Below are 72,089 nucleotides of genomic sequence, written 5' to 3' on the forward strand. Positions count from 1 at the left end.
ATCAGTGTAAACCGGCCAGTGTTGGATCAGTGCAAACCGGCCAGTGTTGGATCAGTGCAAACCGGCCAGTGTTGGATCAGTGCAAACCGGCCAGTGTTGGATCAGTATAAACCGGCCAGTGTTGGATCAGTGCAAACCGGCCAGTGTTGGATCAGTGTAAACCGCGGATCAGAGAGGCCACTTTTAATGCCAGCTGAGACATTATTATAACATTATTACGGGCCGTGGTTCACCGGTGTGTTTTTCCTCTGCTCTGTCAGGTGGTAACAAACAGACACGCCTCACCGTGAAGGTCTCCGGAAGTTATTTACTTAGCTAGCTCATTTAGCTCCTAAAACAAATAAATAAATACACTTATAGACATATTTATTGTCAACGATGGACAAACTTCGTAGTATGATAGGAGGACGAGAAGACAACGAGGAAGCAGGGCTCACGGCGCAGGTAAACACAGCGGGGTGTTGTATTTTATCTGGGCTTTGAGTTAGTTAGCCAGTTAGCTAGCAAGCTAACTAACTAACTGGCTAACTAACTAACTGGCTAGCTAACTGACTAGCTAACTAACTAGCTAACTGGCTAGCTAACTGGCTAGCTAACTGGCTAGCTAAAGGACTGACTAGCTAACTGGCTAGCTAACTAACTAGCTAACTAACTAACTGGCTAGCTAACTAACTAACTGGCTAGCTAACTAACTAACTGGCTAGATAACTAACTAACTGGCTAGCTAACTAACTAGCTAACTAACTAACTAGCTAACTAACTAACTAGCTAACTAACTAACTAGCTAACAACCTTGAGTCGAGTGGTACATTAATGTGGGACCACATCAAATGCATTATTTCCTTGTTCTTGGAGTCACGACTATTTTAATCTCTCCACTCTATATAGCTTGTGTTTATAACTAATACACATTGTGTTGTGTTGTATGTCGACTGTAGCTGAAATCTAGTTTGGTAAACTAGGTAGTAGGAGTAAAACTAGCGAGTTGTGACCATAGACATCCCTAATTGAATTGTATGGCTCTTTTGACAACTAATACTGTCTTCTTATCGTTTTAATCCTGTGTATTGTTATGCATCGCTGCTCTTTTTTACATGCTTTCATAAGGAGATGGATCAGATGAGGTAAGGTTTGTGTTGAACACTGGTTTTCATCCACATGAAGAAGACAGGCTGTGTCTAATTTATTCACTTAGTTTGAAGACATGTAGACGTTGTGTTTATTTCCCCTGCTAGTAATGGACACTTCAAAAACCGAACATTAGTTTAAAAAAACACAATGATGCTCAGCTAATTTACATTACATGGCTTTCCATTTCCTGTCTTGTGTTTATCAATGTCTTGAAACAAATATTGATTTGCGCTGGTGTCATAGAAGTTGACCTATGTTCCTTTGTTTGTGTGTAACTGTTTGTGTAATTGGATGTTTTTTTTGTGTGTGTACACAAACATTGACCTTACTTTAACTTACACTCTCTTCTTTGCCACTGGTCAGCTTGGTAGAACCATCCAGTAGGAAGAGAGACCTTGGGATCCTGGGTCTGTGCTTTGGGTTGTTGCCCGTCTGTCTTGTGACATCCTGCCATTGTTCTCTCTCTCTCTCTCTCCTCAGGTCCTGGATGCCTCGACGCTCAGCTACAGCACCCGGGTGAAGTGGTTCGTCATATGCTTCGCGTCAGGCATCCTGTGCTCCATACTGGTGAGATTTCACCCTATTTCAGTGGTATTCTGAGTCTGTAATCGTACCCTTTTCCCTAATATAGTGCACTATTGTTGACCCGGGCTGTACTCTATAGACCTATAGATGGGTTGGTTTTTTTAGCAACAAAACTGATGCATGTGCAACTATGGGACAAAACAGATGGGGTTTGGCTTAGATTATTGATGGTATGTTTTAATAAAACTTTTTTTTAACTAGGCAAGTCAGTTAAGAACAAGTTCTTATTTACAATGACAGACTAGGAACAGTGTGTTAACTGCCTTGTTCTGGGGGCAGAACGACAGATTTTTACCTTGTCAGCTCGGGGGATTCGATCTAGCAACCTTCCGGTTACTAGTCCAACGCTCTAACCACTAGGTTACCCGCCACCCCAATGTAAACTATATTTCATCTTTAATGTTTATTGAAAACATAAAGTTAGACAATGACCACTTGTCTTTTCAAATATATTGTTACAGTAGTTGACTAGCTAGCTAATTTTAACCATATTAGCATCATTCAAAACAAGACATGGTATCAATAACAAGATGAGACTAGCTGGAAGGAGTCACTGACCATTCCCATCATGACAGCTTCTTCGTCATTGTTGCTGGCTATCTGGCCATTCAGAACCATAGCAACACACGGCCTTCTGCCGCGTTGACGAGCACGCATGGTTTTGGTGACGACGTCAGCTAACCAGCCTATATGAGTTAGGCCCCCCCGTCCATATAATTGCGTAAACTGTAATCTAAAAGGCCAAACTGATCAGAGATCAATAGAGATCAATACTACTCTGAGGCAGTTTACAGGCTGTGGCCTGTCTGTCTGGACCACGCCGGTAGTTTCATCAGTTTGTGTGTTGTTGACGTTTTTAGTTGTAGAAAATACTTATTATTGTTTCACTATCTGTTGTAATGTTTGGTTGCACATTCCCCTCTTCCCTTCCAATACCCACGGCTGTTTCCATCCACAAAGCACTTTGTTTTCACATTCTCTTCCTTGTTTACACTGTACAGTATTCTCCTTCTGCCATCCACCTCCACAAACAAGTATCTGTCCACAGCATGATACCAGTGATGACTGTACTCTACAGTAAACCACATGATGCCAGTGATGACTGTACTCTACAGTAAACCACGGCATGATGCCAGTGATGACTGTACTCTACAGTAAACCACAGCAGCTCTATCAAGCCGTAAGGTTATTCAGCATTTCCTTGTCCAACTAAGTTTCCCCGGAGCTTGTTCTAGAGTCCGTTCCCACCGTTGTTTGGACAGCTGATTGACGTGTTTTGTTGACCTTTTCCTAATTCTGTTGGGGATCTCACCCTCAGGTGAGAAGGTACATGAGTTCAGTCTCTGTGTCAGAGAAAACAAAAGTAAAACCTTAGTCACAGTGGATAGTATCTGTACCTTTCCACTCTGTTAGTGTGGTCTGGTCTGTCTACAGATCAGTTATCTCCTCTGTTAGTGTGGTCTGGTCTGGTCTGTCTACAGATCAGTTATCTCCTCTGTTAGTGTGGTCTGGTCTGTCTACAGATCAGTTATCTCCTCTGTTAGTCTGGTCTGGTCTGTCTACAGATCAGTTATCCACTCTGTTAGTGTGGTTCTGGTCTGTCTACAGATCAGTTATCTCCTCTGTTAGTGTGGTCTGGTCTGTCTACAGATCAGTTATCTCCTCTGTTAGTGTGGTCTGGTCTGTCTACAGATCAGTTATCTCCTCTGTTAGTGTGGTTCTGGTCTGTCTACAGATCAGTTATCTCCTCTGTTAGTGTGGTCTGGTCTGTCTACAGATCAGTTATCTCCTCTGTTAGTGTGGTCTGGTCTGTCTACAGATCAGTTATCTCCTCTGTTAGTGTGGTCTGGTCTGTCTACAGATCAGTTATCCACTCTGTTAGTGTGGTTCTGGTCTGTCTACAGATCAGTTATCTCCTCTGTTAGTGTGGTCTGGTCTGTCTACAGATCAGTTATCCACTCTGTTAGTGTGGTCTGGTCTGTCTACAGATCAGTTATCTCCTCTGTTAGTCTGGTCTGGTCTGTCTACAGATCAGTTATCCACTCTGTTAGTGTGGTCTGGTCTGTCTACAGATCAGTTATCTCCTCTGTTAGTCTGGTCTGGTCTGTCTACAGATCAGTTATCTCCTCTGTTAGTCTGGTCTGGTCTGTCTACAGATCAGTTATCTCCTCTGTTAGTGTGGTCTGGTCTGTCTACAGATCAGTTATCTCCTCTGTTAGTCTGGTCTGGTCTGTCTACAGATCAGTTATCTCCTCTGTTAGTCTGGTCTGGTCTGTCTACAGATCAGTTATCCACTCTGTTAGTGTGGTCTGGTCTGTCTACAGATCAGTTATCTCCTCTGTTAGTCTGGTCTGGTCTGTCTACAGATCAGTTATCCACTCTGTTAGTGTGGTTATGGTCTGTCTACAGATCAGTTATCTCCTCTGTTAGTGTGGTCTGGTCTGTCTACAGATCAGTTGTCTCCTCTGTTAGTGTGGTCTGGTCTGTCTACAGATCAGTTATCTCCTCTGTTAGTGTGGTCTGGTCTGTCTACAGATCAGTTATCTCCTCTGTTAGTGTGGTCTGGTCTGTCTACAGATCAGTTATCTCCTCTGTTAGTGTGGTCTGGTCTGTCTACAGATCAGTTATCTCCTCTGTTAGTGTGGTCTGGTCTGTCTACAGATCAGTTATCTCCTCTGTTAGTGTGGTTATGGTCTGTCTACAGATCAGTTATCTCCTCTGTTAGTGTGGTTATGGTCTGTCTACAAAAGGGTTGTACTGATAACACCTCTGGAGACTGATTATTCACACTGCGTTAATAAAACTGTTGAGTGCCATTCATAACAGAGGCCCTCTATATTATCCCCTCATTCGTCATTGATTCTACTAGTTCAGGAATATGTCTAACATGAATCATGTATTTGTATGCACCATTTGGTCTTTCTTAAGGAGAGTGGTCAGGTTGGTGTTAAACACCATGGGTTTATTCCACAAGAACAGAGCCTTTATCTAATAACCTACAGCATTTCTCTCCAACCCTGTTCCTGGAGAGATACCGTCCTGTAGATTTTAACTCCAACCCTGTTCCTGGAGAGATACCTTCCTGTAGGTTTTAACTCCAACCCTGTTCCTGGAGAGATACCTTCCTGTAGGTTTTAACTCCAACCCTGTTCCTGGAGAGATACCATCCTGTAGGTTTTAACTCCAACCCTGTTCCTGGAGAGATACCCTCCTGTAGGTTTTAACTCCAACCCTGTTCCTGGAGAGATACCTTCCTGTAGGTTTTAACTCCAACCCTGTTCCTGGAGAGATACCGTCCTGTAGGTTTTAACTCCAACCCTGTTCCTGGAGAGATACCTTCCTGTAGATTTTAACTCCAACCCTGTTCCTGGAGAGTTACCCTCCTGTAGGTTTTAACTCCAACCCTGTTCCTGGAGAGATACCCTCCTGTAGGTTTACATCAGGGCTCTCCAACCCTGTTCCTGGAGAGATACCCTCCTGTAGGTTTTAACTCCAACCCTGTTCCTGGAGAGTTACCCTCCTGTAGGTTTTAACTCCAACCCTGTTCCTGGAGAGATACCATCCTGTAGGTTTTAACTCCAACCCTGTTCCTGGAGAGATACCGTCCTGTAGGTTTTAACTCCAACCCTGTTCCTGGAGAGATACCGTCCTGTAGGTTTTAACTCCAACCCTGTTCCTGGAGAGATACCCTCCTGTAGGTTTTAACTCCAACCCTGTTCCTGGAGAGATACCCTCCTGTAGGTTTACAGCAGGGCTCTCCAACCCTGGTCCTGGATAGAAACCCTCCTGTAGGTTTACACCGTAGGAGACACAGCCAGGAGAAGAACACTCCTGCAGGTTATCTGGCACACCTCATTTTAATATATAGCTGGTTGATGAGCTGAATCAGCCGAGCGAAAACCTACAGGACGGTAGCGCTCCTGGAACAGGGTTGTAGAGCCCTGGACTATATGATGAACTTTAAAAAGGAAAAGCTTAATGACTGAAGGATCCTGTGTTTGTGAACCAGCAGGTCCATCTGTAGAAGGTGATATGGTGTTTCACCACTAGGTGGCGATCACGTAACACTGTATTTGTAACATTTCAGGAAACCGTTTTCCTTAGGCCCACTAATCCTTCTTGTTCAAAATAAAATACAGAAACAATACAAATATTAGCATTTTTAAATAATTTGACTTCCCTGTTATTTACCAAATAGTCTAATTCCAGGTAACATTGATCTTGTCTTCCAGGAGTTTCTTTAGCCGATCAGACTGCTCAAACAAACTGAATGGTAGGATGATGCCTAGGTGGACATGGTAATGATTTCATGTTGTGTGTGTTTTAACCAGGGCACTGCACTGCTGTTCTTACCCAATGGCACCAAGCTGTTTGCTGTGTTCTACACACTAGGTAACCTTGCTGCACTCTCCAGGTGAGTCCATTCATTCGTTATGTTCATTTTTTTTAATTTTTTTAAGTCATTTTAGCAGACGCTCTTATCCAGAGCGACTTACAGTAGTGAATGCATACATTTCATACATTTTTTTTTTTTTGCTGGCCCCCCGTGGGAATCGAACCCACAACCCTGGCGTTGCAAACACCATGCTCTACCAACTGAGCTACAGGGAAGCTGTAGCCCAATGCTGTTGTTACTGCCAGAGCTAAAGACAAAGCTATTTCCACTACAAACAATTCAGGAATTAAGCTACACTAAATGCATACTTATTTGATATACTTTTTACATTTTTAAAATTGCATTACACTTCTATTGTAATTTTAATGTGAGGTAATTTCACTAAGTTCCCTCCTATCCATTTAACTTGACTTTGGATGGACTTGACCCAGACACATTGAGTTGTTGGTGTTTTCTAACATCTGTGCGTTGATTTGAATGTTTAGCAACGCTCCACTAACGTGATTGATGGGGTGCCGAACCTTTTTTTAAATGTTTTTTTATTTTTTTGGTCCACACTTTACAAATGACCTATCAATTATTGATCTGCTGTCCCGTCACTCAGCTTGGAGTGTACTCAGTAGCAGTCTGTAAAGTAGCTGCCAAAGTCTACTTTGAGTTCATTGTCCAGGGGTGTTCCAAGTCACGGAATGTAGAATTCAGTCCCCTGTTCTAGCGGTTCTATTTCTATGTTTCAGGTGTCAGTAAGACCATTCGGTTTGTCTGACATACTGTGTAGCATTTTTTTTTTTTTTTAAATGTTCAGACAGAACAGAAGCACATTGGACGGGTTCGCCATTGAGCTTGATGTGGTAGTCCTGTGTGGCTCAGTAGGTAAGAGCATGGCACTAACGAACACCAAGGTCGTAGGGTAATTTCCCGCAGGGACCACACACACACCATTTTTTGTTGTCCCCATGCACTCACTGTACTCTAAGTAAGTTGCTTTGGACACAATGCACAGCTGTCTAGGATTCATTGTGGTAAAGGGTTTCTATAGTTCATTACATTTTTGTACAGTTCAGTAATGTCTTTTGATTGAATTCCTGATGGTGGAACAGGTGTGTTGGGTTTAGAATCAAGAGAGGGTTGAGCTGTCAGATAAATGTATTACACGTGACTCTCTCCAACATACCAGTCATACCAATAGACTCTAAAAATGGGACCCAATGCCTTGCTTGGCACTCGGCATGAAGGAGATTGATTGGGGATAAGGCCCCACGACAGACTTGCGTTTTGTCCAGGGATTGTAATTCTAATTACATTTTTACATTTTAGTCATTTAGCAGACGCTCTTATCCAGAGCGACTTACAGTAGTGAATGCATACATTTCATTTCATAGATTATTTTATTTTTTTCTGTGCTGCTCTAATCAGGAGATGGGCTCCTGCCCCTATGGGCCGTTCCGGCTCGGACAAGGCTAACTTGTCAAATGCTTACTTACTATAACACTGAACCAAAATATATAAACTCAACATGCAACAATTTCAAAGATTTTACTGAGTTACAGTTCATATAAGGAAATCAGTCAATTTTCAATAAATTCATTAAATCAAATCCAATTTTTGTCACATGCACCAAATACAGCAGGTACACCTTAGAGTGAAATGCTTACTTTCAAGCTCTTAACCAACGATGCAGTTAAGAAAACATTTACTAAATAAATGAATAGTTATCCCCTCCCGAGTGGCGCTGTCGTCTAAGACACTGCATCTCAGTGCAAGAGGAGTCACTGCAGTCCCTGGTTTGAATCCAGGCTGCATCACATCCGACTGTGATTGGGAGTCCCATAGGGCGGCGCACAATTGGCCCAGCGTCTTCCGGGGTAAGCCGTCATTGTAAATAAGATTTTTTTTTCTTAACTTCATTAGGGTAGAGGCACTATTTTCACCTTCGGATGAAAAGCATGCCTAAAGTAAACTTCCTGCTACTCAGGCCCAGAAGCTAGGATATGCTTATAATTGGTAGATTTTGGATAGAAAACACTCTAAAGTTTCCAAAACTGTTAAAATAATGTCTTGTGAGTATAACAGAACCGATATGGCAGGTGAAAACCTGAGAAAAATCCATCAAGGAAGTGGGATTTTTTAAATGTTTGTAGTTTTCTATTGAATACCATTACAGTATCCATTGACTTAGGACTCAAATTGCACTTCCTATGGCTTCCACTAGATGTCAACAGTCTTTAGAAATTGTTTCAGGCTTGTATTCTGAAAAATGAGGGAGTGTAAGACCTTTTATATTGACGAAGCTTTTGTCCGGTTGAAATGTTATTGATTATTATGACTAAAAACAACCTGAGGATTGATTATAAACATCGTTTGGCATGTTTCTACGAACGTCACTGATACTTTTCGGATTTTTTGTCTGTCTGTTCTGACTGCCTTTGAGCCTGTGGATTACTGAACAAAACACGCAAAAAAACCTAAGGTTTTTGGATATAAAGAGGGACTTTATCGAACAAAACAAACATTTTATTGAGTAAATGGGAGTCTTGTGAGTTGCAACCATATGAAGATCATCAAAGGTAAGTGATTAATTCTATTGCTATCTCTGACTTGTGGAACTCCTCTACTTGGCTGGTAACTATTTGGAATGATTTGTCTGCTGGGCGCTGTTCTCAGATAATCGCATGGTATGCTTTCGCCGTAAAGCCTTCTTGAAATCTGGCACTGAAGTTCATCTTTAAACCCATGTATAACACTTGTATGTTTTCTGAATTTTTATAATGAGTATTTCTGTTTTTGAATTTGGCGCTCTGCAATTTCACTGGATGTTGGCCAGGTGGGACGGTAGCTGACTTGCCTAGTTGGTCCTAGACTTGGCGCTCCGGTACCACATGCCGTGTGGTAGCAGAGAAAACAGTCTATGACTTGGGTGACTGGAGTCTCTGACTATTTTTTGGGGGGCCTTCCTCTGACACCGCCTGGTCCTGGATGGCAGGAAGCTTTGTCCCAGTGATGAACTGGGCCGTGTACACTACACGCCTTACGGTTGGATGCCGAGTAGTTACCATACCAGGCGGTGACGCAACCGGTCAGGATGCTCTCGATGGTGCAGCTGTAGAACTTTTTGAGGATCTGTCAGTCTCCTGAGGGGGGAAAAGGTGTTGTCGTGCCCTCTTCATGACTGTCTTGGCGTGTTTGGACCATGATAGTTTGGTGATGTGGACGCCAAGGAACTTGAAGCTCTCATTCTGCTCCACTGCAGCCCCTTCGATGAGAATGGGGGCATACTCAGTCCTCCTTTTCCTGTAGTCTGCGATCAGATCCTTTGTCTTGCTCACGTTGAGGGGGAGGTTGTTGTCCTGGCACCACACTGCCAGGTCTCTGACCACCTCCTTATTGGTTGTCTCATCGTTGTCGGTGATCAGGCCTACCACTGTTGTGTCGTCAGCAAACTTAATGACGGTGTTGGGAGTCGTGTTTGGCCATGCAGTCATGAGTGAACAGGGAGTACAGGAGGGGACTAAGCATGCACCCCTGTGGTGCCCCCATGTTGAGGATTAGCGTGATAGACGTGTTGTTGCATACCTTAACACCTGGGGACGGCCCATCAGGAAGTCCAGGATCCAGTTGCAGGGGGAGGTGTTTAGTCCCAGGGTCCTTAGCTTAGTGGGCACTATGGTGTTGATCGCTGAGCTGTAGTCGATGAACAGCATTCTCACATAGGTGTTCCTTTTGTCCACGTGGGAAAGGGCAGTGTGTAGTGCGATTGAGATTGTGTCATCTGTGGATCCTTTGGGGTGATGTGTGAATTGGAGTGGGTCTAGGGTTTCCAGGATGATGGTGTTGATGTGAGCCATGACCAGCCTTTCAAAGCACTAAATGGCTACTGACGTGAGAGCTACAGGGCGGTAGTCATTTAGGCAGGTTACCTTTGCTTCCTTGGGCACAGGGACTATGGTGGTCTGCTTGAAACATGTAGGTATTACAGACTTGGTCAGGGAGAGGTTGAAAATGTCAGCTGTATGCTTCAGTGTTGCTTGCCTCGACGCAAGCATAAAAAGCGAGAATAAAAAGCATTCAGCCTATCTGGTAGGCTCGATTCACTGGGCAGCTCGCGGCTGGGTTTCCTTTTGTAGTCCGTAATAGTTTGCAAATCCTGCCACATTCGACGAGCGTCAGAGCCAGTGTAGTACGATTCCATCTTAGTCCTGTATTGATGCTTTTCTTGTTTGATAGGTGGTCTAGAGGTATTTTTTTTTCTTCTCTGGTTGCACATTTAACATGCTGGTAGAAATGAGGTAAAACGGATTTAAGTTTGCCTGCATTAAAGACCCCGGCCACTAGGAGCGCCTCTTCTTGATGAGCATTTTCTTGTTTTCTTATGGCCCTATTTCGCTCGTTCAGTGCGGTCTTAGTGCCAGCATTAGTTGATTTGTCCTGGTAAATAGACAGTCTTAGTGTGGTCTACATCTTATCATGAGGTACCCTCTCTCTCTTTAAGTTTTAGGCCCTAATCTATGGATTTTACATGACTGGCAGGGGTGCAGCCATGGGTGGGCCTTAGAGGGCATAGGCCCACCCACTTGGCAGCCATGCACACCCACTGGGGAGCCAGGTCCAGCCAATCAGAATGAGTTTTTCTTCACAAAAGGGCTTTATTACAGACAGAAATATTCCTCAGCACCCCTCCACCCCGCCTCAGATGATGCCGCAGGTGTAGAAGCCGGATGTGGGGGTCCTGGGCTGGCATGGTTACCTGTGGTCTGCGGTTGTGAGGCCTGGTGGACGTACTGCAGAATTTTTTTATAAAAAAAAAAATATATATCTTAAAATGTTGTTTTTGAAAACAAAAAACATTGGAGGCAGCTTGTTGTAGATAAATGAACATTAAATGATTTGGAAACAGCTCTGGGGGACATTCCTTCAGTCAGCATGCCAATTCTACGCTCCCTCAAAACATGACACATCTGTGGCATTGTGTTGCGTGACAAAACTGCACATTTTAGAGTGTCCTTTTTTGTTGTTGTCCCCAGCACAAGGTGCACCTGTATAATGATCATGCTGTTTAATCAGCTTCTTGATATGCCACAACTGTCAGGTGGATGGATTATCTTGGCAAAGGAGAAATGCTCACAAAACAGGGATGTAAACAAATTTGTGAATAAACGTTGAGAGAAATAGCTTTTTGTGATTCAACTCATGAAACATGGGACCAACACTTCTTTCGCGGTTCTTCTCCTCTGAGCCTGGTTCCTCCCCTCTAAGTTTTTTTTCTTCTTCTCCCTTATTTGGGAGTGTTTCCATGCCACTGTGCTTCTGCTTACTGAAATTCATTTGATTGGTTATCACAGACGGGCGTCGCGTCATCACAACCTCGTGTAGCTGTCTTTTTTGACACGGTATCATTTTCCTACCGGACGGTGAACTGTGACATCTCTTTGTTTCACGTGTCTTCTGTCATCCTATGTGTTTCCACAACGACAACACTGTGAAAAGAAACTGGTTCAGTGTGTCCTAACTTACTGTTCTGAACCACAAACAGTAGTGTCATGTTTACACTGGGCCTTTTTCACCAAATGGCACCCTATTCCCTATGTAGTGCACTACTTTTTTGACTAGGGCCTATTGTACACTATGTAAGGAATAGTGTGCCATTTGTAATGCAGACAAGGGCTTTTGTCCACACAGTAACTTGAAGTGCTCAGACCGTCATATTTGAATTGAAGGCGTATATTCAGGTAGGCAGGTGTATAAGTAACCATGCGTTTCATGTTGCATAATATATATACACCTAGGCCCACCAGCAGGTCCCTATAAAACCATTATACAAATACATACATGTCGTGTCTTTGGCATCATTAAACTGAAGACCTATTTTTATCAAATAAATTCTCTGTAATTATTATTATTATTATGACGTGATTAAACTAACTTAATCATGTAACTGTAATTAACTAGGAAGTCGGGGCACCAAGGAAAATATTCAGATTACAAAGTTATAATTTTCCTAATATAACTTTCAGATATTTTAATATCTGATCAATTAGTCTTCTAATTAATGAATTATTCTTTACCTCACGTCAGTCTCATTCCAAACGTCGTAAATTGTTGGTTATCTGCACGAACCCAGTCTTCACTATGAGTCATCCATACATCAATTGTCTTAGTAAATAAATTATTTAACTAAATAATCAATCACAGAAATGCACACAAACAAACAAACAAGTAGATATGGTTAGAGGGGAATGTGGGCTAAACCGGCTTGGTGGACAAAAGGGAAGTGGGGGTCAGCTGAGTTATAACAATTGAAATGCTAAGCCTTTGCACATGAACGCTCACTCATTCCGGAATAATTGCAATATATATACACTGCTCAAAAAAATAAAGGGAACACTTAAACAACACAATGTAACTCCAAGTCAATCACACTTCTGTGAAATCAAACTGTCCACTTAGGAAGCAACACTGACAATAAATTTCACATGCTGTTGTGCAAATGGAATAGACAACAGGTGGAAATTATAGGCAATTAGCAAGACACCCCCAATAAAGGAGTGGTTCTGCTGGTGGGGACCACAGACCACTTCTCAGTTCCTATGCTTCCTGGCTGATGTTTTGGTCACTTTTGAATGCTGGCGGTGCTTTCACTCTAGTGGTAGCATGAGACGGAGTCTACAACCCACACAAGTGGCTCAGGTAGTGCAGCTCATCCAGGATGGCACATCAATGCGAGCTGTGGCAAGAAGGTTTGCTGTGTCTGTCAGCGTAGTGTCCAGAGCATGGAGGCGCTACCAGGAGACAGGCCAGTACATCAGGAGACGTGGAGGAGGTCGTAGGAGGGCAACAACCCAGCAGCAGGACCGCTACCTCCGCCTTTGTGCAAGGAGGTGCAGGAGGAGCACTGCCAGAGCCCTGCAAAATGACCTCCAGCAGGCCACAAAGGTGCATGTGTCTGCTCAAGCGGTCAGAAACAGACTCCATGAGGGTGGTATGAGGGCCCGACGTCCACAGGTGGGGGTTGTGCTTACAGCCCAACACCGTGCAGGACGTTTGGCATTTGCCAGAGAACACCAAGATTGGCAAATTCGCCACTTGCACCCTGTGCTCTTCACAGATGAAAGCAGGTTCACACTGAGCACGTGACAGACGTGACAGAGTCTGGAGACGCCGTGGAGAACGTTCTGCTGCCTGCAACATCCTCCAGCATGACCGGTTTGGCGGTGGGTCAGTCATGGTGTGGGGTGGCATTTCTTTGCGGGGGCCGCACAGCCCTCCATGTGCTCGCCAGAGGTAGCCTGACTGCCATTAGGTACTGAGATGAGATCCTCAGACCCTTTGTGAGACCATATGCTGGTGCGGTTGTCCCTGGGTTCCTCCTAATGCAAGACAATGCTAGACCTCATGTGGCTGGGGTGTGTCAGCAGTTCCTGCATGAGGAAGGCATTGATGCTATGGACTGGCCCCCCCGTTCCCCAGACCTGAATCCAATTGAGCACATCTGGGACATCATGTCTTGCTCCATCCACCAACGTCACGTTGCACCACAGACTGTTCAGGAGTTGGCAGATGCTTTAGTCCAGGTCTGGGAGGAGATCCCTCAGGAGACCATCCGCCAACTCATCAGGAGCATGCCCAGGCGTTGTAGGGAGGTCATACAGGCACGTGGAGGCCACACACACTACTGAGCCTCATTTTGACTTGTTTTAAGGACATTACATCAAAGTTGGATCAGCCTGTAGTGTGGTTTTCCACTTTAATTTTGAGTGTGACTCCAAATCCAGACCTCCATGGGTTGATAAATTGGATTTCCATTGATTGTTTTTGTGTGATTTTGTTGTCAGCACATTCAACTATGTAAAGAAAAAAGTATTTAATAAGATTATTTCTTTCATTCAGATCTAGGATGTGTTGTTTAAGTGTTCCCTTTATTTTTTTGAGCAGCTTCTTCATCTGCGGCATCGTCTGCGACCAGCCACCCAGACAGCTGATGAAACGGAGGAGTATTTCTGTCTATAATAAAGCCTTTTTGTGGGAATAAACTCATTCTAATTGGCTGGGCCTGGCTCCCCAGTGGCTGGGCCTGGCTCCCCAGTGGCTGCGCCTGGCTCCCCAGTGGCTGGGCCTGGCTCCCCAGTGGCTGGGCCTGGCTCCCCAGTGGCTGGGCCTGGCTCCCCAGTGGCTGGGCCTGGCTCCCCAGTGGCTGGGCCTGGCTCCCCAGTGGCTGGGCCTGGCTCCCCAGTGGCTGGGCCTGGCTCCCCAGTGGATACCTATTCACATTTCAAATAAGAATGTATTATTTTTGCTTGTCTGTTTTTTTTTAGTGTTGTTGCATTCATGTCAAGGTCTCTCATCAATAATATCCGCAACAACAAAAAGTTTATTTTTCCTGGTCTCTTTTGATCAATCTGTAGTCTTTCCAACATATAAATAATAGAAATAGAATCCATGTGACATTTTTATTTATACGGTTTTAAACCTGTGTGTTTTCTCCTTGTGTCTGCAGCACCTGTTTCCTGATGGGACCTCTGAAGCAGCTGAAGAGAATGTTTGAACCCACCAGACTGATAGCCACCTGTGTTATGCTGGTAACTAGCTACTGTACTTCATGTATTGTGGGTGGCAGCGTAGCCTAGTGGTTAGAGCGTTGGACTAGTAACCGAAAGGTTGCAAGATCGAATCCCCGAGCTGACAAGGTACAAATCTGTCGTTTGGCTCCATGAACAAGGCAGTTAACCCACTGTTCCTAGGTAGGCTGTTGTAAATAAGAATTTGTTCTTAACTGACTTGCCAGTTAAATAAAGATAAAATTGTAAAGATTTGAGTTTATTTGACATTATAAAAATACATACACACGTGTAATGTTAAACAACCACATATATCACAATCATTGCAAGTAATCCCATAACTGAGGGATGTGGCTGGACAGATGTTGCACTAGGCATTTCTAAGTTAGTCTATATTTGTCAAAAATGAATTTATAAACATTATTTTAAATGACATGGCTGTAAATATTACATTTTTTTATTTTTTTATTTAAGAATCATTCTATTATGTAGGCCTTAAGGGATTCAGCCGTTCTCTCCTTTTTAAGACACTGGTTTATTCAGTGTTGCATGATACTTCTGCTCGTAAGCTGTCGGTGGGTTTAGGCCTAGCCTGTCGGTGGGTTTAGGCCTAGCCTGTCGGGGGTGGGTTTAGGTCTAGCCTGTCGGTGGGTGGGTTTAGGCCTAGCCTGTCGGTGGGTGGGTTTAGGCCTAGCCTGTCGGTGGGTGGGTTTAGGCCTAGCCTGTCGGTGGGTTTGGGTTTAGGCCTAGCCTGTCGGTGGGTTTGGGTTTAGGCCTAGCCTGTCGGTGGGTTTGGGTTTAGGCCTAGCCTGTCGGTGGGTTTGGGTTTAGGCCTGGCCTGTCGGTGGGTTTGGGTTTAGGCCTAGCCTGTCGGTGGGTTTGGGTTTAGGCCTAGCCTGTCGGTGGGTTTGGGTTTAGGCCTAGCCTGTCGGTGGGTTTGGGTTTAGGCCTAGCCTGTCGGTGGGTTTGGGTTTAGGCCTAGCCTGTCGGTGGGTGGGCAGCAGAATATATTTTGACCACGTTCCCAGATGCTCTTCTCCTCCGTCTTCATCAGCAAAACAATAACAAAGACGCTGGGGGGGGGGGGCGAACAGCGGCGTTGTTTTCACTAATGCGGATTACATCTTTTAAAGTTGATCTGCCTTTAGGGCACAAAGCTGAGTGGTAATCTGAAGTAAATCCCTCATAGAAGATTAATCAGATAATTCATTAATTTAATCAATATTTTAAAAGTTTTTTTTAAATCTAGTTTTTCTCTTTCTGCCTCCAGCTCTGTCTCATTTTGACGCTTTGTGCAGTTTTCTGGGTAAGTATCTGAAAGCCTCAAACAGTTCAGTAGCCTACATCGTGACCCTATGGCAGCGTTTCCCAGAACTCAGTTTTTGGGGTCCCCACTGGGGTTGCAGAATTTTAGTATTTTTTTGTTTGTTGCCGTAGCACTACACAGCTGATTTCAAATCCAATTGTATTTGTCACATACACATGGTTAGCAGATGTTTTAAACGCTGGCCTAATGCACTATAACACATATTTTTAACACCGTTGTCTGAGAATAGACGTTGTCTCTGTCTCTGTAGTGGGGAAAGAAGGGATTGGCCATCATCTTCTGCATTCTACAGTTCTTGGCTATGACGTGGTAAGTAACACTCCACTTACAGTGCGTTCAATTTAGGCCTAGATTCAATCCGTATATGTCGGCTCAATCGGACATTACGAATTGCAGATTTACATTTTTTTATTTTTTTTGCTGTTGCTCGTATTGCTATCCTTCTACCTTCCTAAAATACCTCATATTTTGTGACAACTGACGCGTCCTCTCCTTCAGTGTCAAACTAGGCTTGTAATAGTGTTGACAGTCATTGATCTTCAAGTCATTTTGCATGCCTCGCAGCCCCTCAGGGAACATCAGTCATTTTGCATGCCTCGCAGCCCCCCAGGGAACATCAGTCATTTTGCATGCCTCACAGCCCCCAGGGAACATCAGGCATGCCTCACAGCCCCCCAGGGAACATCAGTCATTTTGCATGCCTCACAGCCCCCCAGGGAACATCAGGCATGCCTCACAGCCCCCCAGGGAACATCAGGCATGCCTCACAGCCCCCCAGGGAACATCAGTCATTTTGCATGCCTCACAGCCCCCAGGGAACATCAGGCATGCCTCACAGCCCCCCAGGGAACATCAGGCATGCCTCACAGCCCCCCAGGGAACATCAGGCATGCCTCACAGCCCCCCAGGGAACATCAGGCATGCCTCACAGCCCCCCAGGGAACATCAGTCATTTTGCATGCCTCACAGCCCCCCCAGGGAACATCAGTCATTTTGCATGCCTCACAGCCCCCCAGGGAACATCAGTCATGCCTCACAGCCCCCAGGGAACATCAGTGATTTTGCATGCCTCACAGCCCCCAGGGAACATCAGTCATGCCTCACAGCCCCCCAGGGAACATCAGTCATGCCTCACAGCCCCCCAGGGAACATCAGTCATGCCTCACAGCCCCCCAGGGAACATCAGTCATGCCTCACAGCCCCCCAGGGAACATCAGTCATGCCTCACAGCCCCCCAGGGAACATCAGGCATGCCTCACAGCCCCCCAGGGAACATCAGGCATGCCTCACAGCCCCCCAGGGAACATCAGGCATGCCTCACAGCCCCCCAGGGAACATCAGGCATGCCTCACAGCCCCCCAGGGAACATCAGGCATGCCTCACAGCCCCCCAGGGAACATCAGGCATGCCTCACAGCCCCCCAGGGAACATCAGGCATGCCTCACAGCCCCCCAGGGAACATCAGTCATTTTGCATGCCTCACAGCCCCCCAGGGAACATCAGTCATTGCCTCACAGCCCCCCAGGGAACATCAGTCATGCCTCACAGCCCCCCAGGGAACATCAGTCATGCCTCACAGCCCCCCAGGGAACATCAGTCATGCCTCACAGCCCCCCAGGGAACATCAGTCATGCCTCACAGCCCCCCAGGGAACATCAGTCATGCCTCACAGCCCCCCAGGGAACATCAGTCATGCCTCACAGCCCCCAGGGAACATCAGTCATGCCTCACAGCCCCCCAGGGAACATCAGTCATTTTGCATGCCTTACAGCCCCCCAGGGAACATCAGTCATTTTGCATGCCTCATAGCCCCCCAGGGAACATCAGTCATTTTGCATGCCTCACAGCCCCCCAGGGAACATCAGTCATGCCTCACAGCCCCCCAGGGAACATCAGTCATGCCTCACAGCCCCCCCAGGGAACATCAGGCATGCCTCACAGCCCCCCAGGGAACATCAGTCATGCCTCACAGCCCCCCAGGGAACATCAGTCATGCCTCACAGCCCCCCAGGGAACATCAGTCATGCCTCACAGCCCCCAGGGAACATCAGTCATGCCTCACAGCCCCCCAGGGAACATCAGTCATGCCTCACAGCCCCCCAGGGAACATCAGTCATGCCTCACAGCCCCCCAGGGAACATCAGTCATGCCTCACAGCCCCCCAGGGAACATCAGTCATGCCTCACAGCCCCCCAGGGAACATCAGTCATGCCTCACAGCCCCCCAGGGAACATCAGGCATGCCTCACAGCCCCCCAGGGAACATCAGTCATGCCTCACAGCCCCCCAGGGAACATCAGTCATGCCTCACAGCCCCCCAGGGAACATCAGGCATGCCTAGTGACAGTCTGTGGATGTGCCCCGCTTTACGCGCTGACCAACACGAGGTCGGCACCCTGTTTCTGATCTTGCACATCTGCGTGGTACCTTCAACATTTTAATTCTACAATGGCTTATGCAATATTAGTCTTTATTAGTTGGGTGACTACCTAATGTAATTTGATATGTTTTAAAACATTATTATTTATTTTTTAATCTATGCGCTGTTGAAAATTGTGTTTTTAATGGATTTAAAGTTAGCAAACAGAGACTCTACTCTCACCTGGCTATAGCCTGCCTCCTGAAAGGGCTTACAATGTATTTTTTTTTGTTTGTTCAGGTTCACCACCATCAGCAATGGTTTTGGTAGTTTTGCTTTAAACAATCAGTGTACAGTATATGATCATTTTAAATAAGCAGGCTTTAACTTGATCCTTTCATAACGATGAACCACTTTTGCGAGACGCACTGCATGTCTAAAGTGGGAGGAAGAAAAAAGAAGCTCACTATAAAAAATAAAATAAAAAAACAGTTTTTATGGATGTACTGACAAGATGCTTGTCTCTTCGCCCTGACAACGGCAGTCGTTGTCCACAAAGCGGCTCTCAACTATTCTTCTCTTTAGGTTGGTGGATGCATCTAATTTATTAGAATTTTTTTTTTTTTTTTTTCTATATTCGATGAGGATTGTCGACATTAACCACCTGTATTCAATGGAGCGAGATGCTTTACCTCTACCCATGATTATCTATAGCCGTCTCGAGACAACTCGGGGAGACAACCCGGGGTGTCATGTGTCCAACTTATACGCGTAACAACCTAAGCATTAAGAAACTTAGATTTATAAACCTCACTTAGCAAATAAGCCACTCCATTTTTTTATTTATTTGTTGACCAGATTTGACACTCATTGACCTCCTATATAAAAACTCTTGGCTTGGTGAGCAAAATAAACAATCCCACCTGCTAGGGAAGACCTCGCTTCTCTTCCTCTCTGTTTTAACATTTTTTCAAAACCATTTAGATTGAGATGGGGATTAACGTGCTTAACTTCTTAGAATTATTTGGCCACTTTAGTTGTGATACAAACCTTATCAAAACATATAGGTATATGGACTAGGCTACATGAGGTGTGTGACTATAATTTGCCATACTGCACACAAGCTAGGCATCATTCACAGGTGATAATATATCAATCACAAATCACAGGCTAATATTGTCACCCATCAGACTATTCTTAATTGAATGTTGTCTTTACATTTACTAAATAATATGCGTGTGAAATTTAGTTTTGATTTAGAATGGACCGTTAACATGCATCGGTCTGGAAACAGTGGGGGTTAAATCCAACATTGTGCTATATAATTATTGACTATGTCATAGCTAATTTTATAAATGATAAATATTGGTACATTACTAGATCAAACACAAGTTAGTTAGTGGAATAATAATGATTTCAGAACCAAAGTGGGGCGGGGGACAGAAACACAGGTTACATTGACCCCCCCCCCCCCCAATCTGATATATCCCTAGTCTCCCTTATGGCTCAGATCATGTGCCTACACAGTATACCCATAGTCTCACATCCAGTGGCAGTCAGTGTTGTTTCAGATGAGGGAGGATGAGCATGGCCTTATTTCTATTACAGCATATTGGATGACTGTCATTCATATTCCATTCACCCAGCTCAATGTAACATTGATAGGTTTAGGTTACTATACGATACTCTAATCGTCCCTGTACCCATCATGAGGTTGCTACAACCTAGCCTATGAATGAAACATTACAACGTAGGTGCACACAGGTCAAGAGACAAGTTGGAGTAATCAAAGTGACAGACGGACACATTCAGTACCGCCTTGCACACTCTGGCCTAGGGCTGTTACGGTCACCGTGTTGCCCGCCACACCGGTGTTCACGAGTCATGATTATGTTTCTCCAAGCTCTGATGCTGCTGATGGTCATTAGTAGCCTACCAAACTTGTTAACTGTCTGGTACTCAGCACTCTATTGTCCCTGACATCAATGCAAATGTAATCAAAAATCTAATCAAACACTTCATGAAAGCCCGTGTTGCTATACATTTCTATAGGCTATGTAATAGCATGAGAAAACGGAATGATGGCCTCTACTAAAAAGAGGAGGATCCCATCAGCTTTCTATAGGCTAGACCTACTATATGTGTTTATCAACTTTCCTAATACTAAGCACATTGCTTCTCTTTACAACAGGAATATAGCCTACCTGGCTGGCATGAAAATGAACCACAGGAAAAGGGTCCTCATTGCTATTTAAGTGCATAGTTTTTTTCATGCCCCTGTTTCCAGACCGATGCATGTTAATGGTCCATTCTAAATCTAAACTAAATTCACACACATATTATTTAGTAAATGTAAAGACAACATTAAATTAAGAATAGTCTGATGGGTGACAATATTAGCCTGTGATTTGTGATTGATATATTATCACCTGTGAATGATGCCTAGCTTGTGTGCAGTATGGCAAATCATAGGCGCACACCTCATGTAGCCTAGTCCATATACCTATATGTTTTGATAAGGTTTGTATCACAACTAAAGTGGCCAAATAACTTGTTAAAATGAAGCACATTAATCCGCTTTACAACTGGTGTAGAGCCTAACTGGCATACATAGGTGAGTGAAGTTTAGGGAAGATCATTTTCACCATTTAAAAATTTACCAATTTTTTTTTTTTTTTTTTTTTTTTTTTTTTTATATAATGAAGCATTACATGTATAATCACATTTGCGGTCACTTTTGAGAATGCCGTTTTCCCGCTAAACATTTGTGCTTACTGCCTACTGCGCATTATAAGAGCAGCAATGTGAAGAAATTGCCTAATACTTTATCAACATTTAAAGCTAAACATTCTGATCTATTGCATCAGCCTCATTTTGCTTTTAAAAATGTCTAAAACATTTTTTTTGGGATCTGCAGTGGTTGTAATAATTTGGGCTCCATCGCATTCCACAACGGTCCCAGACTATGTTTGGAATATTTATTTATTGCGCAGAAGGACAAGTTGACCAATAGAAATAGGTAAACAGTTGTACTATGGGGGGGATAGTAGATTAACACAGGCTAGTGCTGTCTGTTACTTATCTTGTTGGCTGACGAAAAGTTAAATTGCGGACGTTTCGTCTAACGTCTTCAAAATGCGCCTCGGAATTCAATAAGAAGGAGGCGCGCAGTTGCGTCCGTCTTCACTTGTAGCCTATTTCTTAGCTGAGATGCTTGTGAGAAGTCACCTGATCACGTGACCGGCATTGGCTGGTAAGAATTAAGATATCTTGAGCGAACCATGTGAGTGAGAGGTGCTTCGGAGCACAGCGATCGGCAGCCAAGAGAAGGGAATTTTTTTAAATAATTATTATGTTCAGCCCAAGGGCACAACGGCCACTTTGGCCGCAAAAGGCATGGATCTTTTTTTGAGGGGGTTGGGGGGTATTTATGGCCACACAAAGGGGATACCGCCTTAGCACATTTGCATGATGTCATAACATAACCACATACCTACATTGGATTCTGTTAGTCACTTACCACCTGACTGCTATTCACTTGATTGGCCTTTGAGAGCAGAGGTGACTTGGCTCAAGCTGATTTGGGTCACTGGGCAAAAATCCAGTTAAAGTCCAGTGGCGAACGTCCTTAAGTGGTTAAATACTCAAGACGCAGCCACTCTGTTGTACCCGTGTGTCCTAGATACAACCTGACTGGTGGGATTGTTGACTGTTATCCTCTTGGAGTTGAGCTCAGCCACTACAAAGTAGAACACCAGCTGTTACGATCTTATTTCTCTAACTCAACCTGTTTTTCTACTGTTTCATCGACATTTTAAGTACGATTTTTGCCCAGCATAAGAATGTTTTTGTTGTTGTTTACAGACCAAATAGTTATTTTTATCGATGAAACAATGTTATTATAGAATATGCTGTGATATTATTATCAGGAGGAGATGGGGATAGGAAAGCGAGAGACGGAGATGGACGAGCGAGAGAGAGCGAGATGTAAACCGAGAGAGACAGACACTAAACCAGCCCAGCATATGTTGACATGAAGGATCAGATTAGAGTACACACACTGGAGTTGGCAGACCACATAGGGAAGGCCTGGTGTACATTATTCGTTGATAGTACTGACTGGGCAGTACTGACTGGGTATTCATCAAATGAGGTACTAATAATTCCACTGTGCCTCTGCATTGCTTGCTGTTTTGGGGTTTTAGACTGGGTATCTGTAAAGCACTTTGTGACAACTACTGATGACGTTCCCTCTTATGGGAGACCAAGAACAGCTCGCTGAAAGCTAGGCCTCGAATCGCCTGCAATCGTCTGATAGGCTGCCACTGTTACAGTATGCTGCCAATACTATACCTGTATATTATAATATAGGTTACCTGATACTGTACCTGTATAATATAGGTTACCTGATACTATACCTGTATATTATAATATAGGTTACCTGATACTGTACCTGTATAATATAGGTTACCTGATACTATACCTGTATATTATAATATAGGTTACCTGATACTATACCTGTATATTATAATATAGGTTACCTGATACTGTACCTGTATATTATAATATAGGTTACCTGATACTGTACCTGTATATTATAATATAGGTTACCTGATACTATACCTGTATATTATAATATAGGTTACCTGATACTGTACATTATAATATAGGTTACCTGATACTATACCTGTATATTATAATATAGGTTACCTGATACTGTACCTGTATATTATAATATAGGTTACCTGATACTATACCTGTATATTATAATATAGGTTATCTGATACTGTACCTGTATATTATAATATAGGTTACCTGATACTGTACCTGTATATTATAATATAGGTTACCTGATACTATACCTGTATATTATAATATAGGTTACCTGATACTGTACCTGTATATTATAATATAGGTTACCTGATACTATACCTGTATATTATAATATAGGTTACCTGATACTATACCTGTATATTATAATATAGGTTACCTGATACTGTACCTGTATAATATAGGTTACCTGATACTATACCTGTATATTATAATATAGGTTACCTGATACTGTACCTGTATATTATAATATAGGTTACCTGATACTATACCTGTATATTATAATATAGGTTACCTGATACTGTACCTGTATATTATAATATAGGTTACCTGATACTGTACCTGTATATTATAATATAGGTTACCTGATACTATACCTGTATATTATAATATAGGTTACCTGATACTGTACCTGTATATTATAATATAGGTTACCTGATACTATACCTGTATATTGTAATATAGGTTACCTGATACTGTACCTGTATATTATAATATAGGTTACCTGATACTATACCTGTATATTATAATATAGGTTACCTGATACTATACCTGTATATTATAATATAGGTTACCTGATACTGTACCTGTATAATATAGGTTACCTGATACTATACCTGTATATTATAATATAGGTTACCTGATACTGTACCTGTATATTATAATATAGGTTACCTGATACTATACCTGTATATTATAATATAGGTTACCTGATACTGTACCTGTATATTATAATATAGGTTACCTGATACTATACCTGTATATTATAATATAGGTTACCTGATACTATACCTGTATATTATAATATAGGTTACCTGATACTGTACCTGTATATTATAATATAGGTTACCTGATACTATACCTGTATATTATAATATAGGTTACCTGATACTGTACCTGTATATTATAATATAGGTTACCTGATACTATACCTGTATATTATAATATAGGTTACCTGATACTATACCTGTATATTATAATATAGGTTACCTGATACTGTACCTGTATAATATAGGTTACCTGATACTATACCTGTATATTATAATATAGGTTACCTGATACTGTACCTGATTGGTTCACCTGTATGGTGTTTATACTCACCGTTCCCCCCCTTGTTTTCTCTTTTAGGTACAGCATCTCTTATATTCCATTTGCCAGGTAAGAGGATTATGTTTCAAACTACAGTACATTAACCCTTTTGTGGATCCAGTTAGTCTAACTAACTTAACCTTATCTGGTGTGATTTGTGGAACCCAGTGCCTTGACTGCCACCACCACGCACCCTATGGGCTAGGCCACGCACCCTATATAGCCACGCCAGCCCCTATGGGCTAGGCCACGCACCCTATGGGCTAGGCCCACGCACCCTATGGGCTAGGCCACGCACCCTACTGGGCTAGGCCACGCCCCCTATGGGGCTAGGCCACGCCCCCCTATATAGCCACGCCCCCTATGGGCTAGGCCACGCACCCTATATAGCCACGCCCCCTATGGGCTAGGTTTGGATCATTGGGAAGCGGGGGGGAAAGTTGTTACTTATTTACTTTGTTATATACCAATGTTTTAACTGTAATAAATACATTTGTTTATTAGTGTCTTACTACACAGGTAGAAGAGCAACTTAACGTTCAGTGCTACCCTGTTTCTCTTTTACTTCTCAGTCTGACAATACTGTCTGTTGGTGTTATTTCAGTCAAAGCGCCGTACATAAGGTGCACCCAGGGCTGTAATTTAGAGCGAGTGGTGCTCCTAAGTTTAAAAGAAGAAGGGTTAGAAGCACCACATGAGAATAAGATTGTATAAATTGACTGATTTACAGCCTGTATTGGACCTGTATGAATTCTAGCTGCTTTTGAAGCACATGTTATGTCCAAGAAACTGATAAACTAAATGTCTTTTAGTGTTATTTATTATAAAAACCTTAAATGTTGATACAAATACCTGTCATTGAAATGAGGTTTCTACATTGTGTAAAAGCACTATTTTCCTATTGAGTTACATTGAAAATTGTACAATTTTTGTCCTTTCTCTGCCTCCAGATGTGTGAATATAGTGGTAAAGTTACCAGTTTGTTAACATCAAAATAACAAGCTGTTTTAGAACCCCCCCCCCACCACGGCATGGTTTATTAATGTACAATGCGGTCCTGGCCGATCCGCTGTTGGAAGATAAAAATGTACTATGGGTCAGATTTTTTGACCTGTTTGGGCTAGAAGGAAGCCGCTGTAGAAATGGTCCAATCGAATCTGCACTCACTTTTTTTCTCTAGGACACTGGGAAACAACGGTACAGCGAAGCTTTATCATTACTACAGCTATTATCTGGGAGAGGTTTGTGTTGTCGCACAGGGCTCCCAAAATAAAACTCATGGTCGCACAGCTAAATATTTCGATGCAACCACATTGGTCGCACTTTAGAACCCTGGGTTCTAATGGTGTGTGTGTGTGTGTGTGTGTGTGTGATTTCAGTGGTCCAGTTGGCACATTCTTTAGTTGACACAAACCTCATGGACAAGGTTAAAGGTCAACTGCCCCTTAGAACCAACTTCTCTGTTTTTAAACGTCCTGTGTGGCATCTATGAGTCAGAAACATTTATTCTAGTGTCAAAATTGACTACAAAGTGTTAGTCATGAAGTTTGATCGTGACGTACTGGGAGGGTTTGGATTACCATCGTGCCCACTAATACGAGAGAATCAGCTCTATCCAATCAGAGCAGTCCGAACCTCCAGACAGGCAGACAGACCTGCCCGTTTTACAGAGACGGACCTGCCCGTTTTACGGAGACGGACCTGCCCGTTTTTTACGCAGGCGGACCTGCCCGTTTTTTACGCAGGCGGACCTGCCCGTTTTTTACGCAGGCGGACCTGCCCGTTTTTTACGCAGGCGGACCTGCCCGTTTTTTACGCAGGCGGACCTGCCCGTTTTACTCAGCGCTTCAGACTTGTTTACATAAGACAACGCTCAGCCGATGTTACGTTGAAATAATGCTTGGCCCTAAGCCCTTAATGGAGTGGCCACTTGCTGATGTGTTTGATACTGTCATTCACTCTAGTCCGCCACTTTTTGGCGGGCAAAATTAGAGTTATGATGATCAGAGAGCACTTGTATCCCAACTGCAACTTGTCAATATTCCAAAATCCATTCACGAGCATCTTGTGTCCTCCCTGCGACCTGAGTAGTAACATAATCTCCGATGAGACACTGCCAGACAGGTAAGGTAATAGGCAGGTAATAGTTAGTTGTTTACAACTTTCTAAACGGCACTGAACCCTCCCTTAACCCGGACGACGCTGGACCAATTGTGCACCGCCCTATGGGACCTCCCGGTCACGTCTGGTTATGATACAGCCTGGGAACGAACCCTGGTCTGTAGTGACTCCTCAAGCATTGCGATGCAGTGCCACAGACCACTGCCGCCACTAGGGAGGCCTTGCTGCTAGCATTTCTTAATGTACAGTCAGTTTCTAAACCCAGAGCTGCAGTTTGGCGTCAGATAACCGTTAGACGCAACGACGTGTTTCTACTCTAGACCTTTAGCGAGCCGACGTCGCCATGGCATCGCCTACAAGTGTGATCGGGGATTTCTATTGGAGAAGCTATTTTTAGCCTATCTTCATAATGAGGCCGAAATAAGGAAGTGCAGTCGCCCTTTTATGGGAATAATGACAATCTCCCAGAGACTGATTTTTATCTTTGAGAGCAGCAGTCGTCCATCTACAAATGGCAAAGTGCCAACTGAACTAAGTACACACACACTGGTCACTGGTCCCTAAATGAAAACATGTTTTTATTCACTTCTAAACACCCCGCTGTTTGGTTCCACCATATGTTGATAATCCCCTCTAGGTTGCGTCCCAAATGGAAGTCTATTCTCTACATCTTGCACTACTTTAGACCAGAGCCCCATATGGGCCTCCCTTAAGGGCCCTGGTCAAAAGTAGTGCACTATATAGGGAATAGGGTGCCATTTCGGACACAGCCCTAAGCCCTAAGCCCACGGAGCTCATCAGACAGAGCCATGCAAATGGAAGCTCACCCACCCTGTCCTGTTTCAGCTGTTGGTTTAATGTTCTCACCCACCCTGTCCTGTTTCAGCTGTTGGTTTAATGTTCTCACCCACCCTGCCCTGTTTCAGCTGTTGATTTAATGTTCTCACCCACCCTGCCCTGTTTCAGCTGTTGGTTTAATGTTCTCACCCACCCTGCCCTGTTTCAGCTGTTGGTTTAATGTTCTCACCCACCCTGCCCTGTTTCAGCTGTTGGTTTAATGTTCTCACCCACCCTGTCCTGTTTCAGCTGTTGGTTTAATGTTCTCACCCACCCTGCCCTGTTTCAGCTGTTGATTTAATGTTCTCACCCACCCTGCCCTGTTTCAGCTGTTGGTTTAATGTTCTCACCCACCCTGCCCTGTTTCAGCTGTTGGTTTAATGTTCTCACCCACCCTGCCCTGTTTCAGCTGTTGGTTTAATGTTCTCACCCACCCTGCCCTGTTTCAGCTGTTGGTTTAATGTTCTCACCCACCCTGTCCTGTTTCAGCTGTTGGTTTAATGTTCTCACCCACCCTGCCCTGTTTCAGCTGTTGGTTTAATGTTCTCACCCACCCTGCCCTGTTTCAGCTGTTGGTTTAATGTTCTCACCCACCCTGCCCTGTTTCAGCTGTTGGTTTAATGTTCTCACCCACCCTGCCCTGTTTCAGCTGTTGGTTTAATGTTCTCACCCACCCTGTCCTGTTTCAGCTGTTGGTTTAATGTTCTCACCCACCCTGCCCTGTTTCAGCTGTTGGTTTAATGTTCTCACCCACCCTGTCCTGTTTCAGCTGTTGGTTTAATGTTCTCACCCACCCTGCCCTGTTTCAGCTGTTGGTTTAATGTTCTCACCCACCCTGCCCTGTTTCAGCTGTTGGTTTAATGTTCTCACCCACCCTGCCCTGTTTCAGCTGTTGGTTTAATGTTCTCACCCACCCTGCCCTGTTTCAGCTGTTGGTTTAATGTTCTCACCCACCCTGTCCTGTTTCAGCTGTTGGTTTAATGTTCTCACCCACCCTGCCCTGTTTCAGCTGTTGGTTTAATGTTCTCACCCACCCTGCCCTGTTTCAGCTGTTGGTTTAATGTTCTCACCCACCCTGCCCTGTTTCAGCTGTTGGTTTAATGTTCTCACCCACCCTGCCCTGTTTCAGCTGTTGGTTTAATGTTCTCACCCACCCTGCCCTGTTTCAGCTGTTGGTTTAATGTTCTCACCCACCCTGCCCTGTTTCAGCTGTTGGTTTAATGTTCTCACCCACCCTGCCCTGTTTCAGCTGTTGGTTTAATGTTCTCACCCACCCTGCCCTGTTTCAGCTGTTGGTTTAATGTTCTCACCCACCCTGCCCTGTTTCAGCTGTTGGTTTAATGTTCTCACCCACCCTGCCCTGTTTCAGCTGTTGGTTTAATGTTCTCACCCACCCTGCCCTGTTTCAGCTGTTGGTTTAATGTTCTCACCCACCCTGTCCTGTTTCAGCTGTTGGTTTAATGTTCTCACCCACCCTGTCCTGTTTCAGCTGTTGGTTTAATGTTCTCACCCACCCTGCCCTGTTTCAGCTGTTGGTTTAATGTTCTCACCCACCCTGCCCTGTTTCAGCTGTTGGTTTAATGTTCTCACCCACCCTGCCCTGTTTCAGCTGTTGGTTTAATGTTCTCACCCACCCTGCCCTGTTTCAGCTGTTGGTTTAATGTTCTCACCCACCCTGCCCTGTTTCAGCTGTTGGTTTAATGTTCTCACCCACCCTGCCCTGTTTCAGCTGTTGGTTTAATGTTCTCACCCACCCTGTCCTGTTTCAGCTGTTGGTTTAATGTTCTCACCCACCCTGTCCTGTTTCAGCTGTTGGTTTAATGTTCTCACCCACCCTGTCCTGTTTCAGCTGTTGGTTTAATGTTCTCACCCACCCTGCCCTGTTTCAGCTGTTGGTTTAATGTTCTCACCCACCCTGCCCTGTTTCAGCTGTTGGTTTAATGTTCTCACCCACCCTGTCCTGTTTCAGCTGTTGGTTTAATGTTCTCACCCACCCTGCCCTGTTTCAGCTGTTGGTTTAATGTTCTCACCCACCCTGTCCTGTTTCAGCTGTTGGTTTAATGTTCTCACCCACCCTGCCCTGTTTCAGCTGTTGGTTTAATGTTCTCACCCACCCTGCCCTGTTTCAGCTGTTGGTTTAATGTTCTCACCCACCCTGCCCTGTTTCAGCTGTTGGTTTAATGTTCTCACCCACCCTGCCCTGTTTCAGCTGTTGGTTTAATGTTCTCACCCACCCTGCCCTGTTTCAGCTGTTGGTTTAATGTTCTCACCCACCCTGCCCTGTTTCAGCTGTTGGTTTAATGTTCTCACCCACCCTGCCCTGTTTCAGCTGTTGGTTTAATGTTCTCACCCACCCTGCCCTGTTTCAGCTGTTGGTTTAATGTTCTCACCCACCCTGCCCTGTTTCAGCTGTTGGTTTAATGTTCTCACCCACCCTGCCCTGTTTCAGCTGTTGGTTTAATGTTCTCACCCACCCTGCCCTGTTTCAGCTGTTGGTTTAATGTTCTCACCCACCCTGCCCTGTTTCAGCTGTTGGTTTAATGTTCTCACCCACCCTGCCCTGTTTCAGCTGTTGGTTTAATGTTCTCACCCACCCTGCCCTGTTTCAGCTGTTGGTTTAATGTTCTCACCCACCCTGCCCTGTTTCAGCTGTTGGTTTAATGTTCTCACCCACCCTGTCCTGTTTCAGCTGTTGGTTTAATGTTCTCACCCACCCTGCCCTGTTTCAGCTGTTGGTTTAATGTTCTCACCCACCCTGCCCTGTTTCAGCTGTTGGTTTAATGTTCTCACCCACCCTGCCCTGTTTCAGCTGTTGGTTTAATGTTCTCACCCACCCTGTCCTGTTTCAGCTGTTGGTTTAATGTTCTCACCCACCCTGTCCTGCTCCAAATCAAATGTTATTGCTCACGTGCGCCGAATATAACAGGTGTAAACCTTACCGTGAAATGCTTACTTACAAGCCCTTAACCAACAATGCAGTTCAAGAAAGAGTTTGAGTCAATGTAATTTGAAAAGTGACTATGCATAAATAATAAACAGCGAGCAGTGTTAAAAACAAAATGGGGTCAATGTAAATAGTCAAGGTGGCCAGCTATTGGTTTGTTCTCACCCACCCTTCCCTGCTCCAGGCTTCCAGTTTTTGAAAACTTGCTAATATGTCGTTTTTTTTTTTTTTTTTTTTTTACGTTTACATTTTAGTCATTTAGCAGACGCTCTTATCCAGAGCGACTTACAGTAGTGAATTCATACATTTCATAGAATTATTTTCCTGTGCTGTTATTTTTGTTGTTGTGTAGTATTCATATTATTATCAGTGATAACCTCTGATTGACCCCTTGCAAGTTGGCTTTTGGGGGATTTTAGTGGTGATTTCTGTCTTGGAATCCCTCTCTCTGAAGATCATGGAGGATTAAACACATACAATCTGAGCCCCCCCCCCATCGTCAGCCCTTAAAGGCATGGCTTGTTCAGCCCAGCTGTGACTGAGTCAGAGATTTCTCTCCCTTTAGTGTGAGGTTTGGGTGAGGCTTCCACCCCCTCCTCTAAAATGGGTCTCCTCCTGCATTCATCTCTGTACCAACATAAAGGTGATGTGAAATATTCCCATATGGAAGAGTAACAGCGTCTACATCTGATCTGCCTGTAAAACGCTCCTCACGTCGGCGTCGTGGCTATAAAACGCTCCTCACGTCGGCGTCGTGGCTATAAAACGCTCCTCACGTCGTCGTCATTACAAGGAAAATAAAAGCTGATTTACCTAACTCAGTAGAGACCGGGTGTGGTAACTCCTATGTCTAAAGTTGAGTAACGATGTTAGGCACAGTGGCGCTATTTGTAAAAGGGCTTTATAAATGAAAGCATAGCAATGCATCAACCTATGTGACATCACAGAGGTGCCGACCGACTTTCTGGTAGAGAATGCGGTGATGACATCACAGAGGCGCCGACCGACTTTCTGGTAGAGAATGCGGTGATGACGTCACAGAGGCGCCGACCGACTTTCTGGTAGAGAATGCGGTGATGACGTCACAGAGGCGCCGACCGACTTTCTGGTAGAGAATGCGGTGATGACATCACAGAGGCGCCGACCGACTTTCTGGTAGAGAATGCGGTGATGACATCACAGAGGCGCCGACCGACTTTCTGGTAGAGAATGCGGTGATGACATCACAGAGGCGCCGACCGACTTTCTGGTAGAGAATGCGGTGATGACATCACAGAGGCGCCGACCGACTTCCTGGTAGAGAATGCCGTGATGACATCACAGAGGCGCCGACCGACTTTCTGGTAGAGAATGCGGTGATGAGTACTAAAAATGTCGCCCGTAATAAAGCGCAGTGCGCTAATGATCAACTGCATCTAACGGCTGTAATGAAGTGGCAGCTGCGTTCATATAGATGATGTGGCCATAGTCTAGAACCGATAGGAACGTTGACTGAAAGATCTGCTTTCTACTATTTTAGTGAGCCTTTAGTGACCTATTTCTATAGAAGAAGCCCTTTTTTAAAATATTTTATTCTCAACTTCTTAATTAACTCAACAGTGTGTTTTTTTTTAAAAGATGCCTTTTCATCTGTCCAGATGCCCAGATATTTGTAAGCAGGGACAAGCTCAATATGGACGCCATCCAAAGTACATATGAATGAATGTGAAGTCGAATGTAAATCCGTTTTCATTTCAGAAAGATTTTATTATTGATTTGACCCTCTATTGTTTTCCTTTTGTTATCACGCGGCCTGAGTAATATTTCAATGATGAAATGATTATAGTTTCCCTTGGAGCATAACGTTTAACCAGTTGAGTCCGTAAACAACATAGACAGCCAGGGTTAACCCACTTCCTCCCTATAGTATGGAGCCGTTTCCCTTTCAAAAACATAATACATGCATTATTTATGTTATTTAACCAAGAAAAATGGTTCTATGATAGAGTTCAATGTGTCAAATCGGATGGCCTGCTGTCCGGACCTCTAACAGTCTCTATGGGGGTGCCACAGGGTTCAATTCTTGGGCCGACTCTCTTCTCTGTATACATCAATGATGTCGCTCTTGCTGCTGGTGAATCTGATCCACCTCTACGCAGACGACACCATTCTGTATACTTCTGGCCCTTCTTTGGACACTGTGTTAACTAACCTCCAGACGAGCTATATATATATATATATATAGTGCACTACTTTTGACCAAGGCCCATAGGGTATCCCAAAAGGCTCTGGTCAAAGTTAGTGCGCTTTATAGGGAATAGGGTGCCCTTTTGAGACGCACCTAATCTGGGGTATCCTAGAATAGACTTGCACCGGAGTGTTATCCATTTCAGTCAATTATCGTTTATTTATGTGGTGTGTTTTAAGAAGCCGGTTGTTAAAATTGCAGTCTGTTGCCTCCAGTGTAGAGCCAATAAGGATAGAGGAAAGGTGTGTGTGTGAAGGAGGGGAGCTCACTGCAAGTCAGAGAAGCAGGAGAGTCACCTGTCTTTTCCACCAACCCACTCGTTCTCTCTCGTTCTCTCTCGCGCTCGCCCTCGCTCGCCCTCTTTTAAACCTTTACTGGTTCAGCTTCACAGCTCCTTCAGTAGGTGTTGAAGGTGGCAGGCAAGGAAAGTCTGCCTTGCAACACATGGATAGGGGTAGAGTGAGCGGTTGACAGTGAGAATGAGGGAGAGAGAATTGAGATGGGATGAGTGACCTTGTTTTGCTGTTGCTGTGGTGACGCATCATTCCAATATCTGGAAGGGGGAGGGGCATCACTAAGCATGTGCTGATTTCCCGCCAAAACGTAATTAAATATTCGTGAGCCACACCTATAACAATAAAAAAAAAATGCAATCACAATACTGTAAAGTACATTTATGGTGATATACTATAATTGTTATCAAGAAAGGGTCAAATGTCTGTGGTGGGTACCAATTTTTTTTTAAATTTAAAATACTAGATAGAACGAGAAAGAAATCAGTGTTATTCACAATTGCTTTCATCATTCTTGTTTTTTTTGTTCTTCTACTTTTCAGATAAATATAGCCTACTGGATTGTTCATGCAAACATCCTTCATGATGAAGTCTTTTGACGTTTATCACCGATTCTCCTAACACTTCTGTTTTTCCCTTCTTCTCCAGGGACGCCGTGATGAAGGTCTTCACCAGCTGTCTGAGTTAAGAGAACAGACGTGGGTTCAAACACTATTTGAAATCAGTTTAGCTGGGCTTGATTGAGCATGCCTGGCGTGATGGAACCAATAGAAAATTGCAAAACTGCAAACCTCACCCATCTTAACACTCCAGGAAAGCTAGAGCAATTTGTCTAGTTATTTGAAAGATTTTGAATTGTATTGAAACCCAGGTCTAATGTTTCCAGACTGTCCACTTTTTCATGTGAAGACTAGTATGCAGAGTGGATATATGTAAAATATTTTGTTTTTGGAATTGTGTTTTTCCTTCTTTATTTTCTAATATATATATATATATATATTTTCATTGCTGTTTCATACTATGAATCATTAATATTTCCAATAATTGTATAACAGTTATCTGAAACTAAAGTGTATTCATATTATGCTTACCAGGGTTGGGGTCAATTTATTTAATTCAGGAAGTTGACTGAAATTCGAAATTCTATTGTTCTCATTGAGAAGCATTGACGAGATATCAGTTTACTTCCTGAATTGACTTGAGTTGAAATGGAATTGACCCTGCTTGATGCTTGTCTGCAAAATCTCATATTTTTGTTTGTTACACTCAAATTCTGTCTGACGTTTTTAAATGCTTCCGGTGAAAGTGAGAGGTGAAATTGAAATATCCATGAAGAAAGGGTTGGTGTCAATTAGAATTGAAGGCAGTCCATTCCAGAAGTTTTTTTTTTTAACAACTCTCCTAATAAATATCTTTTACGTTTCAGTTAGTGGCAAAGTCATTCAAATAGATTACTTTTTTTTTTCAATTATTGAATTGGAATTTTTTGTTTTTCTGCTTTAAATTTGAATTGACACCAACCTTGCAAAAATATAAAATGTCCTATCTTGTTCTTTCAGAGCTGGTTAAAGCCTATAGACATTTACAATATGATGCCTTTAAATCTGAAAATTTCAACTCAATGCCTTAATTTTTTCCACTTTTGGATTTTGTCTAATGAAAATCAGACTTGCTGAGACTTTACAAGAATGGGAAGACTATTTTTGATGAATGACAACTGTTTTCATTTTAAAACTGCGCTCCTTTCAGTAAACTAATTTAGTTCACCCTCAAATGTTGGTGTGATGCTTAGCATTTTCTAGGAGCAGAGGCGCGTGTGTGTGTTTGTGTGTGTGTGTGTGTGATATAATTTCCTAAAATGCAGAAGCATACACATCTGTCTGTGCGTGTGCTCCTGCGAGCATGCTTATGTAAGGGATTCCTTAAAACATAATTGAATCTCCTTACTCCATGTGTCTAAGTGCAGTGTACGTACCCCATGTGTCTAAGTCAGTGATGTGTATGTCATGTGGCTGATAGTCACATTGAGTTATGTTACTAAATGCTTAATAAACTATAGTACCCCACTGAGCCCTGCCTGGGGAGACAGACAGACACCACATTAAACCCAGATCCCTGCTTGGGGAGACAGACAGACACCACATTAAATCCAGATCCCTGCTTGGGGAGACAGACAGACACCACATTAAACCCAGATCCCTGCTTGGGGAGACAGACAGACACCACATTAAACCCAAAGCCCTGCCTGGAGGGACAGACAGACAGACACCACATTAAACCCAGATCCTTGCTTGGGGAGACAGACAGACAGACATCACATTAAACCCAGATCCCTGCCTGGGGAGACAGACAGACAGACATCACATTAAACCCAGATCCCTGCTTGGGGAGACAGACAGACACCACATTAAACCCAGATCCCTGCTTGGGGAGACAGACAGACAGACAGACAGACACCACATTAAACCCAAAGCCCTGCCTGGAGGGACAGACAGACAGACACCACATTAAACCCAGATCCCTGCTTGGGGAGACAGACAGACAGACAGACAGACAGACAGACAGACAGACAGACAGACACCACATTAAACCCAAAGCCCTGCCTGGAGGGACAGACAGACAGACACCACATTAAACCCAGATCCCTGCTTGGGGAGACAGACAGACAGACATCACATTAAACCCAGATCCCTGCCTGGGGAGACAGACATCACATTAAACCCAGATCCCTGCTTGGGGAGACAGACAGACACCACATTAAACCCAGATCCCTGCCTGGGGGAGACAGACAGACACCACATTAAACCCAGATCCCTGCCTGGGGGAGACAGACAGACAGACACCACATTAAACCCAGATCCCTGCCTGGGGCGACAGACAGACAGACAGACACCACATTAAACCCAGATCCCTGCCTGGGGCGACAGACAGACAGACACCACATTAAACCCAGATCCCTGCCTGGGGCGACAGACAGACAGACAGACACCACATTAAACCCAGATCCCTGCCTGGGGCGACAGACAGACAGACAGACAGACACTCGGCTTTTCTCAGCCAAAGACAACAAAGGGAAAGGAGCTACTGTGCTTGTGTTCCTAGTTCCGACAGTGCAGTAATATCTAACAATACACATATCTAAAAAGTAAAATAGTGGAATAAAGAAATATAGAAATATTTGGATGAGCAATATCAGATGTGTGTGGGTTGGATGTATAGACTAAACTCAGGGGGAAAAAATAAACTTCCCTTTTTCAGGACCTTGTCTTTCAAAGATAATTCCTAAAAATCCAAATAACTTCACAGATCTTCATTGTAAAAGTGTTTAAACACTGTTTCCCATGCTTGTTCAATGAACCATAAACAATTAATGAACATGCACCTGTGGAACGGTCGTTAAGACACTAACAGCTTACAGACGGTAGGCAATTAAGGTCACAGTTATGAAAACTTAGGACACTAAAGAGGCCTTTCTACTGACTCTGAAAAAGACCAAAAGAAAGATGCCCAGGGTCCCTGCTCATCTGCGTGAACATGCCTTAGGCATGCTGCAAGGAGGCATGAGGACTGCAGATATGGCCAGGGCAATAAATTGCAATGTCCGTACTGTGAGACGCCTAAGACAGCGCTACAGGGAGACAGGACGGACAGCTGATCGTCCTCGCAGTGACAGACCACGTGTAACAACCCCTGCATAGGATCGGTACATCTGAACATCACACCTGCGGGACAGGTACAGGATGGCAACAACTGCCCGAGTTACACCAGGAACGCACAATCCCTCCATCAGTGCTCAGACTGTCCGCAATAGGCTGAGAGAGGCTGGACTGATGGCTTGTAGGCCTGTTGTAAGGCAGGTCCTCACCAGACATCACTGGAAACAACGTCGCCATGGTGGCATTGTCATGCTGAAGGATCATGTCAGGATGAGCCTGCAGGAAGGGTACCACATGAGGGAGGAGGATGTCTTCCCTGTAACGCACAGCGTTGAGATTGCCTGCAATGACAACAAACTCAGTCTGATGATGCTGTGACACACCGCCCCAGACCATGACGGACCTTCCACCTCCAAATCGATCCCGCTCCAGAGTACAGGGCTCGGTGTAACGCTCATTCCTTCGACGATAAACGCGAATCCGACCATCACCCCTGGTGAGACAAAACCGCGACTCGTCAGTGAAGAGCACCATCACCATGCATTTATATGGACTAATAGCAGGAAGGACAAAAATCTTTTTACATCCAATAATATATTTGTATATATTTTGTTGACTCTTCAAGGGGTCTTAAAATTCTAACTCAAATAGCTAAATGATCCATGGTATGACCATCTTAAAACAATTCCACATAGCTTAATAGACAGGACTTAAAACAATTCCACATAGCTTAATAGACAGGGCTTAGACTTTTATGGGTTATTAAATATAGGTAGATACAGTATATAGTCTAGATACATGTTGTGTCTAAGATGGTGCCGATAGACATGGCCACAATGTTTCAGGCTCCTAAGCGACTTTGCATAAGCATTTCGCTACGACCGCAATAACATCTGCTTAAACATGTGTATGCGACCAATACAATTTTATTGTACTTAAATAAAATGTTTATAGAGACGCCTGACATAAATATGTCTATTGAGCATTGATAAAAAACTATTTCATATGACCTCTAAATGTCTTTCATCTATTTTATTTTGTTTATGGACTGAATTTCCTGTTCAAGAATGACAGTACAAAAAAATACATGCATGAAATGAAATGTATGCGTTCACTACTGTAAGTCGCTCTGGATAAGAGCGTCTGCTAAATGACTAAAATGTAAATGTAAAATGAAAATAAAAAAAATGTGACCATTCTTCCACTGGAATTCCAATTAGGAGTAACCTCCCTATTTTAACAGTCCCCCATAACAAAACTACTATAACCCTATAATAAAGTCAACGTTTTAAGTGTAAGCCAAACATGGCATTGGTCCGTTTTTCCGTTATAAATTGAACAAGAATAGGCTACCGTTGACATACAGTCCTTCAGATGTTAACGGTAGCCGGTATCGATGACATCACTATCATAGATGCCTCCGCAGGAGCTGTTTTTTATTCGGTCTTTGTTTAGCCGCGTGCTGCCGTTCGCCACGCCTCCCACGGACGAGCCGTAGAAATTCCAGACAACCGGCAGCTTCGCCTTCACGCCAGTTGTATTACAAAACGGACTACAGCAAAGGTGCACCTAACGGTCTAGAGAGATATATTATTTTTTAGGGGGGATCGGATAATGCAATTGGAATACAATATATTTCTTCACAGTCGACGAGTTTATTCTTATTTAGTTTATTCTTAAAAGGCGACGTTGCTGTTTGTGTTCGGATCACATAAATCCCAATAATGCCTTTTCCACCGATAAATCTCCAACGAATCTCTTCTCCTGGCAGAGAGCTGCTCAAGAAAAAGAAACAGCTGGAGCAAAAAGACTCGGAGAAGGAAAAGATGTCGAAGTCTTGGACTACAGCCAATCTGAGGAATTTAGGGCGAAAACCTCAGCAACAGAAATCCAAACTCCCGATTCAGGAGACAGCCAGGAGTTCTTTAGACCTTCTAACTTTACCCAAACAATCTCAGGACTCGTGCAAGAGCGTTCCGCGTTCCAGTTCGGTGGAAGCCACCACGTACCCGGACAGGAGTAAGCAGTTCTCGCGGAGTTCCGTGGGAAAGGACGAGGCAGGAGAAGAAAGAGAGATTCAATTCTCTCTGAGCCTCACACCGGAGGCCATTCTCGTTATTCAAAAGCGCAGTTTAGAAAAACAGATATTAGCCAAACAACAGAAGTGTTGTGCGTCCGTAGACTTTCGGCACAGGCGAGTCTTTCCATCCAAACGGACTCAAGGTGGTTCCAAAAGCACTACCACTCCCGTCACCAATCTGAAACACGCTGAGGACATTACATCCATAGTTAAAATCTCTTTACTAAATGATCAATATAAATACGATGACGTGGAGTATGAAGAAGAAGATGGACATGTGGATGAGACGGTGGTGAGGAAATGCAAAGAATGGCTGAAAGGAGTTGAAAGCGCTTCTGCTTTTGTAAAAGGGGACAAACGATCTGCCCTTCCGCACCTAAAAAGCTGCTGACTACCGCTTGTGATATTATAGGACTTTAATAATATGATGTGGATATGGCAAGCTATGAACATTACACATTCTAGCCTACACAAAGGACGTGGATCATTTGTAGCCTGTTCACTGACACTGCTCACCATTACGCACGGCGAACACTTTCCACACCGATGGGAATGTTGTTTTTACTAGTCTATTTCTAATGTCAGAATTGAATACCCTGTTAATGTTGACACGGGCAGAATCCTGTGTTCTCTTCTTTTGCACGTGTTTTTTTTTTTTTTTTTTATTGAAGCTGTTTTATTCGTTGTTTGGCTGGTTATGGGATCTGACGGAATGGAATGATGTGCCTGTATGAGCAGCCTGCGATCCATGGACCCAGTTCCTTTGTGTCCAATAACAATAGCTGTCAACTGCGACGACAGGGTTAATTTGTGCATTTTCTTTTGGGGAATAAATGACCGTTTTTTTACCCTCTTAAATTTTTTTCTCTCGCATTGTCTGGAAAAGTAAAGTAAAACATGTTTTAAAGGTGGATCAGATTTGTACAGTATTTATTATGAGGGACAGGGCTTATGTTTGTATCAGCTCAAATGTTTCCTTCTACTTCGACATTTCTTATGAAATCTACATTCACTGAGAATAAACATTTGACTTAATTCATTAGTATAGAAATGACCTCTGACAGTTATGTGATTAAGAAACACAATACAAATCAAAATAAATCAAATTGTATTTTATTTGTCACATGCGCCGAATACAACAGGTGTAGTAGACCTTACAGTGAAAATGCTTACTTACAAGCCCTTAACCAACAATGCAGTTTTAAGAAAAATAAGTGTTAAAGTATTTACTAAAATAAACTGAAGTAAAAGAAAAAAAGAAAATAGAAAAATAAATAATTAAAGAGCAAGAATAAAATAACAATGTGGAGGCTATATACAGGGGGTACCTATATACAGGGTGTTACGGTACAGAGTCAATGTGGAGGCTATATACAGGGGGTACCGGTACAGAGTCAATGTGGAGGCTATATACAGGGTGTTACGGTACAGAGTCAATGTGGAGGCTATATACAGGGTGTTACGGTACAGAGTCAATGTGGAGGCAATATACAGGGTGTTACGGTACAGAGTCAATGTGGAGGCTATATACAGGGTGTTACGGTACAGAGTCAATGTGGAGGCTACATACAGGGGGTATCGATACATAGTCAATGTGGAGACTATATACAGGGGGTACCGGTACAGAGTCAATGTGGAGGCTATATACAGGGGGTACCGATACAGAGTCAATGTGGAGGCTATATACAGGGGGTACCGATACTGAGTCAATATGTAGGCTATATACAGGGGGTACCGATACAGAGTCAATGTGGAGGCTATATACAGGGGGTACCGGTACAGAGTCAATGTGGAGGCTACATACAGGGGGTACAGGTACAGAGTCAATGTGGAGACTATATACAGGGGGTACCCGTACAGAGTCAATGTGGAGGCTATATACAGGGGGTACCGGTACAGAGTCAATGTGGAGGCTATATACAGGGGGTACCGGTACAGAGTCAACGTGGAGGCTATATACAGGGGGTACCGGTACAGAGTCAATGTGGAGGCTATATACAGGGGGTACCGGTACAGAGTCAATGTGGAGGCTACATACAGGGGGTACCGATACAGAGTCAATGTGGAGGCTATATACAGGGGGTACCGGTACAGAGTCAACGTGGAGGCTATATACAGGGGGTACCGGTACAGAGTCAATGTGGAGGCTATATACAAGGGGTACCGATACATAGTCAATGTGGAGGCTATATACAGGGGGTACCGGTACCGAGTCAATGTGGAGGCTATATAAATGGGGGTACAGGTACAGAGTCAATGTGGAGGCTTTATACAGGGGGTACTGGAACAGAGTCAATGTGGAGACTATATACAGGGGGGTACCGGTACAGAGTCAATGTGGAGGCTCTATACAGGGAGTACCGGTACAGAGTCAATGTGGAGGCTCTATACAGGGGGTACCGGTACAGAGTCAATGTGAGGGGGCACAAGTTAGTTGAGGTAATTGAGGTAATATTTACATGTAGGTAGAGGTAAAGTGATTATGCATAGATAATAAACAGAGAGTAGAAGCAGCGTAAAATTGCAAATGCAAATGCAATGCAAATCGTCCGGGTAGCCATTTGATTAGCTGTTCAGGAGTCTTTATGGCTTTGGGGGGTAGAAGCGTTTTAGAAGCCTTTTGGACCTGGACTTGCCGTGCGGTAGCAGAGAGAACATTCTATGACTACGGTGGCTGGAGTCTTTGGCCCCCCCCCCCAAAAAATGTGCACCTTCCTCTGACACCGCCTGGTATAGAGGTCCTGTATGGCAGGAATTAGTTTTGAATGCAGTGTCTAGTACACCATCTACAGGCTTATCCAAATGATAGCCATATCCTCCTGTATACTACATTACTGGAATGAAGGTCTGTTGCTATGACAACTGTAACCAATAACTACCTATTGATTCTGCTTAATCAACAAGTCTGTATTTTGTTAATGAGGATCCTCATTAGCAGCAGCTACTTGTTGTCTAATCCCTGTATTTAAAGGTCATTTTGCGGTTTGCTTGAGTAATAGGAGATGGAAGGGAGTTCCATGCGATCACGGCTCTCTATAATACTGAGTTGCCGTGAATTCAGTTTGGACTTGGGGTACTGTGGCATGTTGGGGTATGTATGGGGTACATATTAACATGTTACCTTACATATAAACATGTTACCTTACATATTAACATGTTACCTTACATATAAACATGTTACCTTACATATAAACATGTTACCTTACATATAAACATGTTACCTTACATATTAACATGTTACCTTACATATTAACATGTTACCTTATATATTAACATGTTACCTTACATACTAACATGTTACCTTACATACTAACATGTTACCTTACATATTAACATGTTACCTTACATATTAACATGTTACTTTACATATTAACATGTTACATGTTACCTTACATATTAACATGTTACCTTACATATTAACATGTTACCTTACATATTAACATGTTACATGTTACCTTACATATTAACATGTTACCTTACATATTAACATGTTACCTTACATATTAGCATGTTACCTTACATATAAACATGTTACCTTACATATTAACATGTTACCTTACATATAAACATGTTACCTTACATACTAACATGTTACCTTACATACTAACATGTTACCTTACATATTAACATGTTACCTTACATATTAACATGTTACATGTTACCTTACATATTAATATGTTACCTTACATATTAACATGTTACCTTACATAATAACATGTTACCTTACATATTAACATGTTACCTTACATATTAACATGTTACCTTACATATTAACATGTTACCTTACATATTAACATGTTACATGTTACCTTACATATTAACATGTTACCTTACATATTAACATGTTACCTTACATATTAACATGTTACCTTACATATTAACATGTTACCTTACATATTACATGTTACCTTACATATTAACATGTTACCTTACATATTACATGTTACCTTACATATTAACATGTTACCTTACATATTAACATGTTACCTTACATATAAACATGTTACCTTACATATAAACATGTTACCTTACATATTAACATGTTACCTTACATATTAACATGTTACCTTACATATTAACATGTTACCTTACATATTAACATGTTACCTTACATACTAACATCTTACCTTACATATAAACATGTTACCTTACATATAAACATGTTACCTTACATATAAACATGTTACCTTACATATAAACATGTTACCTTACATATAAACATGTTACCTTACATATAAACATGTTACCTTACATATTAACATGTTACCTTATATATTAACATGTTACCTTATATATTAACATGTTACCTTATATATTAACATGTTACCTTACATATTAACATGTTACCTTACATATTAACATGTTACATGTTACCTTACATATTAACATGTTACCTTACATATTAACATGTTACCTTACATATTAACATGTTACCTTACATATTAACATGTTACCTTACATATTAACATGTTACCTTACATATTAACATGTTACCTTACATATTAACATGTTACCTTACATATTAACATATTACCTTACATATTAACATGTTACCTTACATATAAACATGTTACCTTACATATTAACATGTTACATGTTACCTTACATATTAACATGTTACCGTACATATTAACATGTTACATGTTACCTTACATATTAACATGTTACCTTACATATTAACATGTTACCTTACATATTAACATGTTACCTTACATATAAACATGTTACCTTACATATTAACATGTTACATGTTACCTTACATATTAACATGTTACCTTACATATTAACATGTTACCTTACATATTAACATGTTACCTTACATATTACCATGTTACATGTTACCTTACATATTAACATGTTACCTTACATATTAACATGTTACATGTTACCTTACATATTAACACTTTACCTTACATATAAACATGTTACCTTACATATTAACATGTTACCTTACATATTAACATGTTACCTTACATATTACATGTTACCTTACATATTAACATGTTACCTTACATATTAACATGTTACCTTACATACAAACATGTTACCTTACATATAAACATGTTACCTTACATATTAACATGTTACATGTTACCTTACATATTAACATGTTACCTTACATATTAACACGTTACCTTACATATTAACATGTTACCTTACATATTAACATGTTACCTTACATATTACCATGTTACATGTTACCTTACATATTAACATGTTACCTTACATATTAACATGTTACATGTCACCTTACATATTAACATTTTACCTTACATATAAACATGTTACCTTACATATAAACATGTTACCTTACATATTAACATGTTACCTTACATATTACATGTTACCTTACATATTAACATGTTACCTTACATATTAAACTGTTACCTTACATACAAACATGTTACCTTACATATAAACATGTTACCTTACATATTAACATGTTACCTTACATATAAACATGTTACCTTACATATAAACATGTTACCTTACATATTAACATGTTACATGTCACCTTACATATTAACATGTTACCTTACATATTAACATGTTACCTTACATATTACCATGTTACATGTTACCTTACATATTAACATGTTACCTTACATATTAACATGTTACATGTTACCTTACATATTAAAATTTTACCTTACATATAAACATGTTACCTTACATATTAACATGTTACATGTTACCTTACATATTAACATGTTACCTTACATATTAACATGTTACCTTACATATTAACATTTTACCTTACATATTACCATGTTACATGTTACCTTACATATTAACATGTTACCTTACATATTAACATGTTACATGTTACCTTACATATTAAAATTTTACCTTACATATAAACATGTTACCTTACATATTAACATGTTACCTTACATATTAACATGTTACCTTACATATTACATGTTACCTTACATATTAATATGTTACCTTACATATTAACATGTTACCTTACATATTAACATGTTACCTTACATATTACATGTTACCTTACATATTAATATGTTACCTTACATATTAACATGTTACCTTACATACAAACATGTTACCTTACATATAAACATGTTACCTTACATATAAACATGTTACCTTACATATTAACATGTTACCTTACATACTAACATGTTACCTTACATATTAACATGTTACCTTACATATTAACATGTTACCTTACATATTAACATGTTACCTTACATACTAACATCTTACCTTACATATAAACATGTTACCTTACATATAAACATGTTACCTTACATATAAACATGTTACCTTACATATAAACATGTTACCTTATATATTAACATGTTACCTTATATATTAACATGTTACCTTACATATTAACATGTTACATGGTACCTTACATATTAACATGTTACCTTACATATTAACATGTTACCTTACATATTAACAATTTCTGTGAAATTGACACAATTTCTATGTCAATTTCTGAGTAAAAAAACAGACATACCCCTCCTCATCTTCACAATAACTTTGTCAATATGACTTCACCATTATCATTGACCATCCAATGTTCTACCTAAGAGTTTATCTTCCTCAACATGCCTACTGGTCACACCCTTTATACACAACTCTGGTTTAGGTCTTAGAGAATGTTTTGAACCAAATAAAATGTTTTTCATTGTAGATGTATTTAAGACCAGTGACCAAATAATTTGTACAAATAGTGAAGAGTAACAGCCCCGAGGCAACTGCCCAGCGGGACACCGCTCTGTACTGTACGTATCTGATGTTAGAGAAGCTTCCATTGAAGAACAGTCTCTGAGTTCTGTTGGATAAGTAACTCTCCAACCATGTGATGGCAGGTGATGTAAAGTCATAGCAAGTTAATTTTTTCCAATAGCAATGTATGATCAGTAACATCAAAGGCTGCACTGAAATCTAACAATATAACTCAAACTATCATCTTGTTATCCATTTATTTTAACCAATCAGTCATCTGAGTCAGTGCAGTACTAGTTGAGTGCCCTTCTCAATATGCATACTGAAAGTCAGTAGTTAACTTGGTTTTTCTGAAAAATAGCATTGTATTTTGGTCAACAAATTTCTCCACCAGTATACTAAGAACAGGCAGCAAACTGATTGGGTGGCTGTTAGAGCCAACAAAATGGTGCTTTACTATGTTTAGGCTGTGGAATTACTTTAGCTTCCTTCCACGTCTGTGGGCACACACTCTCCTTTAGGCTTTGGTTAAATACCTGACAAATGGCTGTGGCAATACAGTCTGCTACTATTCTCAATACTTTTCAAAATCTAGGTTGTCAATATCAGGTGGCTTATCATTATTGATGTTTAACAGTCGTTTTTACACTCTCTCCCAACTTAGCTTGACCAAATGCAAAAAACAGCAAAATCTTTCAATATTAGATCTTTTATGCTGTTCAATGTTGTCATTTCTCTTCTGAGTTTTTCCACTTTACTAGTGAAATAGTCATGTCAATTATTGATTTTATCGAATGGTTTTCTTATAAATGACCCTTAAACTTCAATGAACGACGGAGATGAATTGAGTTTTCCGCCCATGATATCAATGAGTACGGTTACACGCACACAATAATACAACGATTGTGAATAGTCAGATTAATATTGTAGTTAAATTTAAACATTTACAGGTTTTGCAAGAAGAACGATTTTCCATAATAATCCTGTTTCCATGGACACATCTGAAATCAAGCTACCTGATGGGAATTCTGATAAATGCAGAAAATCACCAATCCAAAATAGAAGTTTTAACCAGAGCGACCATGTTATTTTTGTGAAAGCTATTTGATTCTGAGTTTAGACATACAGTATAAAGTTTGTATGTGAAACCAATTTTTTAAGCTGAATACTTTCAGTTTTTCCCCAACTCACTTCACTCGCGCAAATGATGAAAGCTTGCACTATTCGTGCTAGCACACTTGTGCAGATGAAATACTGAGCTGTAACTCGTTTACACGTCCTAATAATTAGAAAGATTGCTCAGAAAACCAGGTGTTTTAAATCGGCCTATGTTTACTTCGATTATGACCTTATTGCCGATTTAAGATAAGGTAGAGTATGGTGTTTACATGTCTAATGCCATCCTATGCTTACTGCCATAATCAGTTTAATATGGAAGTATTAGTGTGCACATAAATGTAGTAATTTAATGTGAAAATAAAATAAATAATGTCTTCAAGTCTTCTCTCATTGTGTTTTATGTAATTTATCATGGTTTGTTAATATAATTTATTTAAATTTTTGTTAAGTTTAGTCACAAAATTTCTCAATTTACAGTATGTCAACATCCTGCTTCTGGATTCACTTCCTTTTTTTTTTTTACATCTTCAACAAAACAGTCCTGAAAAAAAATATTTTGTTTGACTTTAAGCACAACCTTTGGCGGTCCTTGTCATTGCCACAGTGTTATGGTCATTACAGCCAATGAGAACTGATGTTGCTTTGGAACAAAGCTCTGCAGCATTAGTGAAGATATTGATCAATACAAGTGGATGTCACAGATCTAAAGCTGTTGGTATGCATTCTACTTGGTTGATGGATATAACCTGGGTCATAGATATGCTTCTATTAGTCACAGTGAGAAGCTTCCCCTCAAAAGGACAGCTAGTTGCTAACCAATCAATGTTTAGGTCACCCAGAAAATAGACCTCGCTGTTAACTAGCATTGCACACATATTATCCAAATACTGACTGTTAGCCCTTGGTGGCCTATAGCAGCACCCCAAAAGATAATTCTATAATCTAAGTGAGTTTCAGAGACAGCCAGTGTGTGTGTGTGTGTGTGTGTGTGTGTGTGTGTGTGTGTATATAGTTGAAGTCGGAAGTTTACATACATCTTAGCCAAATACATTTAAACTCTTTTTTTTTTTTTACAATTCCTGACATTTAATACTAGTAAATATTCCCTGTCTTAGGTCAGTTAGGATCACCACTTTATTTTAAGAATGTGAAATGTCAGAATAATAGTAGAGACAATGATTTATTTCAGCTTTTATTTCTTTCATCACATTCCCAGTGGGTCAGAAGTTTACATACACTTAATTAGTATTTGGTAGCATTGCCTTTAAATTGTTTAAATTGGGTCAAACGTTTCGGGTAGCCTTCCACAAGTTTCCCACAATAAGTTGGGGGAATTTTGGCCCATTCCTCCTGACAGAGCTGGTGTAACTGAGTCAGGTTTGTAGGCCTCTTTGCTCACACACGCTTTTTCAGTTCTGCCCACACATTTTCTATGGGATTGAGGTCAGGGCTTTGTGATGGCCACTCCAACACCTTGACTTTGCCATCCTTAAGCCATTTTGCCACAACTTTGGAAGTATGCTTGGAGTCATTGTCCATTTGGAAGACCCATTTGCGACCAAGCTTTAACTTCCTGACTGATGTCTTGAGATGCTGCTTCAATATATCCACAACATTTTCCTACCTCATGATGCCATCTATTTTGTGAAGTGCACCAGTCCCTCCTGCAGCAAAGCACCCCCACAACATGATGCTGCCACCCCCGTGCTTCACTGTTGGGATGGTGTTCTTTGGCTTGCAAGCTTCCCCCTTTTTCCTCCAAACATAACGATTGTCATTATGGCCAAACAGTTCTATTTAGGTTTCAACAGACCAGAGAACATTTCTCCAAAAGGTACGATCTTTGTCCCCATGTGCAGTTGCAAACTGTAGTCTGGCTTTTTTATGGCGTTTTTGGAGCAGTGGCTTCTTCCTTGCTGAGCGGCCTTTCAGGCTATGTCGATATAGGACTCGTTTTACTGTGGATATAGATACTTTTGTACCTGTTTCCTCCAGCATCTTCACAAGGTCCTTTGCTGTTGTTCTGGGATTGATTTGCACTTTTCGCATCAAAGTACATTCATCTCTAGGAGACAGAACGTGTCTCCTTCCTGAGCAGTATGATGGCTGCGTGGTCCCATGGTGTTTATACTTGCGTACTATTGTTTGTACATGTACTATTGCCAGCATCCCGGAATCGCCTCTTCACTGTTGACGTTGAGACTGCTGTTTTGTGGGTACTATTTAATGAAGCTGCCAGTTGAGGACTTGTGAGGTGTCTATTTCTCAAACTAGACACTCTGTACTTTTCCTCTTGCTCAGTTGTGCACCGGGGCCTCCCACTCCTCTTTCTATTCTGGTTAGAGCCAGTTTGCGCTGTTCTGTGAAGGGAGTAGTACACAGCGTTGTACGAGATCTTCAGTTTCATGGCAATTTCTCTCATGGAATAGCCTTCATTTCTCAGAACAAGAATCGACTGACGAGTTTCAGAAGAAAGCTTCTTTAATCAGGACAACAGTTTTCAGCTGTGCTAACATAATTGCAAAAGGGTTTTCTAATGATCAATTAGCCTTTTTAAAATTATACACTGGGATTAGCTAACACAACGTGCCATTGGAACACAGGAGTGATGGTTGCTGATAATGGGCCTCTGTACGCCTACGTAGATATTCCATTAAAAATCTACCGTTTCCAGCTACAATAGTCATTTACAACATTAACAATGTCTACACTGTATTTCTGATCAATTTGATGTTATTTAATGGACAATTTTTTTTGCTTTTCTTTCAAAAACAAGTACATTTCTAAGTGACCACACATTTTTGAACGGTAGTGTATGTATATATACTGCTCAAAAAAATAAAGGGAACACAAACAACACATCCTAGATCTGAATGAAAGAATTCATCTTATTAAATACTTTTTTCTTTACATAGTTGAATGTGCTGACAACAAAATCACACAAAAATAATCAATGTAAATCCAATTTATCAACCCATGGAGGTCTGGATTTGGAGTCACACTCAAAATTAAAGTGTAAAATCACACTACAGGCTGATCCAACTTTGATGTAATGTCCTTAAAACAAGTCAAAATGAGGCTCAGTAGTGTGTGTGGCCTCCACGTACCTGTATGACCTCCCTACAACGCCTGGGCATGCTCCTGATGAGGTGGCGGATGGTCTCCTGAGGGATCTCCTCCCAGACCTGGACTAAAGCATCCGCCAACTCCTGGACAGTCTGTGGTGCAACGTGGCGTTGGTGGATGGAGCGAGACATGATGTCCCAGATGTGCTCAATTGGATTCAGGTCTGGGGAACGGGTGGGCCAGTCCATAGCATCAATGCCTTCCTCTTGCAGGAACTGCTGACACACTCCAGCCACATGAGGTCTAGCATTGTCTTGCATTAGGAGGAACCCAGGGCCAACCGCACCAGCATATGGTCTCACAAGGGGTCTGAGGATCTCATCTCGGTACCTAATGGCAGTCAGGCTACCTCTGGCGAGCACATGGAGGGCTGTGCGCCCCCCCAAAGAAATGCCACCCCACACTATGACTGACCCACCGCCAAACCGGTCATGCTGGAGGATGTTGCAGGCAACAGAACGTTCTCCATGGCGTCTCCAGACTCTGTCACGTCTGTCACGTGCTCAGTGTGAACCTGCTTTCATCTGTGAAGAGCATAGGGCGCCAGTGGCGAATTTGCCAATCTTGGTGTTCTCTGGCAAATGCCAAACGTCCTGCACGGTGTTGGGCTGTAAGCACAACCCCCACCTGTGGACGTCGGGCCCTCATACCACCCTCATGGAGTCTGTTTCTGACCGTTTGAGCAGACACATGCACATTTGTGGTCTGCTGGAGGTCATTTTACAGGGCTCTGGCAGTGCTTCTCCTGCTCCTCCTTGCACAAAGGCGGAGGTAGCGGTCCTGCTGCTGGGTTGTTCCCCTCCTACGGCCTCCTCCACATCTCCTGATGTACTGGCCTGTCTCCTGGTAGCGCCTCCATGCTCTGGACACTACGCTAACAGACACAGCAAACCTTCTTGCTACAGCTCGCATTGATGTGCCATCCTGGATGAGCTGCACTACCTGAGCCACTTGTGTGGGTTGTAGACTCCGTCTCATGCTACCACTAGAGTGAAAACACCGCCAGCATTCAAAAGTGACCAAAACATCAGCCAGGAAGCATAGGAACTGAGAAGTGGTCTGTGGTCCCCACCTGCAGAACCACTCCTTTATTGGGGGTGTCTTGCTAATTGCCTATAATTTCCACCTGTTGTCTATTCCATTTGCACAACAGCATGTGAAATTTATTGTCAATCAGTGTTGCTTCCTAAGTGGACAGTTTGATTTCACAGAAGTGTGATTGACTTGGAGTTACATTGTGTTGTTTAAGTGTTCCCTTTATTTTTTGGAGCAGTGTATATATATATATATATATATATATATATGTATATATATATATATATATATATATATATCACATGTAATCTGATGTTATCAAGTTTCATGAACCTTATTTCTAAGGCTACATATGTTAATATGGGCTATTCTTAGCCCTGTCCTGGGTCAAAAGTCAAGAATGACATGACTCAGGTGTCATTGGGCCTTCCCTGTGGCTCAGTTGGTAGAGCATGGTGTTTGCAATGCCAGCATGGTGTGTACAATGCCAGGGTTGTGGGTTCGATTCCCACGGGGGGCCAGTACAAAAGTATAAAAAAATGTATGAAATGTATGCATTCACTACTGTAAGTCGCTCTGGATAAGAGTGTCTGCTAAATTACTAAAATGTAAATTGAAAAATTGAAAGCTTAGGTTTCCCAGAGTGGCTTGTATATCTGTCATTTAGGCTCTAATTAAATATCAATCAATCAACTTTACAAAGCCCTTTTTACATCAACCGATGTCACAAAGTGCTGTACAGAAACCCAGCCTAAAACCCCCAAACAGCAAGCGATGCGGATGTAGAAGCAAATAAGCTTCAAATAAGCTGTCCAATTATGATATTTCCACTAATTGGTATTTATGACCAATCATATCCGATTATTATACATCAGATCTTTTTCAGAATTGATCTGATTGGTCAAAAGACCAATTAGTAAAAAAAGATCTGAATTTGGCTGACTGTGTAAACGCAGCCTTGTTAGACTGTGCATTAATCAGAGTTGTCAGAGCGCTTTCGCGCACAGCGCCCGCTGTCAACTGACGAGCCATTACTGTAGAGTAGACTAGTACAGTACATGCAATAATGCTATTAGGCCTATGAGCCATTGATTCAGTCAATATGCCTTGTAGCTTACAAAAGGCTTTTAGTGTCAATTAACTTGTTTTCAGCTGAACAAAATGTATTTTAATGCTATCATATCGGATACATCACCCCGTTATTGACATAAGCCATCGGACCAAAATCATGTAGCCTATAGTGTTGTAGAAGTGGTCAGATGGTGAGAGAGAGGATTTGCATGGGCCTGCTGTTGGCAAGAGAGATGGGCCACTCAGGATGAGCTTGTTGAATATGGCCTATTGAGTAGGGTCATGGCTATACGGATTACAGTTTATGTCAAAGCTAGTCAAATTGGGGAGAATGTTTGCACTTTTGCTCACCCTAACCCCAACCCTTTATCTAACCGTTATATAATTCTAAACCTGCTACATTAATTCTCATTAATTCTCCTAACCTGCTGTGTAAATTCTCACAATCTGCTGCATAAATCTGCTGCATAAATTCTCATAACCTACTGCGTAAATTCTCATAACCTGCTGTGTAAATTCTCATAACCTGCTGTGTAAATTCTCATAACCTGCTGTGTAAATTCTCATAACCTGCTGTGTAAATTCTCCTAACCTGCTGTGTAAATTCTCACAATCTGCTGCATAAATCTGCTGCATAAATTCTCATAACCTACTGCGTAAATTCTCATAACCTGCTGTGTAAATTCTCATAACCTGCTGTGTAAATTCTCATAACCTACTGCGTAAATTCTCATAACCTGCTGTGTAAATTCTCATAACCTGCTGTGTAAATTCTCATAACCTGCTGTGTAAATTCTCATAATCTGCTACATTAATTCTCCTAACCTGCTACAAAAAGTGTCTTCTGACAGTAGCTGTATACCATCTAGTCAAAACAACTGAGTGGGGTCTATTGGTATCATGGCAAATACTCTATACATGTAACCGATGTGAAATGGCTAGTTAGTTAGCGGTGGTGCGCGCTAATTGCTCTTCAAGGGCTGCGATGGGTAACGATGCTTCGTGGGGTGTCAGTGGTTGATGTGTCCAGAGAGTCCCTGGTTCAAGCCCAGGTTGGGGCAAGGAAGAGAGACGGAAGCTATACTGTTAGTTTATAAACACAGACATTAAACAGACCAGTTAACCCCTGTTGTTGGGACAGTTTATAAACACAGACATTAAACAGACCAGTTAACCCCTGTTGTTGCTATTAGGACAGTTTATAAACACAGACATTAAACAGACCAGTTAACCCCTGTTGTTGGGACAGTTTATAAACACAGACATTAAACAGACCAGTTAACCCCTGTTGTTGCTATTAGGACAGTTTATAAACACAGACATTAAACAGACCAGTTAACCCCTGTTGTTGGGACAGTTTATAAACACAGACATTAAACAGACCAGTTCACCCCTGTTGTTGGGACAGTTTATAAACACAGACATTAAACAGACCAGTTAACCCCTGTTGTTGGGACAGTTTATAAACACAGACATTAAACAGACCAGTTCACCCCTGTTGTTGGGACAGTTTATAAACACAGACATTAAACAGTCCAGTTCACCCCTGTTGTTGGGACAGTTTATAAACACAGACATTAAACAGACCAGTTAACCCCTGTTGTTGCTATTAGGACAGTTTATAAACACAGACATTAAACAGACCAGTTAACCCCTGTTGTTGGTACAGTTTATAAACACAGACATTAAACAGACCAGTTCACCCCTGTTGTTGGGACAGTTTATAAACACAGACATTAAACAGACCAGTTAACCCCTGTTGTTGGGACAGTTTTGTAATGTCACACTGAACGCTGATTCAGGATAATATAATCGTCAAAGGCATTTCTTCACATGTTTACGACTCTGATTTGTTAAATTCCTGAGTGAGAAAGTACGTTTTTCCGCACATTGTTGTTAGACTACAATATCTGCTAATGTAAAAAATAAATACTAATAAATGCCCATCCTGACTCAAAACGTAGCCTAGGCTGACTAGACAACAGAATACGAACAGGCCAGGTAGAATTGAAGAAGTCATTATGCAAATAAACATCAATAGATATTGCCTGGCTACCCAGACTCCTTGCTCTTGCCAAACGCTAAGCCACGCCCACGGATGTTAATTTCTTCTCCACAATGAGTCTGGATCTGAATACCTCCCCTACCCTTCACCGAATGAGAACACATTCGGGGCCGTCTGATTGGTCCAGAAACCGGCGGGTTGGGCCAGAGCCAGAACACACGTGGGGAAAAACTGTGGTTTGAAAAATTGTCTTTGATACTCTGATTGGTTATAGATGATCCAATCTCTGATGACTTTGTTTTGTACAACATCCCTTGTCGTCACTAGTTACCACAGCCACAGAGTCAGAATTATGTCTAAACCTTGCCTATTTCTACAATTTCTCATCTTAAAATTTAATTTTAAGCCTAACCCTAACCTTAACCACACTGCTAACCTTATGGCAAATCCTAACCTTAAATTAAGACCAACATTTTTTGGGGGGGTTTTCATGAATGTTTACGCTGATCCTCGACACGGGGCCCCTCAGGGGTGTGTGGTCAGTCCCCTCCTATACTCCCTGTTCACCCATGACTGCACGGCCAGGCACGACTCCAACACCATCATCAAGTTTGCCGATGACACAACAGTCGTAGGCCTGATCACCGATAACGATGAGACAGCCTATAGGGAGGAGGTCAGAGACCTGGTTGCGTGGTGCCAGGACAACAACCTCTACCTCAACGTGATCAAAACAAAGGAGATGATTGTGGACTATAGGAAAAGGAGGAACGAGCATGCCCCCATTCTCATCGACGGGGCTGTAGTGGAGCAGGTTGAGAGTTTCAAGTTCCTTGGTGTCCACATCACCAACAAACCGGTGGCCCCGCACATTGACTCTGTACCAATACCCCCTGTATATAGCCTCCACATTGACTCTGTACCGGTACCCCCTGTATATAGCCTCCACATTGACTCTGTACCGGTACCCCCTGTATATAGCCTCCACATTGACTCTGTACCGGTACCCCCCTGTATATAGCCTCCACATTGACTCTATACCAGTACCCCCTGTATATAGCCTCCACATTGACTCTGTACCGGTACCCCCTGTATATAGCCTCCACATTGACTCTGTACCGGTACCCCCTGTATACAGCCTCCACATTGACTCTGTACGGGTACCCCCTGTATATAGCCTCCACATTGACTCTGTACCGGTACCCCCCTGTATATAGCCTCCACATTGACTCTGTACCGGTACCCCCTGTATATAGCCTCCACATTGACTCTGTACCATAACACCCTGTATATAGCCTCCACATTGACTCTGTACTGTAACACCCTGTATATAGCCTCCACATTCACTCTGTACCGGTACCCCCTGTATATAACCTCCACATTGACTCTGTACCGTAACACCCTGTATATAGCCTCCACATTGACTCTGTACCTGTACCCCCTGTATATAGCCTCCACATTGACTCTGTACCGTAACACCCTGTATATAGCCTCCACATTGACTCTGTACCGTAACACCCTGTATATAACCTCCACATTGACTCTGTACCGTAACACCCTGTATATAGCCTCCACATTGACTCTGTACCGTAACACCCTGTATATAGCCTCCACATTGACTCTGTACGGGTACCCCCTGTATATAGCCTCCACATTGACTCTGTACCGGTACCCCCCTGTATATAGCCTCCACATTGACTCTGTACCGGTACCCCCTGTATATAGCCTCCACATTGACTCTGTACCATAACACCCTGTATATAGCCTCCACATTGACTCTGTACTGTAACACCCTGTATATAGCCTCCACATTCACTCTGTACCGGTACCCCCTGTATATAACCTCCACATTGACTCTGTACCGTAACACCCTGTATATAGCCTCCACATTGACTCTGTACCGGTACCCCCTGTATATAGCCTCCACATTGACTCTGTACGGGTACCCCCGTATATAGCCTCCACATTGACTCTGTACCGGTACCCCCTGCATATAGCCTCCACATTGACTCTGTACCGTAACACCCTGTATATAACCTCCACATTGACTCTGTACCTGTACCCCCTGTATATAGCCTCCACATTGACTCTGTACCTGTACCCCCTGTATATAGCCTCCACATTGACTCTGTACCGGTACCCCCTGTATATAGCCTCCACATTGACTCTGTACCGGTACCCCCTGTATATAGCCTCCACATTGACTCTGTACCGGTACCCCCTGTATATAGCCTCCACATTGACTCTGTACCGGTACCCCCTGTATATAGCCTCCACATTGACTCTGTACCGTAACACCCTGTATATAGCCTCACTTGTTACTTTTATTTTATTTTTCTACTTTTTAGTTAACACTTTTTCTTTCTTTTTTCTTAACTTCTTAAAGCATTTTTAAGGGTTTGTAAGTAAGCAAATCACTGTAAGGTCTATCTATACCTGTTGTATTCGGCGCATGTGACAAATAACATTTGATTTGATTTGACTATATAGTCATTTTTGACTTTGTGTCTGTGGTAACTAGCGACAACCCCTTGTGCCCCTCGTTACCTCAAACAACTTTCGCCTACTTACCACAGACGAAGCGAACGGGCAGAGCAGCGGAAGAACTTAGTGAGTTATCAGGGTACAATAGATAGGCGTAGTCAATTGTAAATAAGAATTTGTTCTTAACTGACTTGCCTAGTTAAATAAAGGTAAAAATAATTAGTCCTTTCCTTTCATAACACTTTAGCTAATTCAATTTTTATAGCCGGTCAGACATCGATTTGATTGAAAGGTAAAAAAATATATAATAATAAGCTGTCTTTCACATTGTTCTGTGTTTTATTTTATTTATTTTTATTTCACCTTTATTATAACCAGGTAGGTTAGTTGAGAACAAGTTCTCATTTACAACTGCGACCTGGCCAAGATAAAGCAAAGCAGTGAGACAAAAACAACAACACAGAGTTAAACATGGAATAAAACAAACATACAGTAAATAATGCAGCAGAAAAAAAAGTCTATATACAGCATGTGCAAATGAGGTAGGATAAGGGAGGTAAGGCAATAAATAGGCCATGGTGGCAAAGTAATTACAATATAGCAATTAAACACTGGAATGGTAGGATGTGCAGAAGATGAATGTGCAAGTAGAGATACTGGGGTGCAAAGGAGCAAGATAAATAAATAAATAACAGTATGGGGATGAGGTAGTTGGATGGGCTATTTACAGATGGGCTATGTACAGGTGCAGTGATCTGTGAGCTGCTCTGACAGCTGGTGCTTAAAGCTAGTGAGGGAGATATGAGTCTCCAGCTTCAGTGATTTTTGCAGTTCGTTCCAGTCATTGGCAGCAGAGAACTGGAAGGAGAGACGGCCAAAGGAAGAATTGGCTTTGGGGGTGACCAGTGAGATATTAAACTTGCTGGAGCGCGTGCTACGAGTGGGTGCTGCTATGGTGACCAGTGAGCTGAGATAAGGCGGGGCTTTACCTAGCAGAGACTTGTAGATGACCTGGAGCCAGTGGGTTTGGCGATGAATATGAAGCGAGGCCCAGCCAATGAGAGCGTACAGGTCGCAGTGGTGGGTAGTATATGGGGCTTTGGTGACAAAACGGATGGCACTGTGATAGACTGCATCCAATTTGTTGAGTAGAGTCTTGGAGGCTATTTTATAGATGACATCACCGAAGTCGAGGATTGGTAGGATGGTCAGTTTTACGAGGGTATGTTTGGCAGCATGAGTGAAGGAGGCTTTGTTGCGAAATAGGAAGCCGATTCTAGATTTAATTTTGGATTGGAGATGCTTAATGTGAGTCTGGAAGGAGAGTTTACAGTCTAACCAGACACCTAGGTATTTGTAGTTGTCCACATATTCTAAGTCAGAACCGTCCAGAGTAGTGATGCTGGACGGGCGGGCAGGTGCAGGCAGCGATCGGTTGAAGAGCATGCACTTAGTTTTTCCTAGTATTTAAGAGCAGTTGGAGGCCACGGAAGGAGAGTTGTATGGCATTGAAGCTTGTCTGGAGGTTAGTTAACACAGTGTCCAAAGAAGGGCCAGAAGTATACAGAATGGTGTCGTCTGCGTAGAGGTGGATCAGAGACTCACCAGCAGCAAGAGCAACATCATTGATGTATACAGAGAAAAGAGTTGGCCCAAGAATGGAACCCTGTGGCACCCCCATAGAGACTGCCAGAGGTCCGGACAACAGGCCCTCCGATAAAGCAAAGCAGTGCGACAAAAACAACAACACAGAGTTACACATGGGATAAACAATCGTACAGTCAATAACACAATAGAACATTTCTATTGAGTAACCATAGAGTTTTATTGGAGGAGTGTAAACCCTAGCCTATGGACTCATAACAACATGCTGTTCAGGGTAGAGCGGGAGGAGTGTAAAGGAGTTCACTAAAACATTTGTGTTCTTACTGAAGGAGTTCACTAAAACATTTGTTTGGGTCTGATAATGAAAGCCTCGAATGGAAGTAATTTATCAGATATGGCGTCATGGCTAGCAGTGTGTCCTGTCTGTACCAAGCCAGCTGTGTGTGTGTGTGTGTGTGTGTGTGTGTGTGTGTGTGTGTGTGTGTGTGTGTGTGTGTGTGTGTGTGTGTGTGTGTGTGTGTGTGTGTGTGTGTGTGTGCACGTTTGGGTACCAAGACCTAGTTCTCTCTCTATTGTACTGTACAGTATCTGCAATGACATGATGCTGCCAGTCCGGTACAGAGGAACAAATGGCACCCTATTCCCTATGAAGCACACTTCTTTTGACCAGGCCCATAGGGCAATAGTAATGATCTATAGAGGGAATAGGCTGCCATTTAGAATGACATCAGGGTTCTAACTGTAACTCCATTGTAAAATCTCAATCATAGTATTGTTTACCATGCCCCGCCCCTCCCCTCCCCGTCCCTCCCCGCCTCTCCCCTCCCCTGCCATCGCTCTCATTCTGTCTCTCTCTCTCTTCCTCTTTCTCTCTCTCTTCCTCTCTCTCTCTCCTTCTCTCTCTCCTTCTCTCTCTCTCCTTCTCTCTCTCCTTCTCTCTCTCCTTCTCTCTCTCCTTCTCTCTCTCCTTCTCTCTCTCCTTCTTTCTCTCCTTCTCCTCTCTCTCTCTTCCTCTCCCCCCTCTCTCTCCCCCTCCCCCCTCTCTCTCCCCCTCTCTCTCTCTCCCTCCCTCTCTCTCCCCCTTCTCCTCTCTCTCCCCCTTCTCCTCTCTATCTCCTCTCTCATATTGTTAGAGCGTGCTGCCTTCGCCTTGCAGTGTTCCCATCACACACACACACACACACACACACACACACACACACACACACACACACACACACACACACACACACACACACACACACACACACACACACACACACACACACACACACACACACACACACACACACACACACACACACACACACACACACACACTAATCAATCCTAATGGCCTTGGTGAGGGGAGACACAGACCACTTAGTCATGTGGGGTATTCAGTAACAGTCAGTAGTAATGTGGGGTATTCAGTAACAGCCAGTAGTAATGTGGGGTATTCAGTAACAGCCAGTAGTAATGTGGGGTATTCAGTAACAGCCAGTAGTAATGTGGGGTACTCAGTAACAGTCAGTAGTAATGTGGGGTATTCAGTAACAGTCAGTAGTAATGTGAGGTATTCAGTAACAGTCAGTAGTAATGTGGGGTATTCAGTAACAGTCAGTAGTAATGTGGGGTATTCAGTAACAGTCAGTAGTAATGTGGGGTATTCAGTAACAGCCAGTAGTAATGTGGGGTACTCAGTAACAGTCAGTAGTAATGTGGGGTATTCAGTAACAGTCAGTAGTAGTGTGGGGTATTCAGTAACAGCCAGTAGTAATGTGGGGTACTCAGTAACAGCCAGTAGTAATGTGGGGTATTCAGTAGTAATGTGGGGTACTCAGTAACAGTCAGTAGTAATGTGGGGTATTCAGTAACAGCCAGTAGTAATGTGGGGTACTCAGTAACAGCCAGTAGTAATGTGGGGTATTCAGTAGTAATGTGAGGTATTCAGTAACAGTCAGTAGTAATGTGAGGTATTCAGTAACAGTCAGTAGTAATGTGGGGTACTCAGTAACAGTCAGTAGTAATGTGGGGTATTCAGTAACAGTCAGTAGTAATGTGAGGTATTCAGTAACAGTCAGTAGTAATGTGGGGTATTCAGTAACAGTCAGTAGTAATGTGGGGTACTCAGTAACAGTCAGTAGTAATGTGGGGTATTCAGTAACAGTCAGTAGTAATGTGGGGTATTCAGTAACAGTCAGTAGTAATGTGGGGTATTCAGTAACAGTCAGTAGTAATGTGGGGTATTCAGTAACAGTCAGTAGTAATGTGGGGTATTCAGTAGTAATGTGGGGTATTCAGTAACAGTCAGTAGTAATGTGGGGTATTCACCCCGTTACCATCCAGAAGATCATCAAGGACCTCAGCCACCTGAGTCACGGCCTGTTCACCCCTCTACCATCTAGAAGATCATCAAGGACCTCAGCCACGAGCCACGGCCTGTTCACCCCACTACCATCTAGAAGATCATCAAGGACCTCAGCCACGAGCCACAGCCTGTTCACCCCTCTACCATCTAGAAGATCATCAAGGACCTCAGCCACGAGCCACAGCCTGTTCACCCCTCTACCATCTAGAAGATCATCAAGGACCTCAGCCACGAGCCACGGCCTGTTCACCCCTCTACCATCTAGAAGATCATCAAGGACCTCAGCCACGAGCCACAGCCTGTTCACCCCTCTACCATCTAGAAGATCATCAAGGACCTCAGCCACGAGCCACAGCCTGTTCACCCCTCTACCATCTAGAAGGCAGAGACAGTACAGGTGCATCAAAGCTGGAACCAAGAGACTTAAAACCAGCTTCTATCTCAAGGTCATCAGATTACTAAATAGTCACCACGAGCCGGCCTACGCCCCAGTACCCTGCCCTGAACCTTAGTTACTGTAACTAGCCAGCGATCACCCGGATCTCTAACCTGCACCTTAGAGACTGCTGCCTTATGTAGATAGACATGGAATCACTGGCCACTTTAATAATGTTTACATACAGTTGTACCTACTTCATATGTATATACTGTATTCTAGTCACGGTTCATCCTATATAACTACTGCTGTCCACTTCATATGTATATACTGTATTCTAGTCATGGTTCATCCTATATAACTACTGCTGTCCACTTCATATGTATATACTGTATTCTAGTCATGGTTCATCCTATATAACTACTGCTGTCCACTTCATATGTATATACTGTATTCTAGTCATGGTTCATCCTATATAACTACTGCTGTCCACTTCATATGTATATACTGTATTCTAGTCATGCTTCATCCTATATAACAACTACTGCTGTCCACTTCATATGTATATACTGTATTCTAGTTATGGTTCATCCTATGTAACTACTGCTGTACACACCTTTTCTATTCATATACTGTGATTACTGTCTATACACACACCATGACATATTAATATTAGCATTTCACATATGTTTGCACCTGCGATAACAACAGCAATATATGTTCATGCGACCAATGCAAATTGATTTGACTTGGTTATTCAGTGGTGACCAAGGAGGCAACGTGCTCTTTAACAGGGGAGAAAGGGACGAGAATGGGACTTGAACACTACAACCTGGTGAGAATGGGACTTGAACACTACAACCTGATGAGAATGGGACTTGAACACCACAACCTGATGAGAATGGGACTTGAACACTACAACCTGATGAGAATGGGACTTGAACACCACAACCTGATGAGAATGGGACTTGAACACCACAACCTGGTGAGAATGGGACTTGAACACCACAACCTGGTGAGAATGGGACTTGAACACTACAACCTGATGAGAATGGGACTTGAACACCACAACCTGATGAGAATGGGACTTGAACACTACAACCTGGTGAGAATGGGACTTGAACACCACAACCTAATGAGAATGGGACTTGAACACTACAACCTGATGAGAATGGGACTTGAACACTACAACCTGATGAGAATGGGACTTGAACACTACAACCTAATGAGAATGGGACTTGAACACTACAACCTGGTGAGAATGGGACTTGAACACCACAACCTGATGAGAATGGGACTTGAACACCACAACCTGATGAGAATGGGACTTGAACACTACAAACTGATGAGAATGGGACTTGAACACTACAACCTGATGAGAATGGGACTTGAACACTACAACCTGATGAGAATGAGACTGATGATGAACAAACTTAAAGAGAGTTCCAGATTTGGGCATTTACTTCCCCAGACAGATATTGAGAAGCCTTTCCCCTCCAGACATATGTTGAGAAGCCTTTCCCCTCCAGACAGATGTTGAGAAGCCTTTCCCCTCCAGACAGATATTGAGAAGCCTTTCCCCTCCAGACAGATATTGAGAAGCCTTTCCCCTCCAGACAGATATTGAGAAGCCTTTCCCCTCCCCTGACTTCTCTCTCTTGTCTCTCCTTCTGTATTTGCACTTGGCATATACAGTATACACAATAAACACACTACCACTGTCAGTGTTGCCCATATAATATATGTATATAACACTAGATAATATATGAATACATGTCATTTACTATCCAAGGAAGAGTGACCATCCACTCCCCAAAGATTCTGCTTCCTGTCTGATCACAGCAGTAGATTCTGCTTCCTGTCTGATCACAGCAGTAGATTCTGCTTCCTGTCTGATCACAGCAGTAGATCCTGCTTCCTGTCTGATCACAGCAGTAGATTCTGCTTCCTGTCTGATCACAGCAGTAGATTCTGCTTCCTGTCTGATCACGGCAGTAGATTCTGCTTCCTGTCTGATCACAGCAGTAGATTCTGCTTCCTGTCTGATCACAGCAGTAGATTCTGCTTCCTGTCTGATCACAGCAGTAGATTCTGCTTCCTGTCTGATCACAGCAGTAGATTCTGCTTCCTGTCTGATCACAGCAGTATATTCTGCTTCCTGTCTGATCACAGAAGTAGATTCTGCTTCCTGTCTGATCACAGCAGTAGTGTGTAACATCCTAAGTGAGTCCCTTGTCATAGGAGGTGTTTTTAATAAGATATGACAGTGACTGCATCCCTGGCAAGTGTGTGTGTGTGTGTGTGTGTGAGTCCCTTTGTGTGTGTGTATGTGGTGCATTGCAGTGGTGGGCAGTGGGCTGTGTATCTTCCCATCAGGAGCATCCTCTCAGGTTCAGTAAGGAGGGATCATCTGTTATGTAGTGGAATAACATCCCTCAGAAGGCAGTTATGTGGTGGAATAACACCCCCTCAGAAGGCTGTTATGTAGTGGAATAACACCCCCTCAGAAGGCTGTTATGTGGTGGAATAACACCCCCTCAGAAGGCTGTTATGTAGTGGAATAACACCCCCTCAGAAGGCTGTTATGTGGTAGAATAACACCCCCTCAGAATGCTGTTATGTAGTGGAATAACACCCCCTCAGAAGGCTGTTATGTGGTAGAATAACACCCCCTCAGAAGGCTGTTATGTGTTAGAATAACACCCCCTCAGAAGGCTGTTATGTAATGGAATAACACCCCCTCAGAAGGCTGTTATGTGGTAGAATAACACCCCCTCAGAAGGCTGTTATGTGGTAGAATAACACCCCCTCAGAAGGCTGTTATGTGGTAGAATAACACCCCCTCAGAAGGCTGTTATGTGGTAGAATAACACCCCCTCAGAAGGCTGTTATGTGGTAGAATAACACCCCCTCAGAAGGCTGTTATGTAGTGGAATAACACCCCCTCAGAAGGCTGTTATGTAGTGGAATAATACCCCCTCAGAAGGCTGTTATGTAATGGAATAACACCCCCTCAGAAGGCTGTTATGTAGTGGAATAATACCCCCTCAGAAGGCTGTTATGTGGTAGAATAACACCCCCTCAGAAGGCTGTTATGTGGTGGAATAACACCCCCTCAGAAGGCTGTTATGTAGTGGAATAACACCCCCTCAGAAGGCTGTTATGTGGTAGAATAACACCCCCTCAGAAGGCTGTTATGTGGTAGAATAACACCCCCTCAGAAGGCTGTTATGTGGTAGAATAACACCCCCTCAGAAGGCTGCTATGTAGTGGAATAACACCCCCTCAGAAGGCTGTTATGTGGTAGAATAACACCCCCTCAGAAGGCTGTTATGTGGTAGAATAACACCCCCTCAGAAGGCTGTTATGTAGTGGAATAACACCCCCTCAGAAGGCTGTTATGTGGTAGAATAACACCCCCTCAGAAGGCTGTTATGTGGTAGAATAACACCCCTTCAGAAGGCTGTTATGTAGTGGAATAACACCCCCTCAGAAGGCTGTTATGTAGTGGAATAACACCCCCTCAGAAGGCTGTTATGTGGTGGAATAACACCCCCTCAGAAGGCTGTTATGTGGTAGAATAACACCCCCTCAGAAGGCTGTTATGTGGTAGAATAACACCCCCTCAGAAGGCTGTTATGTAGTGGAATAACACCCCCTCAGAAGGCTGTTATGTAGTGGAATAACACCCCCTCAGAAGGCTGTTATGTGGTGGAATAACACCCCCTCAGAAGGCTGTTATGTGGTAGAATAACACCCCCTCAGAAGGCTGTTATGTAGTGGAATAACACCCCCTCAGAAGGCTGTTATGTGGTAGAATAACACCCCCTCAGAAGGCTGTTATGTGGTAGAATAACACCCCTTCAGAAGGCTGTTATGTAGTGGAATAACACCCCCTCAGAAGGCTGTTATGTAGTGGAATAACACCCCCTCAGAAGGCTGTTATGTGGTGGAATAACACCCCCTCAGAAGGCTGTTATGTGGTAGAATAACACCCCCTCAGAAGGCTGTTATGTGGTAGAATAACACCCCCTCAGAAGGCTGTTATGTAGTGGAATAACACCCCCTCAGAAGGCTGTTATGTGGTGGAATAACACCCCCTCAGAAGGCTGTTATGTGGTAGAATAACACCCCCTCAGAAGGCTGTTATGTAGTGGAATAACACCCCCTCAGAAGGCTGTTATGTGGTAGAATAACACCCCCTCAGAAGGCTGTTATGTAGTGGAATAACACCCCCTCAGAAGGCTGTTATGTGGTAGAATAACACCCCCTCAGAAGGCTGTTATGTAGTGGAATGACACCCCCTCAGAAGGCTGTTATGTAGTGAAATAACACCCCCTCAGAAGGCTGTAATGTAGTGGAAAAACACCCCCTCAGAAGGCTGTTATGTAGTGGAATAACACCCCCTCAGAAGGCTGTTATGTAGTGGAATAACACCCCCTCAGAAGGCTGTTATGTGGTAGAATAACACCCCCTCAGAAGGCTGTTATGTAGTGGAATAACACCCCCTCAGAAGGCTGTTATGTAGTGGAATAACACCCCCTCAGAAGGCTGTTATGTAGTGGAATAACACCCCCTCAGAAGGCTGTTATGTGGTGGAATAACACCCCCTAAGAAGGCTGTTATGTGGTGGAATAACACCCCCTCAGAAGGCTGTTATGTAGTGGAATAACACCCCCTCAGAAGGCTGTTATGTGGTGGAATAACACCCCCTCAGAAGGCTGTTATGTAGTGGAATAACACCCCCTCAGAAGGCTGTTATGTAGTGGAATAACACCCCCTCAGAAGGCTGTTATGTAGTGGAATAACACCCCCTCAGAAGGCTGTTATGTGGTAGAATAACACCCCCTCAGAAGGCTGTTATGTGGTGGAATAACACCCCCTAAGAAGGCTGTTATGTGGTGGAATAACACCCCCTCAGAAGGCTGTTATGTAGTGGAATAACACCCCCTCAGAAGGCTGTTATGTGGTAGAATAACACCCCCTCATAAGGCTGTTATGTGGTGGAATAACACCCCCTCAGAAAGCTGTTATGTAGTGGAATAACACCCCCTCAGAAGGCTGTTATGTAGTGGAATAACACCCCCTCAGAAGGCTGTTATGTAGTGAAATAACACCCCCTCAGAAGGCTGTAATGTAGTGGAATAACACCCCCTCAGAAGGCTGTTATGTAGTGGAATAACACCCCCTCAGAAGGCTGTTATGTAGTGGAATAACACCCCCTCAGAAGGCTGTTATGTGGTAGAATAACACCCCCTCAGAAGGCTGTTATGTAGTGGAATAACACCCCCTCAGAAGGCTGTTATGTAGTGGAATAACACCCCCTCAGAAGGCTGTTATGTGGTAGAATAACACCCCCTCAGAAGGCTGTTATGTAGTGGAATAACACCCCCTCAGAAGGCTGTTATGTGGTAGAATAACACCCCCTCAGAAGGCTGTTATGTATTGGAATAACACCCCCTCAGAAGGCTGTTATGTGGTGGAATAACACCCCCTCAGAAGGCTGTTATGTAGTGGAATAACACCCCCTCAGAAGGCTGTTATGTGGTAGAATAACACCCCCTCAGAAGGCTGTTATGTAGTGAAATAACACCCCCTCAGAAGGCTGTTATGTGGTAGAATAACACCCCCTCAGAAGGCTGTTATGTAGTGGAATAACACCCCCTCAGAAGGCTGTTATGTGGTAGAATAACACCCCCTCAGAAGGCTGTTATGTGGTAGAATAACACCCCCTCAGAAGGCTGTTATGTAGTGGAATAACACCCCCTCAGAAGGCTGTTATGTAGTGGAATAACACCCCCTCAGAAGGCTGTTATGTAGTGGAATAACACCCCCTCAGAAGGCTGTTATGTGGTAGAATAACACCCCCTCAGAAGGCTGTTATGTAGTGGAATAACACCCCCTCAGAAGGCTGTTATGTAGTGGAATAACACCCCCTCAGAAGGCTGTTATGTGGTAGAATAACACCCCCTCAGAAGGCTGTTATGTAGTGGAATAACACCCCCTCAGAAGGCTGTTATGTAGTGGAATAACACCCCCTCAGAAGGCTGTTATGTAGTGGAATAACACCCCCTCAGAAGGCTGTTATGTGGTGGAATAACACCCCCTAAGAAGGCTGTTATGTGGTGGAATAACACCCCCTCAGAAGGCTGTTATGTAGTGGAATAACACCCCCTCAGAAGGCTGTTATGTGGTGGAATAACACCCCCTCAGAAGGCTGTTATGTAGTGGAATAACACCCCCTCAGAAGGCTGTTATGTAGTGGAATAACACCCCCTCAGAAGGCTGTTATGTAGTGGAATAACACCCCCTCAGAAGGCTGTTATGTGGTAGAATAACACCCCCTCAGAAGGCTGTTATGTAGTGGAATAACACCCCCTCAGAAGGCTGTTATGTAGTGGAATAACACCCCCTCAGAAGGCTGTTATGTAGTGGAATAACACCCCCTCAGAAGGCTGTTATGTGGTGGAATAACACCCCCTAAGAAGGCTGTTATGTGGTGGAATAACACCCCCTCAGAAGGCTGTTATGTAGTGGAATAACACCCCCTCAGAAGGCTGTTATGTGGTGGAATAACACCCCCTCAGAAGGCTGTTATGTGGTAGAATAACACCCCCTCAGAAGGCTGTTATGTGGTAGAATAACACCCCCTCAGAAGGCTGTTATGTAGTGGAATAACACCCCCTCAGAAGGCTGTTATGTGGTAGAATAACACCCCCTCAGAATGCTGTTATGTAGTGGAATAACACCCCCTCAGAAGGCTGTTATGTAGTGGAATAACACCCCCTCATAAGGCTGTTATGTGGTGGAATAACACCCCCTCAGAAAGCTGTTATGTAGTGGAATAACACCCCCTCAGAAGGCTGTTATGTAGTGGAATAACACCCCCTCAGAAGGCTGTTATGTGGTAGAATAACACCCCCTCAGAAGGCTGTTATGTAGTGGAATAACACCCCCTCAGAAGGCTGTTATGTAGTGGAATAACACCCCCTCAGAAGGCTGTTATGTAGTGGAATAACACCCCCTCAGAAGGCTGTTATGTGGTGGAATAACACCCCCTAAGAAGGCTGTTATGTGGTGGAATAACACCCCCTCAGAAGGCTGTTATGTAGTGGAATAACACCCCCTCAGAAGGCTGTTATGTGGTGGAATAACACCCCCTCAGAAGGCTGTTATGTGGTAGAATAACACCCCCTCAGAAGGCTGTTATGTGGTAGAATAACACCCCTTCAGAAGGCTGTTATGTGGTGGAATAACACCCCCTCAGAAGGCTGTTATGTAGTGGAATAACACCCCCTCAGAAGGCTGTTATGTGGTAGAATAACACCCCCTCAGAAGGCTGTTATGTGGTGGAATAACACCCCCTCAGAAGGCTGTTATGTAGTGGAATAACACCCCCTCAGAAGGCTGTTATGTAGTGGAATAACACCCCCTCAGAAGGCTGTTATGTAGTGGAATAACACCCCCTCAGAAGGCTGTTATGTAGTGGAATAACACCCCCTCAGAAGGCTGTTATGTAGTAGAAGAAGACAATTTCAAATCAAATCGTATTTGTCACATGCGCCGAATACAACAGGTGTAGACCTTACAGTGAAATGCTTACTTACAAGCCCTTAGTAAGGTTTGTAGGCCTCCTTGCTCACACATGCTGTTTCAGTTCTCCCCACAAATGTTTTATGGGACTGAGATCAGGGCTTTGTGATGGCCACTCCAATACCTTGACTTTGTTGTGCTTAAGCCATTTTGTCACAACTTTGGAAGTATGCTTGGGGACATTGCCCATTTGGAAGACCCATTTGCAACCAAGCTTTAACTTCCTGACTGATGTCTTGAGATGTTGCTTCAATATATCCACATCATTTTCTTTCTTCATGATGCCATCTATTTTGTGAAGTGCACCAGTCCCTCCTGCAGCAAAGTACCCCCACAACATGATGCTGCCACCCCTGTGCTTCACGGTTGGGATGGTGTTCTTCTGCCCGCAAGCCTCCCCCTTTTTCCTCCTAACATAATGATGGTCATTATGGCCAAACAGTTCTATTTTTGTTTCATCAGACCAGAGAACATTTCTCCAAAAAGTACAATCTTTGTCCCCATGTGCAGTTGCAAACCGTAGTCTGGCTTTTTTATGGCGGTTTTGGAGCAGTGGCTTCTTCCTTGCTGAGCGGCCTTTCAGGTTATGTCGATATAGGACTCGTTTTACTGTGGATATAGATACCTTTGTACCTGTTTCCTCCAGCATCTTCACAAGGTCCTTTGCTGTTGTTCCAGGATTGATTTGCACTTTTCGCACCAAAGTACATTCATCTCTAGGAGACAGAACGCGTCTCCTTCCTGAGCGGTATGACGGATGCGTGGTCCCATGGTGTTTATACTTGCGTACTATTGTTTGTACAGATGAACGTGGTACCTTCAGGCATTTGGAAATTGATCCCAAGGATGAACCAGACTTGTGGAGGTCTAGAATTCTTGGCTGATTTCTTTTGATTTTCCCATGATGTCAAGCAAAGAGGCACTGAGTTTGAAGGTAGGCCTTGAAATACATCCACAGGTACACCTTCAATTGACTCAAATGATGTAAATTAGCCTATCAGAAGCATCTAAAGCCATGACATCATTTTCTGGAATTTTCCAAGCTGTTTAAAGGCACAGTCAACTTAGTGTATGTAAACTTCTGACCCATTGGAATTGTGATACAGTGAATTATAAGTGAAATAATCTGTCTGTAAACAATTGTTGGAAAAATTACTTGTGTCATGCACAAAGTAGATGTCTTAACCGACTTGCCAAAACTATAGTTTGTTAACAAGAAATTTGTGGAGTGGTTGAAAAACGAGTTTTAATGACTCCAACATAAGTGTATGTAAACTTCTGACTTCAACTGTATATGTATGGAATGTTTATGATGTGGTGCATGTCTGTCTGTCTGTCTGTCTGTCTGTCTGTCTGTCTGTCTGTCTGTCTGTCTGTCTGTCTGTCTGTCTGTCTGTCTGTCTGTCTGTCTGTCTGTCTGTCTGTCTGTCTGTCTGTCTGTCTGTCTGTCTGTCTGTCTGTCTGTCTGTCTGTCTGTCTGTCTGTCTGTCTGTCTGTCTGTCTGTCTGTCTGTCTGTCTGTGTAAATGTCTGTCTGTCTTTGTAAATGTCTGTATGCTGACATTCTGTATGCCTGTGTTTTGACTTGTTGATAGACAGAAAATATGTCCAGAATTTATTTTTTAAACAGACGGTCCCCCTTGTTACCATCCAACCTCTGTATGTTTTGACTCTTTGACAGGCAGAGAATGAAGACAGGCCTCAGCAGCAGCATCGAAGGAAGAAGCTGAGCCAGACCCAAAGCAGAGAGACCGGGACTGGGCCTGTGAGTTCTGGTATTGACCCAGCCTGATCAGGTTGGTGGTGCCCCAAGAACTCCAGCCTCGGTGAATACCACCGATATGCCAAACATGCAGATACATCAATAAATACATGTGTTTATATTTAAATACATTTGTTTCTATGATACCTGTATGATGTAAAAATATGTTAATGATAAAAGGGAAACCCATAAAGTTGTCTTTATGCCTCTCTCTCACACAGTTTATCTTCCTCTATTCAAATACGAAACACTAGCACTGTATGGTGTTGATTATGATATTTTTGCCTTGTATATCAGCGACATCTAGACGCGTACAGAAGCAATGTGCTGTACGTCCTGTACCGTCGTTCCTGTGCCCTGGTCAGACACACACACACACACACACACACACACACACACACACACACACACACACACACACACACACACACACACACACACACACACACACACACACACACACACACACACACACACACACACACAGAGAGAGAGAGAGAGAGAGTGCTGAGGCAGCTGGAGCAGTCGTCGAGGATCAACACACACCGGTAAAACACATGCACATTCACATGTTAATCATATATGTAGGATTACGATGGCTTTTCCCAGAATTCTCTGTTTTTCTTTCAGAAATCCTGGTTGGAAGACTCAGGATGGAAAACCAGGGAATTTTGACAAATGACCAAGTGGATTGATAACACACCCTATGAAAAACTAATACAACAACCGTAAAAAAAACACACACAGATAAGAGTGTGAAAATTCAACATGTTAATGCTGTTTCTTGCCTTCATTACTTTCATTCAGTATTACACACTGAGATGTAGGTAAGATAACTTGTGTAATACCTGCCGGTTACCAGCAGGGGGAAGTGTCAGGCTACTAATTAGTCTACCAGGGCTTTCCAACCCTGTTCCTGGAGAGATACCGTCCTGTAGGTTTTAACTCCAACCCTGTTCCTGGAGAGATACCGTCCTGTAGGTTTTAACTCCAACCCTGTTCCTGGAGAGATACCATCCTGTAGGTTTTAACTCCAACCCTGTTCCTGGAGAGATACCGTCCTGTAGGTTTTAACTCCAACCCTGTTCCTGGAGAGATACCTTCCTGTAGGTTTTAACTCCAACCCTGTTCCTGGAGAGATACCCTCCTGTAGGTTTTAACTCCAACCCTGTTCCTGGAGAGTTACCCTCCTGTAGGTTTTAACTCCAACCCTGTTCCTGGAGAGATACCTTCCTGTAGGTTTTAACTCCAACCCTGTTCCTGGAGAGATACCTTCCTGTAGGTTTTAACTCCAACCCTGTTCCTGGAGAGATACCGTCCTGTAGGTTTTAACTCCAACCCTGTTCCTGGAGAGATACCGTCCTGTAGGTTTTAACTCCAACCCTGTTCCTGGAGAGATACCCTCCTGTAGGTTTTAACTCCAACCCTGTTCCTGGAGAGATACCTTCCTGTAGGTTTTAACTCCAATCCTAATCTAGCGAACCTGAGTCAAATAATTATCTGGTTGATAAGCTGAACCAGGTTAGTTACAACTGAGGGTTGGAGCAAAAACCCTACAGTAGGGAATCTCTACAGTAACAGGGTTGGAGAGCCCTGATGTAAACCTACAGGAGGGTATCTCTCCAGGAACAGAGATGGAAAGCCCTGATGTAAACCTACAGGAGGGTATCTCTCCAGGAACAGAGTTGGAAAGCCCACAGATCTGCTTTTGTAGGAACCAGACTGGTTGGATGATGATCTACAGTCGTAAAGCTTTGTTTAGTTTACACCTGACTTTGGGGTGTTCTCCTCGATACAGGCATTGGTTCATTATCCTAGTGGAGAGAGGGGGCCTTGGTTCATTGTTCTAGTGGAGAGAGGGGGCCTTGGTTCATTGTTCTAGTGGAGAGAGGGGGCATTGGTTCATTATCCTAGTGGAAAGAGAGGGCCTTGGTTCATTGTTCTAGTGGAGAAAGAGGGCATTGGTTCATTATCCTAGTGGAAAGAGAGGGCCTTGGTTCATTGTTCTAGTGGAAAGAGAGGGCATTGGTTCATTATCCTAGTGGAAAGAGAGGGCCTTGGTTCATTGTTCTAGTGGAGAAAGAGAGGGCCTTGGTTCATTGTTCTAGTGGAGAAAGAGAGGGCCTTGGTTCATTGTTCTAGTGGAGAAAGAGAGGGCCTTGGTTCATTGTTCTAGTGGAGAAAGAGAGGGCCTTGGTTCATTGTTCTAGTGGAGAGAGAGGGCCTTGGTTCATTGTTCTAGTGGAGAAAGAGAGGGCCTTGGTTCATTGTTCTAGTGGAGAAAGAGAGGGCCTTGGTTCATTATCCTAGTGGAGAGAGAGGGCCTTGGTTCATTGTTCTAGTGGAGAGAGAGGGCCTTGGTTCATTGTTCTAGTGGAGAAAGAGGGGGCCTTGGTTCATTGTTCTAGTGGAGAAAGAGAGGGCCTTGGTTCATTGTTC

The 72,089-nt window shown here is 43.0% G+C and overlaps 1 protein-coding gene across 1 annotated transcript; it reads left to right on the plus strand.

Moving 5' to 3' along the window:
• The first annotated feature begins 285 nt into the window (after nucleotides 1-285).
• sft2a (Vesicle transport protein SFT2A) lies at nucleotides 286-34,114 on the plus strand. Its single transcript, NM_001146389.1, is given in 8 exon segments — nucleotides 286-444; nucleotides 1,612-1,698; nucleotides 6,048-6,130; nucleotides 14,604-14,685; nucleotides 15,935-15,970; nucleotides 16,242-16,300; nucleotides 24,308-24,337; nucleotides 33,339-34,114. Coding segments are annotated over 8 exon segments (483 nt in total). The 5' UTR covers nucleotides 286-378; the 3' UTR covers nucleotides 33,379-34,114.
• Nucleotides 34,115-72,089: the final 37,975 nt, after the last annotated feature.

This window comes from Salmo salar, chromosome 28 (genome assembly GCF_965601325.2).
Source record: "Salmo salar chromosome 28, fSalSal1, whole genome shotgun sequence".
NCBI classification, from domain to species: Eukaryota; Metazoa; Chordata; class Actinopteri; order Salmoniformes; family Salmonidae; genus Salmo; species Salmo salar.